General features: G+C 44.7%; 1 protein-coding gene across 1 annotated transcript; it reads left to right on the top strand.

Moving 5' to 3' along the window:
• Nucleotides 1–11,971: 11,971 nt before the first annotated feature.
• Nucleotides 11,972–51,231, top strand: STEEP1 (STING1 ER exit protein 1). Its single transcript, XM_069747333.1, has 7 exons — nt 11,972–12,156; nt 23,897–24,014; nt 44,347–44,388; nt 45,669–45,807; nt 46,330–46,419; nt 46,556–46,648; nt 50,864–51,231. The coding sequence occupies exons 1-7, from the start codon at nt 12,033–12,035 to the stop codon at nt 50,924–50,926; spliced, it is 669 nt and encodes a 222-aa protein (XP_069603434.1). The 5' UTR covers nt 11,972–12,032; the 3' UTR covers nt 50,927–51,231.
• Nucleotides 51,232–72,089: the final 20,858 nt, after the last annotated feature.

Here is a 72,089-nt window from a genome sequence, read left to right as displayed (position 1 = left end):
CATACTATCACCCCCCTGTATGAGAATAGTCGGGAGCTGCCATACTATCACCCCTTGTATGAGAATAGTCGGGGGCTGCCATACTATCACCCCCTGTATGAGAATAGTCGGGGGCTGCCATACTATCAACCCCTGTATGAGAATAGTCGGGGGCTGCCATACTATCACCCCCTGTATGAGAATAGTCGGGGGCTGCCATACTATCACCCCCTGTATGAGAATAGTCGGGGGCTGCCATACTATCACCCCCTGTATGAGAATAGTCGGGGGCTGCCATACTATCACCCCCTGTATGACAATAGTCGGGGGCTTCCATATTATCACCCCCTGTATGAGAATAGTCGGAGGCTGCCATACTAGACCGGACACCCCCTGTATGAGAATAGTTGGGGGCTGCCATACTATCACCCCCTGTATTAGAATAGTCGGGGGCTGCCATACTATCACCCCCTGTATGAGAATAGTCGGGGGCTTCCATATTATCACCCCCTGTATGAGAATAGTCGGGGGCTGCCATACTATCACCCCCTGTATGAGAATAGTCGGGGGCTTCCATATTATCACCCCCTGTATGAGAATAGTCGGGGGCTGCCATACTATCACCCCCTGTATGAGAATAGTCGGGGGCTGCCATACTATCACTGCCTGTATGAGAATAGTCGGGCGCTGCCATACTATCACCCCCTGTATTAGAATAGTCGGGGGCTGCCATACTATCACCCCCTGTATTAGAATAGTCGGGGGCTTCCATATTATCACCCCCTGTATGAGAATAGTCGGGGGCTGCCATACTATCACCCCCTGTATGAGAATAGTCGGGGGCTGCCATACTATCACCCCCTGTATGAGAATAGTCGGGGGCTGCCATACTATCACCCCCTGTATGAGAATAGTCGGGGGCTGCCATACTATCACCCCCTGTATGAGAATAGTCGGGGGCTGCCATACTATCACCGCCTGTATGAGAATAGTCAAGGGCTGCCATACTATCACCCCCCTGTATGAGAATAGTCGGGGGCTGCCATACTATCACCCCCTGTATGAGAATAGTCGGGGGCTGCCATACTAGACCGGACACCCCCTGTATGAGAATAGTCGGGGGGCTGCCATACTATCACCCCCTGTATGAGAATAGTCGGGGGCTGCCATACTATCACTGCTTGTATGAGAATAGTCGGGCGCTGCCATACTATCACCCCCTGTATTAGAATAGTCGGGGGCTGCCATACTATCACCCCCTGTATTAGAATAGTCGGGGGCTTCCATATTATCACCCCCTGTATGAGAATAGTCGGGGGCTGCCATACTATCACCCCCTGTATGAGAATAGTCGGGGGCTGCCATACTATCACCCCCTGTATGAGAATAGTCGGGGGCTGCCATACTATCACCCCCTGTATGAGAATAGTCGGGGGCTGCCATACTATCACCCCCTGTATGAGAATAGTCAAGGGCTGCCATACTATCACCCCCCTGTATGAGAATAGTCGGGGGCTGCCATACTATCACCCCCTGTATGAGAATAGTCGGGGGCTGCCACACTATCACCCCCCTGTATGAGAATAGTCGGGAGCTGCCATACTATCACCCCTTGTATGAGAATAGTCGGGGGCTGCCATACTATCACCCCCTGTATGAGAATAGTCGGGGGCTGCCATACTATCACTCCCTGTATTAGAATAGTCGGGGGCTGCCATACTATCACCCCCTGTATGAGAATAGTCGGGGGCTGCCATACTATCACCGCCTGTATGAGAATAGTCGGGGGCTGCCATACTATCACCGCCTGTATGAGAATAGTCGGGGGCTGCCATACTATCACCCCCTGTATGAGAATAGTCGGGGGCTGCCATACTATCACCCCCTGTATGAGAATAGTCGGGGGCTGCCATACTATCACCGCCTGTATGAGAATAGTCGGGGGCTGCCATACTATCAACCACTGTATGAGAATAGTCGGGGGCTGCCTTACTATCACCGCCTGTATGAGAATAGTCAAGGGCTGCCATACTATCACCCCCCTGTATGAGAATAGTCGGGGGCTGCCATACTATCACCCCCTGTATGAGAATAGTCGGGGGCTGCCATACTATCACCCCCCTGTATGAGAATAGTCGGGGGCTGCCATACTATCACCCCTTGTATGAGAATAGTCGGGGGCTGCCATACTATCACCCCCTGTATGAGAATAGTCGGGGGCTGCCATACTATCAACCCCTGTATGAGAATAGTCGGGGGCTGCCATACTATCACTCCCTGTATGAGAATAGTCGGGGGCTGCCATACTATCACCCCCTGTATGAGAATAGTCGGGGGCTGCCATACTATCACCCCCTGTATGAGAATAGTCGGGGGCTGCCATACTATCACCCCCTGTATGAGAATAGTCGGGGGCTGCCATACTATCACCCCCTGTATGACAATAGTCGGGGGCTTCCATATTATCACCCCCTGTATGAGAATAGTCGGGGGCTGCCATACTAGACCGGACACCCCCTGTATGAGAATAGTTGGGGGCTGCCATACTATCACCCCCTGTATTAGAATAGTCGGGCGCTGCCATACTATCACCCCCTGTATGAGAATAGTCGGGGGCTTCCATATTATCACCCCCTGTATGAGAATAGTCGGGGGCTGCCATACTATCACCCCCTGTATGAGAATAGTCGGGGGCTTCCATATTATCACCCCCTGTATGAGAATAGTCGGGGGCTGCCATACTATCACCCCCTGTATGAGAATAGTCGGGGGCTGCCATACTATCACTGCCTGTATGAGAATAGTCGGGGGCTGCCATACTATCACCCCCTGTATTAGAATAGTCGGGGGCTGCCATACTATCACCCCCTGTATTAGAATAGTCGGGGGCTTCCATATTATCACCCCCTGTATGAGAATAGTCGGGGGCTGCCATACTATCACCCCCTGTATGAGAATAGTCGGGGGCTGCCATACTATCACCCCCTGTATGAGAATAGTCGGGGGCTGCCATACTATCACCCCCTGTATGAGAATAGTCGGGGGCTGCCATACTATCACCCCCTGTATGAGAATAGTCGGGGGCTGCCATACTATCACCCCCTGTATGAGAATAGTCGGGGGCTGCCATACTATCACCGCCTGTATGAGAATAGTCAAGGGCTGCCATACTATCACCCCCCTGTATGAGAATAGTCGGGGGCTGCCATACTATCACCCCCTGTATGAGAATAGTCGGGGGCTGCCATACTATCACCCCCTGTATGAGAATAGTCGGGGGCTGCCATACTATCAACGCCTGTATGAGAATAGTCGGGGGCTGCCATACTATCACTCCCTGTATGAGAATAGTCGGGGGCTGCCATACTATCACCCCCTGTATGAGAATAGTCGGGGGCTGCCATACTATCACCCCCTGTATGAGAATAGTCGGGGGCTGCCATACTATCACCGCCTGTATGAGAATAGTCGGGGGCTGCCATACTATCACCCCCTGTATGAGAATAGTCGGGGGCTGCCATACTATCACCCCCTGTATGAGAATATTCGGGGGCTGCCATACTATCAACGCCTGTATGAGAATAGTCGGGGGCTGCCATACTATCACTCCCTGTATGAGAATAGTCGGGGGCTGCCATACTATCACCCCCTGTATGAGAATAGTCGGGGGCTGCCATACTAGACCGGACACCCCCTGTATGAGAATAGTCGGGGGCTGCCATACTATCACCCCCTGTATTAGAATAGTCGGGGGCTGCCATACTATCACCCCCTGTATGAGAATTGTCGGGGGCTTCCATATTATCACCCCCTGTATGAGAATAGTCGGGGGCTGCCATACTATCACCCCCTGTATGAGAATAGTCGGGGGCTGCCATACTAGACCGGACACCCCCTGTATGAGAATAGTCGGGGGCTGGCGTACTATCACCGCCTGTATGAGAATAGTCGGGGGCTGCCATACTAGACCGGACACCCCCTGTATGAGAATAGTCGGGGGCTGCCATACTATCACTGCCTGTATGAGAATAGTCGGGCGCTGCCATACTATCACCCCCTGTATTAGAATAGTCGGGAGCTGCCATACTATCACCCCCTGTATTAGAATAGTCGGGGGCTTCCATATTATCACCCCCTGTATGAGAATAGTCGGGGGCTGCCATACTATCACCCCCTGTATGAGAATAGTCGGGGGCTGCCATACTATCACCCCCTGTATGAGAATAGTCGGGGGCTGCCATACTATCACCCCCTGTATGAGAATAGTCGGGGGCTGCCATACTATCACCCCCTGTATGAGAATAGTCGGGGGCTGCCATACTCTCACCCCCTGTATGAGAATAGTCGGGGGCTGCCATACTATCACCGCCTGTATGAGAATAGTCGGGGGCTTCCACACTATCACCCCCTGTATGAGAATAGTCGGGGGCTGCCATACTATCACCCCCTGTATGAGAATAGTCGGGGGCTGCCATACTATCACCCCCTGTATGAGAATAGTCGAGGGCTGCCATACTATCACCCCCTGTATGAGAATAGTCGGGGGCTGCCATACTATCACCCCCTGTATGAGAATAGTCGGGGGCTGCCATACTATCACTCCCTGTATGAGAATAGTCGGGGGCTGCCATACTATCACCCCCTGTATGAGAATAGTCGGGGGCTGCCATACTATCACCGTCTGTATGAGAATAGTCGGGGGCTGCCATACTATCACTCCCTGTATGAGAATACTCGGGGGCTGCCATACTATCACTCCCTGTATGAGAATAGTCGGGGGCTGCCATACTATCACTCCCTGTATGAGAATAGTCGGGGGCTGCCATACTATCACCGTCTGTATGAGAATAGTCGGGGGCTGCCATACTATCACTCCCTGTATGAGAATAGTCGGGGGCTTCCACACTATCACCCCCTGTATGAGAATAGTCGGGGGCTGCCATACTATCACCGCCTGTATGAGAATAGTCGGGGGCTGCCATACTATCACCCCCTGTATGAGAATAGTCGGGGGCTGCCATACTATCACCCCCTGTATGAGAATAGTCGGGGGCTGCCATACTATCACTCCCTGTATGAGAATAGTCGGGGGCTGCTATACTATCACTCCCTGTATGAGAATAGTCGGGGGCTGCCATACTATCACCGCCTGTAGGAGAATAGTCGGGGGCTGCCATACTATCACCCCCTGTATGAGAATAGTAGGGGGCTGCCATACTATCACCCCCTGTATGACAATAGTCGGGGGCTGCCATACTATCACCCCCTGTATGAGAATAGTCGGGGGCTGCCATACTATCACTCCCTGTATGAGAATAGTCGGGGGCTGCCATACTATCACCCCCTGTATTAGAATAGTCGGGGGCTGCCATACTATCACCCCCTGTATTAGAATAGTCGGGGGCTGCCATACTATCACCCCCTGTATGAGAATAGTCGGGGGCTGCCATACTATCACTCCCTGTATGAGAATAGTCGGGGGCTGCCATACTATCACTCCCTGTATGAGAATAGTCGGGGGCTGCCATACTATCACCCCCTGTATGAGAATAGTCGGGGGCTGCCATACTATCACTCCCTGTATGAGAATAGTCGGGGGCTGCCATACTATCACCCCCTGTATGAGAATAGTCGGGGGCTGCCATACTATCACTCCCTGTATGAGAATAGTCGGGGGCTGCCATACTATCACCCCCTGTATGAGAATAGTCGGGGGCTGCCATACTATCACCCCCTGTATGACAATAGTCGGGGGCTGCCATACTATCACCCCCTGTATGAGAATAGTCGGGGGCTGCCATACTATCACTCCCTGTATGAGAATAGTCGGGGAGTTCCATACTATCACCCCCTGTATGAGAATAGTCGGGGGCTGCCATACTATCACTCCCTGTATGAGAATAGTCGGGGAGTTCCATACTATCACCCCCTGTATGAGAATAGTCGGGGAGTTCCATACTATCACCCCCTGTATGAGAATAGTCGGGGGCTGCCATACTATCACCCCCTGTATGAGAATAGTCGGGGGCTGCCATACTATCACTCCCTGTATGAGAATAGTCGGGGGCTGCTATACTATCACCCCCTGTATGAGAATAGTCGGGAGCTGCCATACTATCACCGTCTGTATGAGAATAGTCGGGGGCTGCCATACTATCACCCCCTGTATGAGAATAGTAGGGGGCTGCCATATTATCACCCCCTGTATGGGAATAGTCGGGGGCTGCCATACTATCACCGTCTGTATGAGAATAGTCGGGGGCTGCCATACTATCACCCCCTGTATGAGAATAGTCGGGGGCTGCCATACTATCACCGTCTGTATGAGAATAGTCGGGGGCTGCCATACTATCACCCCCTGTATGAGAATAGTCGGGGGCTGCCATACTATCACCCCCTGTATGACAATAGTCGGGGGCTGCCATACTATCACCCCCTGTATGAGAATAGTCGGGGGCTGCCATACTATCACCCCCTGTATGACAATAGTCGGGGGCTGCCATACTATCACCCCCTGTATGAGAATAGTCGGGGGCTGCCATACTATCACTCCCTGTATGAGAATAGTCGGGGAGTTCCATACTATCACCCCCTGTATGAGAATAGTCGGGGGCTGCCATACTATCACTCCCTGTATGAGAATAGTCGGGGGCTGCTATACTATCACCCCCTGTATGAGAATAGTCGGGGGCTGCCATACTATCACCCCCTGTATGAGAATAGTCGGGGGCTGCCATACTATCACCGTCTGTATGAGAATAGTCGGGGGCTGCCATACTATCACCCCCTGTATGAGAATAGTCGGGGGCTGCCATACTATTACCCCCTGTATGAGAATAGTCGGGGGCTGCCATACTATCACCCCCTGTATGAGAATAGTCGGGGGCTGCCATACTATCACCGTCTGTATGAGAATAGTCGGGGGCTGCCATACTATCACCCCCTGTATGAGAATAGTCGGGGGCTGCCATACTATTACCCCCTGTATGACAATAGTCGGGGGCTGCCATACTATCACCCCCTGTATGAGAATAGTCGGGGGCTGCCATACTATCACTCCCTGTATGAGAATAGTCGGGGAGTTCCATACTATCACCCCCTGTATGAGAATAGTCGGGGGCTGCCATACTATCACTCCCTGTATGAGAATAGTCGGGGGCTGCCATACTATCACCCCCTGTATGAGAATAGTCGGGAGCTGCCATACTATCACCCCCTGTATGAGAATAGTCGGGGGCTGCCATACTATCACCCCCTGTATGAGAATAGTCGGGGGCTGCCATACTATCACCCCCTGTATGAGAATAGTCGGGGGCTGCCATACTATCACCCCCTGTATGAGAATACTCGGGGGCAACCATACTATCACCACCTGTATGGGAATAGTCGGGGGCTGCCATACTATCACCGCCTGTATGAGAATAGTCGAGGGCTGCCATACTATCACCCCCTGTATGAGAATAGTCGGGGGCTGCCATACTATCACCCCCTGTATGAGAATAGTCGGGGGCTGCCATACTATCACCGTCTGTATGAGAATAGTCGGGGGCTGCCATACTATCACCGCCTGTATGAGAATAGTCGGGGGCTGCCATACTATCACTGCCTGTATGAGAATAGTCGGGGGCTGCCATACTATCACCCCCTGTATGAGAATAGTCGGGGGCTGCCATACTATCACCGCCTGTATGAGAATAGTTGGGGGCTGCCATACTATCACCCCCTGTATGAGAATAGTCGGGGGCTGCCATACTATCACCCCCTGTATGAGAATAGTCGGGGGCTGCCATACTATCACCCCCTGTATGAGAATAGTCGGGGGCTGCCATACTATCACTCCCTGTATGAGAATAGTCGGGGGCTGCCATACTATCACTGCCTGTATGAGAATAGTCGGGGGCTGCCATATTATCACCCCCTGTATTAGAATAGTCGGGGGCTGCCATACTATCACCCCCTGTATGAGAATAGTCGGGGTCTGCCATACTATCACCCCCTGTATGAGAATAGTCGGGGGCTTCCATACTATCACCCCCTGTATGAGAATAGTCGGGGGCTGCCATACTATCACCCCCTGTATGAGAATAGTCGGGGGCTGCCATACTATCACCCCCTGTATGAGAATAGTCGGGGGCTGCCATACTATCACCCCCTGTATGAGAATAGTCGGGGGCTGCCATACTATCACTCCCTGTATGAGAATAGTCGGGGGCTGCCATACTATCACTGCCTGTATGAGAATAGTCGGGGGCTGCCATACTATCACCCCCTGTATGAGAATAGTCGGGGTCTGCCATACTATCACCCCCTGTATGAGAATAGTCGGGGGCTTCCATACTATCACCCCCTGTATGAGAATAGTCGGGGGCTGCCATACTATCACCGCCTGTATGAGAATAGTCGGGCGCTGCCATACTATCACCCCCTGTATGAGAATAGTCGGGGGCTGCCATACTATCACCCCCTGTATTAGAATAGTCGGGGGCTGCCATACTATCACCGCCTGTATGAGAATAGTCGGGGGCTGCCATACTATCACCCCCTGTATTAGAATAGTCGGGGGCTGCCATACTATCACCCCCTGTATTAGAATAGTCGGGGGCTTCCATATTATCACCCCCTGTATGAGAATAGTCGGGGGCTGCCATACTATCACCCCCTGTATGAGAATAGTCGGGGGCTGCCATACTATCACCCCCTGTATGAGAATAGTCGGGGGCTGCCATACTATCACCCCCTGTATGAGAACAGTCGGGGGCTTCCATACTATCACCCCCTGTATGAGAATAGTCGGGGGCTGCCATACTATCACCCCCTGTATGAGAATAGTCGGGGGCTGCCATACTATCACCCCCTGTATGAGAATAGTCGGGGGCTGCCATACTATCACCCCCTGTATGAGAATAGTCGGGGGCTGCCATACTATCACCCCCTGTATGAGAATAGTCGGGGGCTGCCATACTATCACTCCCTGTATGAGAATAGTCGGGGGCTGCCATACTATCACTGCCTGTATGAGAATAGTCGGGGGCTGCCATACTATCACCCCCTGTATGAGAATAGTCGGGGTCTGCCATACTATCACCCCCTGTATGAGAATAGTCGGGGGCTTCCATACTATCACCCCCTGTATGAGAATAGTCGGGGGCTGCCATACTATCACTGCCTGTATGAGAATAGTCGGGGGCTGCCATACTATCACCCCCTGTATGAGAATAGTCGGGGGCTGCCATACTATCACCCCCTGTATGAGAATAGTCGGGCGCTGCCATACTATCACCCCCTGTATGAGAATAGTCGGGGGCTGCCATACTATCACCCACTGTATGAGAATAGCCGGGGGCTGCCATACTATCACCCCCTGTATTAGAATAGTCGGGGGCTGCCATACTATCACCCCCTGTATGAGAATAGTCGGGGGCTGCCATACTATCACCCCCTGTATGAGAATAGTCGGGGGCTGCCATACTATCACCCCCTGTATGAGAATAGTCGGGGGCTGCCATACTATCACCCCCTGTATGAGAATAGTCGGGGGCTGCCATACTATCACCCCCTGTATGAGAATAGTCGGGGGCTGCCATACTATCACCCCCTGTATGAGAATAGTCGGGGGCTGCCATACTATCACCGCCTGTATGAGAATAGTCGGGGGCTGCCATACTATCACCCCCTGTATGAGAATAGTCGGGGGCTGCCATACTATCACCCCCTGTATGAGAATAGTCGGGGGCTGCCATACTATCACCCCCTGTATGAGAATAGTCGGGGGCTGCCATACTATCACCCCCTGTATGAGAATAGTCGGGGGCTGCCATACTATCACTCCCTGTATGAGAATAGTCGGGGGCTGCCATACTATCACCCCCTGTATGAGAATAGTCGGGGGCTGCCATACTATCACCCCCTGTATGAGAATAGTCGGGGGCTGCCATACTATCACCCCCTGTATGAGAATAGTCGGGGGCTGCCATACTATCACCCCCTGTATGAGAATAGTCGGGGGCTGCCATACTATCACCCCCTGTATGAGAATAGTCGGGCGCTGCCATACTATCACCCCCTGTATTAGAATAGTCGGGGGCTGCCATACTATCACCCCCTGTATTAGAATAGTCGGGGGCTTCCATACTATCACCCCTTGTATGAGAATAGTCGGGGGCTGCCATACTATCACCCCCTGTATGAGAATAGTCGGGGGCTGCCATACTATCACCCCCTGTATGAGAATAGTCGGGGGCTGCCATACTATCACCCCCTGTATGAGAATAGTCGGGCGCTGCCATACTATCACCCCCTGTATGAGAATAGTCGGGGGCTGCCATACTATCACCCCCTGTATTAGAATAGTCGGGGGCTGCCATACTATCACCCCCTGTATTAGAATAGTCGGGGGCTGCCATACTATCACCCCCTGTATGAGAATAGTCGGGGGCTGCCATACTATCACCCCCTGTATGAGAATAGTCGGGGGCTGCCATACTATCACCCCCTGTATGAGAATAGTCGGGGGCTGCCATACTATCACCGCCTGTATGAGAATAGTCGGGGGCTGCCATACTATCACCGCCTGTATTAGAATAGTCGGGGGCTGCCATACTATCACCCCCTGTATGAGAATAGTCGGGCGCTGCCATACTATCACCCCCTGTATGAGAATAGTCGGGGGCTGCCATACTATCACCCCCTGTATTAGAATAGTCGGGGGCTGCCATACTATCACCCCCTGTATTAGAATAGTCGGGGGCTGCCATACTATCACCCCCTGTATGAGAATAGTCGGGGGCTGCCATACTATCACCCCCTGTATGAGAATAGTCGGGGGCTGCCATACTATCACCCCCTGTATGAGAATAGTCGGGGGCTGCCATACTATCACCGCCTGTATGAGAATAGTCGGGGGCTGCCATACTATCACCGCCTGTATTAGAATAGTCGGGGGCTGCCATACTATCACCCCCTGTATGAGAATAGTCGGGGGCTGCCATACTATCACCCCCTGTATGAGAATAGTCGGGGGCTGCCATACTATCACCGCCTGTATGAGAATAGTCGGGGGCTGCCATACTATCACCGCCTGTATTAGAATAGTCGGGGGCTGCCATACTATCACCGCCTGTATTAGAATAGTCGGGGACTGCCATACTATCACCCCCTGTATGAGAATAGTCGGGGGCTGCCATACTATCACCCCCTGTATGAGAATAGTCGGGGGCTGCCATACTATCACCCCCTGTATGAGAATAGTCGGGGGCTGCCATACTATCACTCCCTGTATGAGAATAGTCGGGGGCTGCCATACTATCACCGCCTGTATGAGAATAGTCGGGGGCTGCCATACTATCACTCCCTGTATGAGAATAGTCGGGGGCTGCCATACTATCACCCCCTGTATGAGAATAGTCGGGGGCTGCCATACTATCACTCCCTGTATGAGAATAGTCGGGGGCTGCCATACTATCACTCCCTGTATGAGAATAGTCGGGGGCTGCCATACTATCACCGCCTGTATGAGAATAGTCGGGGGCTGCCATACTATCACCCCCTGTATGAGAATAGTCGGGGGCTGCCATACTATCACCCCCTGTATGAGAATAGTCGGGGGCTGCCATACTATCACCCCCTGTATGAGAATAGTCGGGGGCTGCCATACTATCACCCCCTGTATGAGAATAGTCGGGGGCTGCCATACTATCACCCCCTGTATGAGAATAGTCGGGGGCTTCCATATTATCACCCGCTGTATGGGAATAGTCGGGGGCTGCCATACTATCACCCCCTGTATGAGAATAGTCGGGGGCTGCCATACTATCACCCCCTGTATGAGAATAGTCGGGGGCTGCCTGTCCTTGATGCGCTGTGGATTCCCGGACTTCAGCCTACATACAGGTGACACCGGCTCCTCGCTGCCTTGAAGTTCTGCTACGTTCACGTTATGAAATGTTCTTGTCGTTTCAATAAAGTTGTAAAGAAAAATCTGCGGTGACGTCATCTCTCCGCGACCAATGTGAGAGCGCTCTATCCTCACCGCGGCGGTCCGTGTCTGTGTCGCGATGCCGAAGGTGGTGTCGCGGTCGGTGGTTTGCTCGGACACCCGTGATCGGGAGGAGTATGACGATGGCGAGAAGCCGCTGCACGTGTATTACTGCCTGTGCGGTCAGATGGTGCTGGTGCTGGGTGAGTGCGGCCATCATCAGTGTGTGCTGCGGTTATCATGTGCCGGCGCCTCTGCTGTGCCTGGTGACCGCTCATCAGCACGGGGCTCTATAGCGGCGCCTTACTGCAGGTGATGGCTGTCGCCCGCCTGTCATCTGCTGCCCACACCGGTGTATACAGGGTCACTGCTGCCTCCACGGTAGGATTGTGTATGGGGCCTGTCAGGCGATGGCTCCAGGGTGACCCTCCATGCCCCTCAGGGGGCACAGGGTGCCAGGATGAGCTGCCCCTACAGATCTCCGTGCTGGGCATGTAGATGTGGTGATTATTGTGATCACTGCTATCCTGATAATCGGCCGATGTAACCAGGCTGCAGTCTACCACAGAGTGCAGAACATTCCTTGTTCTCGGCAGCACATTGTCCTGTGTAGACAGACCCGTGCTGCTGAGGATGATGGCGTCTGTGTGCACAGAACAGTGTAGTGATCGCTCAGGGCACATCTGAAGCCTGGCCGGCCTGTGTAATCGGGACACTACAGCCTGGCCGGCCTGTGTCATCAGGACCCTACAGCCTGGCCGGCCTGTGTCATCAGGACACTACAGCCTGGCCGGCCTGTGTCATCAGGACACTATATATCCTGGCCGGCCTATGTAATCGGGACACTACAGCCTGGCCGGACTGTGTAATCAGGACCCTACAGCCTGCCCGGCCTGTGTCATCAGGACACTATATATCCTGGCCGGCCTATGTAATCGGGACACTACAGCCTGGCCGGCCTATGTAATCGGGACACTACAGCCTGGCCGGACTGTGTAATCAGGACCCTACAGCCTGCCCGGCCTGTGTCATCAGGACACTATATATCCTGGCCGGCCTGTGTCATCAGGACACTATACATCCTGGCCGGCCTGTGTCATCAGGACATTATACATCCTGGCCGGCCTGTGTCATCAGGACACTATACATCCTGGCCGGCCTGTGTCATCAGGACACTATATATCCTGGCCGGCCTGTGTCATCAGGACACTATACATCCTGGCCGGCCTGTGTCATCAGGACATTATACATCCTGGCCGGCCTGTGTCATCAGGACACTATACATCCTGGCCGGCCTGTGTCATCAGGACATTATACATCCTGGCCGGCCTGTGTCATCAGGACATTATACATCCTGGCCGGCCTGTGTCATCAGGACACTATACATCCTGGCCGGCCTGTGTCATCAGGACATTATACATCCTGGCCGGCCTGTGTCATCAGGACACTATACATCCTGGCCGGCCCGTGTCATCAGGACATTATACATCCTGGCCGGCCTGTGTCATCAGGACACTATACATCCTGGCCGGCCCGTGTCATCAGGACATTATACATCCTGGCCGGCCTGTGTCATCAGGACATTATACATCCTGGCCGGCCTGTGTCATCAGGACACTATACATCCTGGCCGGCCTGTGTCATCAGGACACTATACATCCTGGCCGGCCTGTGTCATCAGGACCCTACAGCCTGGCCATTAGGGTCACCATCATCCAGCATGAATGAGCCCAAACTGTCACCACCGTGCTGCTGTTTATTACCGCACGTACCAGATAAAAACAATGTTTAAATATAAAAAAAAACAATTTGCAGCCAGGGGGGGTAAGGGTTTTCTGAAACTAGAAAACTTCTTGAAAACCTGTCATGAGGATTTATACCCCAAATTAATGGCGTGTGAAGAGAAGGTGCTTTAATGCAGAGTGCGTCCTTACCTTGGTTGTACAAGTCTGTTTTGCCATTTTAGTGAAATCCATAATTAATGCTGTTTGCTAATAAGTTGCAAGTGCAGTGGGCGGGCTCTGACATTTTGATATTGCCTTTTTGGTTGTTCTATTTTTTTTTTTATTATCAGTTGATCTCGATTTATTTATTTTTTTTATAATTGTGTAGTGTTTAGCAACCTCTGGGTGTTGCCCTTTTAGTTGTTGCCCTTTTATGCAGGGCGTTGCCTTTTAAGCAGTTGTCATTGACATACAAAAAGCGCAGGGATTTTTCTGTATGTTTTATATAGGTAGCTATTCTACTAGTACAGGACATGGAGAGCCATGTAATATCTCCAGCGGCGGCAGTGCGATTAGTATTGCTCCATTGGCCTCTAGAATCTGTCCAGGAGCAGCCGCCATCACATCTCCTGTCTCAGTAATGGGAAAGTCTAAATACAGATTTGAGCAGTGAATTGAGAATTTTGGGAATGAATGATACATTTGGCAGAGAAAGAAATTAACTTTGCCATGAATACAATTTACATTTTTAATACTTTGTAGAAAATCTGATGCAGACAACAACTGCCTGAAGTCTGGAAGCCATGGCGGTCACCGAATGTTGGGTTTCCTCCTCTGTGATGTTTGCCGGCCTTCACTGCATCTGACTTCAGTTGTTGCTTGTTTGTTGGTCTTTGTGCCTTAAGCTTTGTCTTAAGCAGGTGAAATGCTGCTCGATGGGGCTGAGATCTGGTGATGACTCGGCCATTGCAGAATATTACACTTCTTTGCGTTCTCCTGTGTTGCTTTTGCAGGATGTTTTTTTTCCTTGCCCTCTGTACTGTGAAACGTCGTCCAATCAACCTTGCTGCATGTGTTTGAATCTGAGCATTAGGTATTGCCCTGTGCACTACAGAACTCATCCGGCTGATTCGGTCTCCTGTCACATCATCAATAATCACTAGTGACCCAGCGCCATTGGGAGCCATACATGCCCATGTCACCACACTGCCTCCACCATGTGTTAGAGCAGCGGTCCCCAACCTTTTTGACCTTGAGAGCCACATTCAGCACTGAGAGAGGGTCGCGAGCCACATTCAGCTCTGAGAGGTGGTCACGAGCAACATTTTGCTTCTGTCCCCCTCAAAGTCGTGTCAACCAAAGCCACCCTTATGGGTATAATGATAACCAAAGCTTTTCCACAGAAATCACTCCAAAGCAGCACACTGAAATCCAGGGGTTCCCACAATGCCCCAATTCAGTATTATTCCATCAAGGACTCCCAACACACTGTTGCATCCAGCTTCAAGAACCTCCTCTAATAGGTAGTATCATCCTCCAGCGTACCATACCTAAAACATCTCTAAACCCCTAAGATCAGTATATGTGCATCCAGATCTGATCTTCTGTGCTTGGCTACTCAAAAATTCACAATTTTTAGATGTGCTCTTCATACCTGTTTGCTAGACCTGGAGCTAATGCACCAAGCCGGCAGACAGTCGCGAGCCACAATTTCTGGGACCGCGAGCCACATGTGGCTCCCGAGCTACAGGTTGGGGACCCCTGTGTTAGAGGATGTGCTGTGCTTTGGATCATGAGCTGTTCCAAGCCTTCTCCATACTTTCTTCTTCCCATCTTTCTGGTACAGGTTGAAATTAGTCTCATCTGTCCACAGAATGCTTTTCCAGAACTGGGTGGCTTCTTTAGATGTTTTTTGGCAAAGTCTAATCTGGCCTTTCTATTTTTAAGGCCACGTTCCCATCGTCAGTATTTGGTCAGTATTTTACATCAGTATTTGTAAGCCAAAACCAGGAGTGAAACAGTCGGGAGAAGTATAATAGAAACAGGTCACCACTTCTGCATTTATCACCCACTCCTGGTTTTGACTTACAAACACTGATGTAAAATACTGACCAAATACTGAACGTGTGACTGTGGCCTAACACGGATTAATGGTTAGTGCTGAGCCCTCTGTATTTGCTCTCATGAAGTCTTCGCTTTATGGTGGACTTAGATACTGAGACACCAACTTCCTGGAGAGTGTTCTTCACTTGGGTGGATGCTGTGAAAAAGTTTTTTTTTTTTCTGTACCATGGAAAGGATTTTGCGATTATCCATTACTGTTGTCGTCTTTGGACGCCCAGGACTTTTTGAGTTCCCAAACTCGCCAGTGCGCTCTTCTTATGCAGCATATACCAAATTGTTGCTTTGGCCACTCATAACATTTCTGCTATCTCTGATGGATTTCTTCTTTTTTTTTCAGCCTAATGAGGGTATGTGTCTCTCCCATTAAAAGCTCCCGTGACCGCATGTTGTGGGTTCACATCAACAGCTGCCAAATGCAAATGCCACAGCTGGAATCTACTCGAGACCTTTTACCTGCTTAATTGATGGCAAATTAACAAGGAAATGGTCCATTAAAGAGCTTTTGAGTTTATTTTCCAATTACTTTTGATCCCTTTAAAGAAGAGGCAGCTACATATTAAAGCGCTCTAATTCCTAAACCCTTACTCCAATTAGGATGTAAATACCCTCAAATTAAAGCTGAGAGTTTGCACTTTAAGCCCATATTGAATATAGAACTGCATCTTGAATATTTTTTGGCAAACAACGAAAATGCCAAAACTTGTGTCACAATATTTCAGGACCAAACTTTAAAAATGTTAACGAGGTCCACCTTAAAGCACCTTGCATGCCTTTAGTTTGGGGTATATAACCCTGGTGACGAGTTCTCTTTCCATGTGTAAGAAATACAACGACAATACCGCCAGGAGACCAAGAAAGCACATTACGCCACCGTCATCTGTTAATGCACGGATAAATCCTTGGAAGTTGCCGAAGCAGGGACCTAATTACTGGACTATATTAGAAATGTACCGTATATATTTTTCAGAAAATTATTGACTAACATTTTTAAGGTGGACTTTTACGCTAGAACTGAAGTTTGACATCAGTGTGAACTCAGACAAAAAAATGCCTCGCCTCGGCCATCTCCTGTTACAGCCGAGGGTATTTTGGATGACTCTGTATTAATGTCACATCTGATGACCCAGCACTTCTCTATTCCGGCATGAGGAGTGGATCAACGTGGGTCAGGTCATTTGGGAGATGGTCGTGACGCACATTTCTGCTATTCACGGCAGGGCTACATAAGGACGCGCCATCTCTGTGTGGTATCACGTCTTTCATATAGTGGTATATGTGCGGTCTTCTCATTCTGTCTTTCCCCAAAAACATGACTGTTGAACAATGGAGGTCAGGACCCTTCTCCTCCACCTGGGACCATCCGCTAAAGAGGTCCTATCCCAGGACTATCTGTGTATTGCACTTGTAGATCTTTCAGTGAGAACTTTAAGATTTTGATGCTTTTCACTGGATGTCACCTTTAGGGGTTATGGAGAGGCCCGTGCATGATGGGACCTCTATATCAAGAGTTTCGGACCTGAATTCTGCGGAGCGTTGTCATCTGTTCCTTGGGTACGACATATACGCGATAAGGATATTATTACTACTCATGATAGGTCCTCTTGGGGGTGGATCAGTGGAAGTTCGGGTTCTGGTACCTGACCCGCACTTTTTAGAATGTTCGGTTTGGGCACCAGAACACTCCCCAAATTCCACCAGAACCCGAAACCCATTGAAAATAGTGGATATGTATACCCAGAATGAAAAAGATATCTGTCTCTCCTCCGCACCACCACGGACTTAGCCCAAACACTCTACTGGACTTCAGCAGAAAGCACGTGTTCGGCGTTCAGGTGCCTGTACAGTAACTTTCTGGTGCGAACGCCGAACATTTCTGTTTGGTTTCGCCCATCTCTAGTCCTCTTTATTTATGCGCTTTCACTTTTTCCCTGCGATGCAGTATATTTGCTTCTTTTTTTCAACTGAAAGATGACCTTTTACCAGTTTGGCCTCATTAAACTGACTACATTATTGAATAATCACTGCAGAACTGAATAAAACATAGTTTTGTTTTTGCTGATCTCCATTGTGAGGGTGTTAGCTGAGCCCAATGGGACCTTATCAGAGATTATTATCTCTGGGGCATTTAGCTTCCCCCCCTGCCTGACATTGACTATTCATAAGCAGGAGTCGTTATACAGGGGAAAAAAAAGAGCATGCCCCCCATAGAAGGTTAGAGCCAGCTTTCTTCAATAGCTGTGTGCTGTTTACTTACAATGAAGGATTAATCACCTGGTGATTATCATTGGTCACAGCAATCATCTGACTCCACCCTGCCCTGTGATAAGCAGCTCACTGTCTATGGACATTGAATATCCAAAGCTCGGTGTGGGCGGGGTTAGCTTTCTCAGCTCTGCTGCATTCCTAAATCTAAACGCTCTGATGTCAGAATGGCTACACCCAGTAATCCAAGTGATACATCTTTGGATTCAGGGTCTCTTTGTCTACATCATGCGCTCAGATGAGGTAGGTTAAAGCAAAAGGTTTTTGCTATCTCTTTATCTAACCAGTTAGATACTGTGGTCGTATTGATCGTTGCATTTGAGGCTTAAGTGACCAGAAACAGAATTGGCTCTGATCCCTGACATTACAGCTGAATGTCAGCCTTGCTACCTTTCGCCAGTCATGTAAATGTGCGTTTGGTGCTGAATCTGGTTAATAGACTCCCTTAAACATTATAGCACAAAGTGACGTACCTGAGCCCTGGGGTGACTGCACGTGGAGACCTCTTAGGAGCGGCGCTCTCCTCCCCACAGGCGGTATATATGCCAGCCACGTTATCTGTTACTAACGGCAGCATCTGGAGCTGTGCTTCCATCGCTGTTAACTATTTACATGCTGCTGTCAATCTTTCTAAGCAACATCTAGACGGAGCGACTTCCATGGCAGCCAGTGACCTTCTGCATTTCCCCCAGTCACTGTCATCTTGGTCCTCCTTGGAAGCATAGCCACATGCTGATTTTCGTAGGAGACTGCCATTTTCATTTTATACTGCCGTACAGTAGTCTAGCAGTATATAGTATCAAGTCCCCTTAGGGGACTTTCTAGTTTTGTAATATAAAACATATTTATAAATTATAAAACATTTTGAATCTCCCTTCTTTATTAAAATTTAAAAAATGACAATATCTGGTATCACCCCATCCATAAAAGTTCGTTCTGTCAAAATATACAATTAAGTAACCCATTCAGTAAATACCGTAAAGAGAAAAAAAAATGGTGTACGGACCCTAAATTGAAGTCAATAAAACTTTCAGCTCATCACGCGAAAAGAAAGCCCCCCCATACAGCTCCATCCACGGAAAAATCACATTGGCGGTTTGTGTCGCCATTTTCCCAAGCCCCGTAACATTTTGTTAGGGTCTTGCAAAATGGCAACACAAACTTCTTTTTTTTTTTTTCACAAATTGCTGAACTTTTATTCACCACTTGAATAAAATATCTAGTCTGTTCCTGTTTATTGTTATAATCGCGTCATGCTGCCAGGACATTTTTATCACACAGAATGAATGCTGTCAAAACCAAACCCAAAAAGCAATGGCAGAATTGCATTTTTTTTCACCATATCATCCTGTTCAAATTTTTTTTCCCCCATTTTTCAGTACATTGTACTATAAAGGGAACGGTGTCATTCAAAATTAGAACTCGTCCCACGTGAAAACAAATATTCATACCGGTATACGAGAGAAAAATGAAAAAAAAAAAGTTACGCGTCTGTGAAGAAGGGGAGTGAAAAATGCAAACATAAAATTGAAAATTGTGGAGGCGAAGGGTTAAAGTGTTACATGCCGGTTTCAGTAAATCCGTGTTTTTCCCTTAAAGGGGTCGTGCAGACTTCTACACTGTGTTCCAAATTATTATACAAATGATATTTTTCTCGGCTTTTCCTAAATGGTCGGTGCAAATGAGTCAGTCTAATAAGTCATCACCCGTTAGATTACACATCGAATTTTATTGAAGAAACCTCCCAATGATAACAGTGTAATCTCCAAAATAAATAACTCAAAATGCACTGTTCCAAACTATTAGGCACAGTAGAATTTCTATATATTTGATAAGTTTTAAAGAACTGAAAATGCTCATTTGTGGAATTTGCAGCATTAGGAGGTCACATTCACTGAACAAAAGAGCTATTTAAGGCCATGTTCACACCATCCTTTTTTTCATGCGGAATCGCCGCGATTTTCCCTCTGCGGGTCCGCAGCTGTTTTCCATGCAGGGTACATTACAATGTACCCTATGGAAAACAGGAACTGCTGTGCCCACATTGCGGAAAATCGCGAAAAAAGCCGCGCTGAATAGCCGCGGTAAAAAAGAAGTACCATGTCACTTCTTTTTGCGGAACTGCAGCGGTTCTGCACCCATAGACCTCCATTGTGAGGTCAAACCCGCAGTAAAACCCGCAGATGAAAAAAATATCTGCGGGTTTTCTGCGGTTTGTGGTGCAGAACCGCTGCCCAATCCGTGCCCCAATCCCACCCCCCCCCCATGCTCCGATGCCCCCCCTCGTGCTCCAACGCCCCCCCCCCCCGTGCCCTCATCTCCCCCCCTTATACTTACCCGGCCTCCCGGTGTCCGTCTTCTCCCTGGGCGCCGCCATCTTGCAAAATGGCGGGCGCATGCGCAGTGCGCCCGCCGAATCTGCCGGCCGGCAGATTCGTTACAAAGTGTATTTTGATCACTGAGATAGGTTATATCTCAGTGATCAAAATAAAAAAAATAGTAAATGACCCCCCCCCTTTGTCACCCCCATAGGTAGGGACAATAAAAAAATTAAGAATTTTTTTTTTTTTCACTAAGGTTAGAATAGGGTTAGGGGTAGGGTTAGGGTATTTTCAGCCATTTTAACCTAAAAAACTTCCTAGAAAACACACAGACTCTCTGCATAGAAAACTGCATAAAAAACGCATCAAAAAACGCACCAAAAAAAGCACCAAAAAAAGGACCTGCGTTTTCTGCAAAGAGCTGCGGTTTTTAGTCCTGAAAAAAAAGGAGGGAAATCAGGAACGTGTGAACATAGCCCAACTCCAAAACCTCCTAACAGGCCAAGTTACATGTTACCATAGGACCCCTTCCTTGATATCACCTTCACAATTCTTGCATCCATTGAACTTGTGAGTTTTTGGAGAGTTTCTGCTTGTATTTCTTTGCAGGATGTTAGAATAGCCTCCCAGAGCTGCTCTTTTGATGTGAACTGCCTCCCACCCTCATAGATCTTTTGCTTGATGACACTCCAAAGGTTCTCTATAGGGTTGAGGTCAGGTGAAGATGGTGGCCACATCATGAGATTATCTCCTTTTATGCCCATAGTAGCCAATGACTCAGAGGTATTCTTTGCAGCATGAGATGGTGCATTGTCATGCATGAAAATGATTTTGCTCCTGAAGGCACGTTTCTGCTTTTTATACCATGGAAGAAAGTTGTCAGTCAGAAACTCTAAATACTTTGCAGAGGTCATTTTCACACCTTCAGGAACCTTAAAGCGTCCTACGAGCTGTTTTCCCCATGATTCCGGCCCAAAACATGACTCCTCCACCTCCTTGCTGACGTCGCAGCCTTGTTGCGACATGGTGGCCATTCACCAACCATCCACTACTCCATCCATCTGGACCATCCAGGGTGGCTTGACACTAATCAGTAAACAAGACTGTTTGAAAATTAGTCTTCATGTATGTCTGGGCCCACTGCAACTATTTCTGCTTGTGAACACTGTTTAAGGGTGACTGAATATTAGGTTTATGCACCACAGCAAGCCTTTGAAGGATCCTACACCTTGAGGTTCGAGGGACTCTAGAGGCACCAGCAGCTTCAAATAACTGTTTGCTGCTTTGTAATGGTATTTTGGCAGCTGTTCTCTTAATCCTGTGAATTTGTCTGGCAGAAACCTTCCTTATTATGCCTTTATCAGCACGAACACATCTGTGCTCAGATTCAGCCACAAATCTCTTGACAGTACAATGATAACGCTTAAGTTTTAGGGAAATATCTAATGTTTTCATCCCTTGACCAAGGCATTGCACTATTTGATGCTTTTAGGGAGCAGAAATCCTTTTTCTTTCCCATGTTACTTGAAAACTGTGGCCTGCTTAATAATGTGGAACATCGTTTTTAAGTAGTTTTCCTTTATTTTGAATCACCAGGAAAACAAATTATCACATGTATTTAAGATTGATTTCAGTGATACATTGAGCCCTGAGACACAATATCATCCACGAGTTTATTTGAAAAACAAAACAATTAAATCTTTGACACTTAAATCCAATTTGCATAATAATTTGGAACACAGTGTAGTATTGGTGCTCTATCCTTCGTGGAGTTGCGGTTCTTGGCAATGGACACTACACCGTGAGCTGTGCTCATCCGGCTCTTTTTACATCCGTCCTCCCCCGGAGCTGAGCACAGCTGATCGATGGTGTTGCCGAGTGTTGGACCACCACCGATCTGATATTTAGGACCTATTCTTAGACTCAGTAATCAATATTTATCATTGCTGGACAACCCCTTTAAATAAAAATCCTTGAGTTTTTCTTTGCGCTCTGGGCATGGGGAGGACGGCGGACATCCCTTGCCGTTCTCTCGCCCTAAGCCCAGCTGGTGTTGACGCTCTGTGTCGGGACACGGTTGTTTCTGCAGTCATCTGAGACCCGCATTAGCCGTGCCGTGTTATCTGCCCTTGGAGCGTTCCCTGAAAATATTCATATTTCTAAGATGACATCCATGATTATTTGCGTTTCATCGAAGTCTTGTGAGCTGGGGTCTTTGGGCAGGCGGCACTCGAGTGGTGCGCTAATGTAATTGGATTTGAGTCCTTGTGTGCGCCGGCTCCGCTGCCTGCTGTGCTGCAGTAATTATTTAATTTGTGACCCTGCTCAGCGCCGCGCCGATAAGGATTCTCCGCTTAAATGTTCTGTTCATCACAGACCTTTCAGTGGTAATGGCCAGACCCCCATAACTGCTGTCTGCGGGAAATAATGATGCGTCCTATGCCCCTGAGAGCTGTAGCGGTCTAACCCCTCCGCGTCCTTGAAGCCTTTCTGTGGTTGTCTTCACAAATCGCTGCGCAGTTTCTGGGACCCCACAAGTGGCGCTGTCCTGACTGACGCAGGTGGATGTGTTCTGATTACATGGCACAACCCGAGTGGGCTCCAAGGGAATGATGTTCAGACGTTCTCTTAGATGCTGGGGCCACATGATAGCTTCTAGCTAAGGGTATGGTCACGGGACCCCAATCTGGGGAAAATGGGGTTCCACTAGTGAATGCTTTCCTCTTTTTGCACTACATAAGGTCACACTGGAACAACTGACAATTGTTAGATCATTTTGGGGCCTACGTCAGGGACCCCCACTAAGCAAAGAACAAAAGACATATTTTCCTCCTTCCATGGCTCCAAGGCCAGGTCACTGGTTACTAGTGATGAGCGAACGTGCTTGGAAAAGGTGTCATCTGAGCATGCTCTGGTGCTAACCGAGTGGTCAAAAAATATGTTCCAGACTCCGTGGCTGCATGTCTTGTGACTGTTCGACACATGCAGGGATTGCCTAAGAATCGAGATGTGCAGCCGCGGGGTCTCGAACATATTTTTCAAGCATGCCGGTTAGCACCCAAGCATGATGAGATAACACCTTATCCCAGCACGCTCGCTCATCACTGTCGGTTACGGCTGTCTCCTTATTTTGTGCCATAGATTTAGATTGACAGGAGGGGGTGCGCACCAGCTGCTGTGCCCAGAGGAGAGCAGGGGGCACATATCTGGCCGTGGCCCCTTAACCCTGCTGTTCTGTTCGGTCTGGGGAGACCTATTTTGAACTTTGGTATTTTTTGGGGTGTTCAAGATGCGGTTCTGAAACTTGTGGTTGATTGACTTAAATGAGGATGGGTCGGTCGGCCACGGGTTTCAGAGCCGCATCTTGAATATTTTAAAGAATATTGAAGTTCAAAGTCGGTCATTTTTGACCAACAGAACAGCAGGGTTAATGCCTTACAGCCACCTTATATCTGCTATATCCGTGTTACCGTGTCTTATGTATTTTTTTCGCTTCTGCTCCTCGCTTTCAGACTGCCAGCTGGAAAAACTTCCCATGAGGCCTCGGGACAGAGCGCGAGTTATCGATGCAGCAAAGCACGCTCACAAGTTCTGTAACACCGAAGAGGAGGAGGCGGTGTATCTGCGCAGGTAGCTCCCCCGGGCCTCGTTTCCTGTTTTGCCTCCATTTGCCCTGTTACAGATATGTTCTATTGCCGTCCACGTCGATTTTATTGTTATACCTTTATCTGTCCTTTGTGAATTTCTTGTGTCAGAAAGCCGCTTACAGTCTTTCCATATCTTACTGCGCCATGACAAGTGTGTCGGCGGCGAAGTGGTTTCTGTCAGACCTTGGGGCCTATGGATCAAGCCTTGTTCGTCCGACACATGACTTATCAGGAAATTACCTCACATCACTTCTTTTATTACTTCATTTATTCACAAAGTTTTCTGCAATTTGCTAATAGATGGGGAGATTTTAAAAACGTACTGGCGTTCTTCTTTAACCAGTTCATGAGCTGGCACAAAGAAAAGTTCTCCAGTGGTTCGGAGCCTGAAGAAATACAAAATCGGGTGATACGAACCTATCATCCACCTGGATCTAGGGTCTGCGCTGACACAGGAATAGGAGACCCCACTGTTCCACCAGCAGCAGGACTGCTGAGGAGTGTGATGTCCTGTTCAAGTCACTGCTGCAGCCAATCACAGGCTGCAGTGGTCCTGTTGCTGGTGGAACAGTGATGTCTCCTCTTCCAGTGTCAGCGCAGACCCTGGATCCAGATGGGTGTCAGTAGGTGTTCATCCCTTAGTTTATTTTTTACAGTTCCAAACACCCAGGAACCTTTACTTTGTGCCTGGACATCCATTTAAAGAGAATCTTTCACCAGGTTTTTGCCCCCTAATCCGAGAGCAGCATGATGTAGAGATAGAAATCCTGAATCCGGTGATGTGTCACTTACTGGGTTGCTTGCTACAGTTTTTTATAAAATCACTGTTTTGTCAGCAGGAGATTATCACTAGAGGACTATTGATCCTGCTGCCAGGTAGTCCTCCATATTCATGAGCTTTGTATAACCCCGCCTCCACTACTGATTGGCAGATTTATGCATACACTCTGCATGAGCAGAAAGCTGCCAATCAGTGGCGTGGGCGGGGTTATACAGAGCTCAGCAGATAAAATAATGATGTTATCAAAATGATATTCAGCTGAGCATGTGATACATCGCTTGAATTGGGGTCTCTGCTCCTCTCAAATGGGATTGCAAAAACCTGGTGACCGATTTACTTAGAATTATCTAGGATTTGGAGAAAAAAATACTGAAAACGGGGAAAAATTGACTATGAATCGGTCTGTTGACTTATCCCGCAGTGATGCTGTGCATGTGACCGCTACAATTAACCTCTTCAGTGCCTTAGAATAACGTGTGTTTATCTCGGACCGTCACAAATGCTGCTGAAATAACTGCAGAGAAGGAGCCGTCGGCTTTGGGTCTCCACCATGTTAAAGGGATTGTCCTCTACTAGGACAACCCCCTTCTTGCTCTAAATGTTTGACCCTGATAAAATACAAAAGCCTATACTCGCTTCCCGTGTCGGCGCCATTCCCACGGTGTGGGCACTCGCGGTCCTGGTGCTCTCGTGCGGTGTTGTGACATGTGACCCCCGTCGGCCAATCAGCGCTGTCGTCACTGTCCCCGCCTTCGTGCGGCTTGAACATGAAGAGGAAGTCCAGGCCGCCGCTGGTCTGACTTCTCTAAATTTATATCTTACAAACATATTAAGTGGAGAATTCTTAACTCTATCAAGACCTGCCATTTTTCCCCTTTTGTCCTTTCAAGAACCATATCTTTTTTTTCTGTATGAGAGCTCGCTTATTGTGGGACAAGTTGTACTTTTGAGTGACTCCATTCTTTTTACCATATAATGTGCTGACAACGTAAAAGGGTAGTAAGCAGGATAGTAAAAAATAACCCTAAAACTACTATAATTGTATTTTTATGGCTTTCATTGTACTGCCCAGTGCACTTGTAGGGTTTTCAATATTTTAGTGGTTTAAAAAAAATTATGAACACTATAAAAAAAACAAAAAATCTGTATCATACATGCACTTTAATGCATCGAAAATATGATCTTGAAATTTTTATATATATATATATATATATATATATATATATATATATATATATATATATATATATATATATATATATATATTGGACACATTTATTTCAATACGGGCAGAAAAAGCATTTAGGACTTAGTGTCTTTGTTTTGTTCTTTCTATCTTTTAATTTTTTTCATTTATTTTGTACATTATGCACCTCTTAATGTTTTTTGTTAGACCTTTTGGGGGGCATTTAAACACATTAATGTATTTGTTTTATATCTGATTTCCCCTGTAAATGGGGTTGGTATGTTAGCCCCAGTTACAGGAGAAAATCAGTCTCTTCTCTGCACAGTAGAGCTGTCTGGGTTTCCTAGGACTTAGCAGCTCCTGTTCTTTCCCCACACCCAGAGGTCACCTGATCTCCAGGTTTGGAGGAGGAAGCAAGGTAAGTGCTCCCTAATCCCTCCCTAATCTGTATACACACCGCTTGTTCGTGGCTGATTGAAAAGGTAGACTTGATAATAAATCATGTCTGCCTTCTTTGCAGGGAGCCTAGATGTGTGACAGCCGACCCCCTGCACAAGGACATGTAGCAGCTCTATTACGCAGTGATTAATCAAATGGTAATAACCTTTTGACTGCATCAATTTGCTTATTACTTTTATTTTTGCCCCTTTCCTTTTTACATTTCTTATGTCTGTTATTCTCAGATTTTCAGCGCTGCCATGTAGTATGTGTCTGTAGCTACTTGAGGGTCTGGGAACAGGACTGTGCTAGGTTTCAAAATAGTCAAAGTTCCTATGTGTCCAGCCACTTCACTGTGCAGAAGTCTCATGCAGGGCTGATCCTAGATTACCTGATGCAAAAAAATGAAATGGCGCCCCCTACCACCAGTTTTTCCCTAACTTAAAGGAGGAACTTGTCACCTGATTCATGGTGCCCAAAAAACGGGCAACATTAATCATAGCCTGGCTGCACAATTGCAGCTAAGTATATTATACTTTCAAGTGTTATAGTATTTCAGAGAAAATACACTTTAAAAGTCCGTCCGGGGACCAGAGCCAGAAACGAGACTAGACTGTCACTTTCCCTGACTGGTTCTTCCCAGCGCTGCTAAGGCTACTTTCACACTAGCGTTGTGCACTGCACGTCGCAATGTGTCGTTTAGGAAAAAAAACGCATCCTGCAAAATTGCTTGCAGGATGCGTTTTTTCTCCATTGACATTAGCGACGCTTTGCCACACGTCGCAACCGTCGTGCGACGGTTGCGTCATGTTGTGGCGGACCGTCGGCAGCAAAAAACGTTACATGTAACGTTTTTTGCTGCGTTGTGTCTGCTATTTCCGACTGCACATGCGCGGCAGGAACTCCGTCCCCACCTCCCCGCAAATCACAATGTGGCAGCGGATGCGCTGGAAAAATGCATCCACTGCCCCCGTTGTGCGGCGCTTGCACAGTATGCTTCGGTACGTCGGGCCGACGCAGCGCGACGGCCCCGTACCGACGCTAGTGTGAAAGTAGCCTTAGGGTGGTTGACAGGTCTCTATATGTACACATGAAGCAGAGACCTGTCAATCACCAGGACTGGCGCTGAGAACGGCCCGCCAGGGGCAGTGCCAAAGTATTATTGTCTCCAGCTATGGTTCTCGGCCAGAACATTAGAGAATTTTTCCTCTGAAGTGCTGGAGCTTTTCATAGAAAGATATACACCAGCCGGGTTCTGATTCATGCTGCCCATTTAGCAAAGCGAGGTAGGACAGGACTTCAAGTCTTGATTACATGCACCTGCCTTATTTTGACTACGAACTGGTGACTGTCCAGCTAAAATATGACCTGTAGCTGAGAAAAAACAAGTGCTGGGGGTCTCTCTCTCTGAATGGAGACTCCATGGGTGAGCTCAGAAAGCTGAGGAGTCTGTGTGTTGGAACAGAAGAGAACCATGTGGATGCTGCAGTCTGTTAAGTGTGAACTGTGCACAAGGTTGAAAACTTCTGTTTGGCTCTGGAAGATGCTGGAGCTCATCCTGAAAGGGATACCAACATTGGTGGGATTGGGCCTCTTTTGTACCAGAACAGTACCCAGACCCCATTCACTTGAATGGGGGGCCCGAACATCCATGTGCATGACGGCATGGCAAACACTGTTTTCCAGTCACCCATGAACGCACCGAGAGTGCCCTTCAAGGACAGGAAACCTTCAAGATAAAAAAGGGTGGCTCCTCTCTCTGCATCAGTGGTTTCCTGTCCTTGACAGGAGAAATTTCAGTCCTGCATGGCGGCAGAAGAAAGATAAAGAATAGCAAGTTCCCAGACCTTGGTCGGTCGATTGGGGCAAGGCACAGTCTCTGCTGCGGCCAGCACCGAGATTGTTGGAAGCGCCGTCGGTCGTGCGGGAGTCTTCGGCGCCATCACCGCATGGTTAGCCAGCAGCCCCGTGAACCGGCACGGTCATAGAGTGCGGCCAGAAACCGGAAGTCGCACTCTGATGATGTGGGCGGGACCTTTTACCCGGAGCACTTCCGGGGCGGGTACCGGAAGCTGCAGGAGCACGCCGGCAAATCCCCTACAGCACAATACTTAAGGGTAGATCACCGTCCAGGCAGGGGCGCCAGTGCAGCGATGGATGCACAGCAGCCCTCTCCACAGCTGCCGCAGTAAGGGCTGCAGCCACAGCAGCAGCATTTGGAGCCAGAGCAGCCGCAGCGACTGCGACGTCAGATGCGACCGCACAAGGATAGGAGTTCTGGATTAGCCAGTAGGGCTCGCAGACCCAAAGACTGTAGGCCAAGTCGGCACAGGTCTACCAAGATGGAAGATTCCGCAGTCCCTAAAGGAGACCTTTTGGACGACATCCTGCCTCCTGTTCCAGTACCCTTCAATTTTCCTCTGAGTTGTGCGTGAGCTACAAGAATGTTATTTTAATAATGCAAAACTCTCTCTCCCTCTCTCCTTCTCTGTCCTCTTGCCTTTCTGGTCCGGTCCGATGGGTGTTGCAGATCCTGGTTCGGTGCCTCCCATCTTCCTGTGATGCCGCCCTCCTGCTTGTTTCACAGGTTCCCCGGGGTCGTGCTCCTGCTCAGGCGTACTTATCTGCTCTGTTGAGGCAGAGCAACTTCCTGCAGTGCACAGGTGCTGGGCCTCTCTGACCTTTCCTGGTGCCTGCACACTTTGCTCTGACCTTAACAGGGAAGATAAGTAGGCCTGGCAGGAGCGCGATTCCAGGGAGCCCGTGTGGATGACGCATGGACGCATCATTCACATGAAGCAAGCAGGAGGGCGGCATCACAAGAAGATGGAAGGTACTGGACCAGGACCTGAAACACCCATTGGACCAGACCGCCCCCAGTTGAGTTTAATAAAAGTTATGTTTCTTCTCTTGCAAGATGGATCAGTGGCTTATCTACGGCATTATAGAATGCTGTAGATAGGCCCTGAAAGGCAGTGGCCGTAACTTGTCGGCCAAACCTGGTGACAGGTTCCCTTTAAAAGGTTGCCCAGGGGACGTACAGGCAAAAGGGAAACCATGTTCTCTCCCTTGTGAAGGTCAATACTTATTTGGTTCAGCTTTGGATGACAGCTGCTGGTAAGAAGAAAGGGTTCCCAAAACCTCCCTTCTTGTCCTTCAGGCAGTCCTTTCGGAGGAAGAAATACAGCCGAAAGAGACCATCCACAGAACACAGTAAATGGGAAGAGCAACCAAGCAAGGGCATGGGGTTCTTATTCGATAATCCTTCCCAAGGTGGTAGAAAGCCCTCCAAATGACTCCCTACTCCAGGTGGGAGGAAGACCCTCCCTCTTCCTTCAAGCCTGGGAAAAAATATCATCCAGCCCTTGGTTTCTCAACCTGGTAAGGGCAGGGTTGAAGCTGGAGTTCTGGAGACATCCACCAAACGGGTTCATCGTGATGAACCCACGAGCATCCAGCTCGGAGCAAGTAGCACTGGAATCAGAGGTACTAAGCCTCTTAGAGAAAAACGTTCTGCAGGATGTTCCAGCAGGAGAACGGAAAGGCTTTTATTCTCCCCTGTTTCTAATAAAGAAGCTGGACGGCTCATACAGAACGATTTTCAACCTGAAGGGCTTGAACAAGTTACTGAAGATTCCCAAATTCAAGATGGAGTCAATAAAATCAGCGATGCAACTGCTCTTTCCTGGTTCCTCTTTCCTGGAGCTGAAGTGCGCGTAGTACTACGTGCCAATACACATAGCGTTCCCGGAAGTATCTCAGAGTAGTAGTGCCAGTAGGGGGCACCACAAGGCACTTCTAGTACAGGGCCCTCCCCTTGCGGTAGCCCCTCGTGTGTTCACAAAGTTAATGCAAATCACTCTCTTGTCCAGCTCATGCAAATATTGAATGGAGGAGATGAAAATAGAATAAAAATCTTGTCCTTTTAGTGCATCATAAAAACAAGCTGCCAAGTTTCAGGCAGTACTGCCCTTAGTCATCGCATAATAAAAAACACATTGCAACACAATATATAAAGGCACATAACAAAAGGCTACAACCAATCACAATACATGTCAATTAACCATATCAAACACCTGAGTACCCATTGGACAAAGACCCACACCCTGCCCAACCTGAGTGTTATGCAAATGTTATAGCCACTAAGTCTATATACAGTATTGCGAATACAAATTGTAAGAATACAATACCCTTCGCCAATATATGTAAATGCATATAAATACTCCCACATATATACATAAACCACATATCTTTATTATGTTTATAGTTGAGAGCATCACTTAATAAAAATACATCAGATCTGTTTTATAAATCATTCCTTTGGGGAAACAAGTATCTAATTTTCAGATCCAAGCTGCCCCTCTGGCTCGTAGACTAGATCCTGTGTCCCCTCCTCTGACAGCCCTATTTACTTGTCCAATGGCAGTTACTCTCATAGAAGTCGTGTCACCAGCATGAACCTCCTTGAAGTGTCTGGACCCTCCTGACAAAGAGCGCTTATCATTGTCATTACCTGTAGCGGCTCCTGATACATGTTCTTTATTTCTCTGCTTTAATTTACGTGTGGTCGATCCCACATATTGCACATTACATGCCTGATAATAAACCAAATATATTACAGATCTGGAATTACAATTGGCAAAAAATTTGAAAGTATAGTATAGTCATGCTGTGCATCTTTTGCTCTAAATTTGGTGGGGGTTTTTGCATATATTGACACATTCCACATCTACTCATGCCGCATTTGTTGTTACCCGTACTTTCTAACCAGGATTAAGCTCTTCTTTCTGAATTATTTGATCCCACATATAAATTGGCTGACAACATGTTGGCTAAAGTCTTGGATTTTTTTGGCTACAAATCGCACTCCATTATCTAAAATATTGTTAGTTTTTTTTTTTATCCTGCCTCAAAACTGGAAGATGTCGTTTTATTATATTGACTATTTGTGGATATTCAATGGAAAATGGTGTAGAAAAAACTACTTGTGATTGAGAATCCCATATACTGTGATCCATTGTTCTCTGTTTCTACTGCATGCTATATTTCTGGCCCTGTTCACACATGCCTGTGAATAACCTCGCTGCTTGAATCTCCTTGCAATTACTTTGCACTCCTGATTGAATTCAACATCATTAGAACAAGCACGCCTCGCCCTAAAAAATTCTCCTACTCAGGAGTCATGTGTATAAGACTGCCTAGTGCAGTCAAAACGCGTCGACTGGGTCATGTCGACCATGTACATTTTTCCTTTGTATGCACTGCATTTTCTTTTGAAAAAGAAACGGAAAATCCAGTCCTGTTGAGCCGGACTCCCAATATTTATTTATTTTCCTTGATGTGAGGCCAGGGCGAGGTCGGTATCTGAGCCCCAAGTGGATGAGCATAGAGGAACTGTGTGAGCTGGAATCAAGTTTCAATAACTTCGTGAATACTAGGATTTCATCAGCTCACCCAACCAGACGTATTAGAATCCAATTCTCAATAGACATGTGTAGAGCACGGATCACCACCAAGTTCCTGCCGCCCGACTCCCAGGTGAAAATGCAAATCACTCGCTTGTCCAGCTCATGCAAATATTGAAACTCGTCGACTGGGTCATGTCGACCACGTAAATTTTTCTTTTGCATGCACTATATTGTCTTTTGAAAAAGAAAAGGAAAATCCAGTCCTGTTGTGCCGGACTCCAATATTTTCTATTCACGAAGTTAATAGAGATTACGGCCCACCTCAGAGAAAGAAACAGACTGGTCATCTGTTATGACCTGGTGGTTAAGAGGCCACACTGATATGACCTGGTGGCTAAAACGCAACATGGAGCGAGCTCTGAGAAGGTGGTATCTCTACTGACCGCAGTCCCTAATCCTAACAACACAACTAGAAATAGCCGTGGGATGTTCCTGACACTCCCTAGACACCTCGTCACAGCCTAAGATATAATTACCCCTAAAGAAGGAAATAGAAAGCTATCTTGCCTCAGAGAAACCCCCAAAAGGAAAGATAGCCCCCCACAAATATTGACTGTGAAAGGAGAGGGAAATGACGAACGCAGAAATGAAATTAGAATTCAGCAACGGGGAGGCCAAAACTAAACTAGATAGACAGAGAGCAAAGGATACTGTGCGGTCAGTATTAAAAACTACAAAATCCACGCAGCGTTTACAAAAATGAACTCCACACCGACTCACGGTGTGGAGGGGCAAATCTGCTTTCCCAGAGCTTCCAGCTAGCCTAAAAAAGACATAGTGACAAGCTGGACAAAAGAGACAAAATGCAAAGCAATAGTGTCCAAACAAATGGACAAACTAACAAACAAACTAGCAAAACTTATCTTTTGCAGACAAGGACTGGCCATAAGAGAAATCCAAGGGAAGAATCAAATCCAACCAAGAACATTGACAGCAGGCATGGACTAAAGCCCAGAGCAGGTTTAAATAACAAACCCAGGCAAGGCGATTAGTGAAGGCAGCTGCTACAGCTACCTGACGGAGCAGCAGTTCCACTCGAAACCACCAGAGGGAGCCCAAGGGCAGAACTCACAAACACACCATTAGCAACCACAGGAGGGAGCTCCAGAACGGAACTCACAACAGTCATCCCATACCTGGACGACTTCCTGATAGTGGGTCGTTTTTTCAGTCATTGCCACAGTCAAGTGAGAGACGTTGCCACCATCTTAGAGTTTAGGGTGGTGTTTAAACCTAGAAAAATCAAGGTTAGACCCACAAAGGACACATCTTTCTAGGACTCTTACTCAACTCGTGCCAGTAAGACTGTCGCCTACAGGATCAAAAAAGGAAAAAATGCTCAGTCTCCTTTCCAGGTCAATACAAGATCCAGTGTTATCCTTCAGGAATGCTATGTCCCTCCTGGGGTCCCTGAGCTCATGTATCCCGGCAGTGAAATGGGCCCAAATCCACTTGAGAGTTGCAGTGGTACGTGTTGGAAAGTCAACGTTCCTTACGGGGGTATCTGGTAGATACACTGACACTGCATCGGGAGGTAATGCATTCGCTCCACTGGTGGTTGGAGATAGAGTCTCTTCGGGAGGAGGTCCCATGGTTTCCTCACGTCACCAGGGTAATCACCACAGATGCCAGCCCCAGGGGGTGGGGAGCACATATTGACAGCCATCTGGTTCATGTGGGAGCTCTTGGCGGTAGAGAATGCATTAGAGACTCCTACCATTCCTACAAGGCCAGCCCGTAAAAATACTTTCAGATAACCAGATCATGGTTGAATACCTGAGTCATCGGGGTGGTACACGGTCCTGTTCCATTATGCAGATTACCAAACGGATTTTCAGCCTGGCGGAGGAGAACATACTTTCATTATCTGCTATTCACATCAGAGGAAAGTACAATATAACAGCAGATTTTTTTGAGTTGCAAACCATTTCTACAGTGCGAATAGTCCCTGAAGACATCAATATTCAGGCGGATAATGTCCATATGGGGGTGGCCGGAGATCAACGTTTTCGCTACTCTGCAGAACAGCAAAGTGGAGAGGTTCTGATCCCTGGACCCAAAAGAAAATCATCAGGCGGTGGTTGCCTTTTGAATCAGATGGAACTTCACCCTGGCCTATGCCTTCCCCTCAATTTGCCTAATTCCGGCAGTTCTCAGGAAGCACTGGGTAAGAGTAGTTGTCATAGCCCCCTTTTGGCCCAAGAGGCCCTGGTTCTTTTGGCTGAGAACCATGTCAGTCACGGAACCATGGATCCTTCCAGAGATCCCAGGCCTTCTAGCTCAGGGGCCAGTATTCCATCGTCAGGTGACTGGGCTAACAGCCTGGAACTTGAGAAGTCCGAACGCATGGTAAGGGGTTTTCTCCCAACCTGGTCTCTACCTTGCTTTCGAGTAGGAAGCCGGTCACTACAAAAATTTACAGTAGGACTTGGAAAAAATTCTTGTCATCTACAGAGTGTCCTCTGGAAGGGAAAATGCCCCTAAGAGAGATCCTGGAGTTCCTTCAGAGGGGACAGGAACAAGGCCTGGTGGTTATTACCTTAAAAGTCCATGTTTTGGCTTTAGGGGCTCTGTACAATTACAACCTCGCGGGTAATCATTGGATGGTCAGGTTTATTAAGGCATGTGCTAGATCCAGACCAGTCCCGGTAGCCAGGGTCCCTTCATGGGACTTAAACTTTGTTTTGAATGCTTTGACAGAACCCCCATTGAGCCTTTAACTAAAGGATCCATAAAGTTGATTGCCTTAAAAACTATACTCTTAGTAGCCCTAACATCAGCACGAAGATTAAGCGATGTACAGGCCTTATCAGCAGACCCTCCCTTTACCATGGTAATAGATGTAGTAGTTTTAAAATCTGACCCTTCCTATCTACCTAAAGTAATAATAATAATCTTTTATATAGCGCTAAGTAGTATCTAGGTTCCATAGATCACAGGAGATATCTCTACCGTCCTTCTGTCCTGACCCTTAAAATAGGGAAAAGAAGTTTCACACCTTAGAGGCAGGATAGGGCTCTGTTTATCTCCTTTCAGGGCTCTAGGAAAGGAATGGAAGTCTCGAAGGGTACCCTATCCAGGTGGATAAGGGAAGCTATCAAATTGGCCTATACAGGTGCATGAAGACCGGTCCCTGAAGACCTGAAGGCCCACTCTACAAGAGCGATGGCAATGTCTTGGGCAGAAAGAGCAAACGTGTCCATAGAATAGATCTGTAAGGCAGTTATGTGGTCGTCACCTTCCACCTTTTATAGCCACTTTCTTTCTGCCTCTTCTGCTTTCACATTTGGAAAGAGGGTTCTACAGGCTGCGGTCCCTCCCTAATTGAGTAATTCTCTGTAATTCTCTTGTTGGTGCTGTCATGGGTGACTGGAAAAGTGGAAAAGACGTTTATTACTTACCGGTAATGTGTTTTTACGGAACCCAATGACAGCACCCTTATATTCCCTCCCGTTACTAAGCCATAATTTTCTGGTTGGTGGGGTATTGTATATAGTACACCATTAGGGTGTGGTTAAGGATAGGTTGTATAAATGTATATAGATATGTGTATACTAACTCGGAGTTCTGCTCATGCTCTGTAATCCACTGATACGGAGCGAGGAGCCGCCACTTTTTATCTTGAAGGCTTCCTGTCCTTGAAGAGCGGATCCCCTCTCTCGTTGGTGCTGTCATGGGTTCCGTAAAACACATTACCGGTAAGTAATATACGTGTTCCTGATCGGCAGTGAAATCATCATCGTCGGTCAGACAGCCACGGTTCCCACTCTGTCAAAAGACAGTGCGTGCGCAGCTGTGATTGGAGGTATAAAGTTTACCTCCGGTCATTGGTGTCAGCTGATGGGACTACTGCTCCCATCAGCAGACTCCTGCTGCCGCTGATAGTGAGAGCAGGAGCTGCTGATGGAAGTAATCATCAGCCTGCTGTGTAAACAAAATATATATATATATATATATATATATATATATATATATATATATATATATATATTATATATTTTTTTTTTTTTTTTTTTTTTTTTGTTTCCTTGTATTTTTGATAACCAGCCAGGCAAAAAAAGTGTTTTTGCCGTGTCTTCATTTACCATATGACTATAGGATTAGTAATGGATGGGTGTTTTATAGACGCCTCTCCACTAGTATTCCATGGGTTTGATATCACCTTACAATACAAAGGTGACATCAATCCCACTTGCCACTGCTACAGGGAAAGCGGGAAGAGCAGTGCAAAGCGCTAGAATTGGCACATCTAATAGATGCACCTTTTCTGGGTGGCTGCTATTTTTAGGCTGGGGGAGTAGTGTTGAGCGATACCGTCCGATACTTGAAAGTATCGGTATCGGATAGTATCGGCCGATACCCGAAAAATATCGGATATCGCCGATACCGATATCCGATACCAATACAAGTCAATGGGACATCAAGTATCGGAATGTATCCTCATGGATCCCAGGGTCTGAAGGAGAGGAAACTCTCCTTCAGGCCCTGGGATCCATATTAAAGTGTAAAATAAAGAATTAAAATAAAAAATATTGTTATATTCACCTCTCCGGCGGCCCCTGGACATCAGCGGGAGGATCCGGCGTCCGGCACGGCTTCTTTCTTCAAAATGCGCGCCTTCAGGACCTGTGGAATGACGTCCCGGCTTCTGATTGGTCGCGTGCCGCCCATGTGACCGCCACGCGACCAATCAGAAGCCGCGACGTCATTCCTCAGGTCCTAGAAGGCGCTCATTCTAGGACTTTAGCTGAGGAATGACGTCGCGGCTTCTGATTGGTCGCGTGGCGGTCACATGGGCGGCACGCGACCAATCAGAAGCCGGGACGTCATTCCACAGGTCCTGAAGGCGCGCATTTTGAAGAAAGAAGCCGTGCCGGACGCCGGATCCTCCCGCTGATGTCCAGGGGCCGCCGGAGAGGTGAATATAACAATATTTTTTATTTTAATTCTTTATTTTACACTTCCGATACCGATACCCGATATCACAAAAATATCGGATCTCGGTATCGGAATTCCGATACCGCAAGTATCGGCCGATACCCGATACTTGCGGTATCGGAATGCTCAACACTATGGGGGAGCAATATGCCATTTTGGGGTTTGTATGTGAAATGATGTCTAGTTTGCTTTTTTTTTTCTTCCAATACACACGAAGGAAATAAACATGAATACAAAATGTGTAATTGCAACCTTGACTGTACACACTATATACATCTATAGTATACATATACAGAATATACACACACTGTATATATAGATGCATACACCACACACCCAATATACACTGTAGTCACACATAACAACCTCCCCTACATCAGTGCGTCCAGCATCAGATCTTGGGTCCCTTCCTTTTCATTTTTTGGGTTATGGAGTTGTGCAAGGACTTATTTTCTTGCACACTGAGTGATGGTTTTAATTATACAATTTTGTGGTACATACAGTGTTTTGATCTCCTCTAATTGCACTTTATTAGAATGTTGCGGCGGCCAAAAAAATGTAATGCTGATGTTTTGATTTTTGTTTTTCTTATTATGCTGTTTACAGATCGATTTTAATTTACTTTATATTTTGGTAGATCGGACCTTTCTGAACGCAGTGATATTGAATGTGTGTGTATAGATTTACCCCCCCCCCCCCCCCCCCGTCGCTCCCTTTTCCCAATATCCTAGGAATGCACTTATTTCTATAAATATATCATCACACTGTGGTTCCACTGTTTATATTGTGTGTTCTTCCCTGGCTTAGTTGTATTTTTTGCCTTTTCTATCTCAGCCCTTTGGACGTAGCCGCTGGTGACTGTAGCGTGGATATTTATGTTCACGGGGATATGTTTGAATGAGCAGTGTGCTAATTCCTATTAGTCGCAGCAGGAGGTATAATTGAGCTGCTATTCCTCGGCAATGTGCGTCCCACCATCATTTATTTTTCAGCTGATTGACCTTAATTACTGAAGACGATTTCCTTTCTGCTTCAAATAGACACAAATCAGTAAGAATCTTTTTTTCATTTAGCAAAAGTATTTTTTTTTTTTTTTTAGACTGGTGCAATTGGTACTATAAAAAATGAGCTTCATTATAAGAGAGATTCTTAACCTTTCTTGGCTAAACTCCTGGGAATGGCTTTCATAATGCACCATATATTCTGAATAATGTATGTGAAATTAATTAGCATGGTTCTAGCACTGTGTACTAATTTGCCATTTTGCTGAAAACTGTACTACATATTGCAGTAGTTTTTTGCCGCATTGTGACCTGACCGTGCTGCTTCCCGACTACATCCTTTTTCACGCTGCCTGGGTTTTCTGATGACCTCTTTACTACCATTTTGAGATGGACTTTTTTGTTGTGGTTTTTTTAAATAGTTTAGTGGCAGAACAATTCTTTCAACCCCTTCACGATATTTGACGTTCCTATACCTCATGGTCTGGATGTGGTTCCAGAACGATGACGTACAGTTACGGGATGGCGATCATGTGGCCACCATGTCCGAAGGCATGGTGATCACATAAAGATGCTTGCTGTTTTCTCACAGCATGGCACCGGGACTCGTCACCACGGGAGGGGGGTTTCATCGCTCCCACCCTACCTCTCCACAACTACGATTGCTTTGATTGCCTGTTCAATTCTGAACAGCCAATCGCAAAATTTTCAGTGTTTCAAGCTAAAAAAAACAAACTTGAAACACTGACGATGTTACAGCACTAATTATAGGTTGGACATCAATCATAGGCTGAAGCCCAGCATCACCAGGCCCAGCTCTGATTATTGCGATCAGATGATGTCGATCTCGCCAATCAGAGTGCACAGACTCAATCTGACCTTTGTATAAGCCCACACCAGGCTCTGTGTATACAATGTCCATAGACAGTGAGCTGCCTGTCGCAGGAGGGGGCGTTGCCAGACCAGGAAACATGAGCTGCTGTGTCCCAGCAATGATTAGCTTCTGGTGCTAAAACAATCATTGCAAGCAAACTAAACCTCTTTGCTGCTTGATAAGAGGGGCATCCTGGAAATCTGTGTTTTAACCCCTACAGCATGTTGTCTTCAGCTAACATAGCAAAAGACTGCTGATAGATTCCCTTTAAAGTGAGAATAGAAGAAACCAGGTAGAAAACTGCTTATCCCCAAAGCTGTAAAAAGAAAATATCCTTTTTGATGAAGATCAAAGTAGCATCTGAGATACTGCCCTGAAAATTGAGGTTCTGTTTGCTAAAATGTCTTGTAGAGTTAAAATACCTTTTGAGAACATGGGGTCCCTTAAGGACTATATGCATAAAAGAGCAAAGTTTCCTTTTAAAAAGCTTTGGAATCTGCTACAGCTGCCTTCAAGCCTAATTCGTCATCTACTTGCATAGATTGAGCCGCGCCGGGAGCGATCAATTAGAAATACTTATTCAAAGTAAAGCTTCTAGAGATAGTTTACTTTCCTCTAAGCCATTGCTTCGCACAGCAGTAGGTTTTCTAGCAGATGCATCTGTTGATGTGTTAAGATTTTGGGCTAGATCGGCCGCCCTTTAAACTCAGCTAGATGGGCTTTATGCTAAAAAGTTGGTCAGGAAAGCCAGCCTCTTCAGGACAGTACTGGATGATCTTTTTGTTAAGACTGGAGTTAAAAAGAGAGTTTCTCCCCACACTTAATACCCAAAACAATAGTTTAATTTTATTTTTTAACCTTAAAGCTGAAACTAAGGGCTGTAGATGGCGATACAATCAGTGGGACTTGGGCGTCGTTCATTCAAGATTGCAGTTGAGTTTCCGTCCTCTTACTAGGTTGATGGTCACAAAGTCCCTTACCTCTTATCCTGATCTGCCATTGACAAGGACATTTTCTCCCCACTTGGAAAAAGACGTCTTAAGGTACCGTCACATTTAGCGACGCTGCAGCGATCTAGACAACGATCCCGATCGCTGCAACATCGCTATGTGGTCCCTGGAGAGCTGTCACACAGACAGCTCTCCAGCGACCAACGATCCCGAAGTCCCCGGGTAACCAGGGTAAACATCGGGTTACTAAGCACAGGGCCGCGCTTAGTAACCCGATGTTTACCCTGGTTACCATTGTAAATGTAAAAAAAACAAACACTACATACTTACATTCCTGTCGCATCCCCCGGCTTTCTGCTTCCCTGCACTGTGTAAGTGCTGGCCGTAAAAGCAGAGCGGTGACGTCACCACTGTAATTGCTTTACGGCCGGCCGGCGCTGACACAGGATGCAGGAGGAGTGCAGGAAAGCAGAACGCCGGGGGGACGCCACAGACACCGGAATGTAAGTATGTCGTGTTTTTTTTTTTTTTTTTACATTTACAGTGGTAACCAGGGTAAACATCGGGTTACTAAGCGCGGCCCTGCGCTTAGTAACCCGATATTTACCCTGGTTACCAGTGAAGACATCGCTGGATTGGCGTCACACACGCCGATTCAGCGATGTCTGCGGGAGATCCAGCGACGAAATAAAGTTCTGGACTTTCTGCTCCGACCAACGATGTCACAGCGGGATCCAGATCGCTGCTGCGTGTCAAACACAACGATATCGCTATCCAGGACGCTGCAACGTCAAGGATCGCTAGCGATATCGTTGTGAAGTTGGTCAGTGTGACGGTACCTTTACTGAAAATTCCCCCAGAAAAAGACAAAAGGGGGTTTTATTCACTTTTTCTTGTAAAAAAACAGATTGTTCTGTGAGATCTATAGTTCATTTAAAACCTTTAATCAAATTCTTAACATCTCAAAAATTCAAGTTCGAGACTGTACCATATCCCTAAACATCCAGAATTCCACATTTACCACTAATAATGACCCTTTTTTGTGCAGAGGAGATTCCGAACTCTGTAGAGTATTTATGACCTATGTTGTATGACCCCGCTCTGTAACTATATGTTCTGTCATGTCATGGTGGAGTTGCTCTGGTTCTTAAATGCTTCTACTTTTCACTAATACAACTCACTACTGACTGTGAACTTCTGAGGAGGGAAGACATGTCTTGATGGGGAACTGTTGCAGTGGAGGCCTCATGTTACAGGACCACGCTTCCATTCGTGAACTCTTTAGAAGGACCGATTCTTTCACAAATGTTAATAAGGCAGACTGCATGGCAATGGTCTGGAATTTATACACCTGTGGTAACTGAACTAATTGAAAAACCATAAATAAGTTCTCCAAACAGTAAAATAATATATTTCTTTTTTATTGGCAAGTATTGATTAAAAAGTAATAAATGGCACTAGAATGGTGTGTCACCAGATATCACTCCGATGACTGCTGCAGCCAGCTGAGGCTGTGGAGGTGCGGTGACTTCAGAATGGGGCAGACACTGCTTTCGGGACTGGATCCGTGGGGGCACTGTAAGGTGAGTATGCCCAATACTTCTTGTCCATATAGCTTATCTTTATAGGGGGTCAGTGGTGTATTTTCCTGTTATAGACATCCACACCTTTCCATCTAAGTGCCATATAATCAAAACTGTTCCTTCTGTGTTCACACTGACTGTTCCGAATAGTGGTATGGTAAATCCTGAACAATTGTATCTGGTGAAAACAAAAGAGAAACCTGATGAGACCCCTTATAATCAATTTGATCATGTAAAATGTTAACCCGATATTCCAATGTTGACAGAGCTCGAATGTCGGGGTTGGATAGATTTTCAACAGTATGCCAAAATATGCAAATACGGTATATATTGTGGAACTTCTTCAGTGTTAAGTGTCTCTTCTAATAGTGACCGCCAAAGACACGATTCCTAAAACCAATGAGAGCCAGTATGAGAAAAATGACATGTCACAAAAGTGTCTCTGCAGAGAGGAAGAGAACTAGAACTCTAGTGCCACCTATAGGAAGTAGAAGTCCTAAAAGTCAATATCGACTCTAACGAGCCTTGTCACATGACTTGGGGTAAAGGCCAAAATCTCAAACTTATCTGCATAGAATAGTTTGGTTGCCTCATAAACAGCATTTATTACATATTCACAGAATAGATGATGTGTATGAACCTTTACTATCCTGAGAATGGGGATCCCAAAGTCCCCTGGGTGAGTGGAGCATTAGGGAGCACTTATGGCAACCACTCTCATATATAGTGAATGGTGCAGTGGCTGCACATGCTCAGTATCTCTGTTCACACACAGGAGTTTGGGACCTTGGGTTTTTCTTATCGGTAGGAACTAGTGATGAGCGAGTATACTCGTTGCTCGTGATTTCCCGAGCACGCTTGGGTGGTCTCTGAGTATTTTGGCGTGCTCGGAGATTTAGTTTTTGTCCATGCAGCTGCACGATTTAGCCTGAATACATGTGGGGATTCCCTAGCAACCAGGCAACCCCCACATGTACTCAGTCTGTCTAGCAGCCGTAAATCATGCAGCTGTGTCGACAAAAACTAAATCTCCGAGCACTCGCAAATACTCGGATGCTCGGGAAAACCAGAGCAACCAGTATACTCGCTCATCACTAGTAGGGACCCAACAATCAAATATTTATCTCCAGGTCTGTGGATAGATTACATTTGTTGTATTTAGCACAACCCCTTTGAGAGAATCCGTTCTTCTCTCACCACATTCTGGGCTTTTTGCTATGTTGGTCAGGTCTACTCTCTGAAATACAGTCCCACTTTTGATGGCCATATCATTGACAAATGTGATATCCAATATCTTTCCTATTAAATGCAGATCGTTCGATGCACTTCCAGTTTGCATTGTATAAGGAATAATCTGTTACTACCTAGAAGTTGACCACGTGCTTCTGTAGATGATTGTTACTGAGTGGCATTTCTCTCAAGGCAGAAACTACATGTAAACACAACACAATGGTGTCCTGTGGTGAAGGTGCTTCTGTGCTCATTAACATATGATAATCAATGTTAGAATGACATGTACATGTTATTTAGACGATTTGGATGATCATGAGTTAATGAAGCAGGCTCTCCTGGGTAATAAAACTAGCTGTGAGTAAGATCCTTTAATGGCAGCTAGCCAAAAAGAGTAATAGAGATATATTACTAATATACTGGATTTACAGGTACTAATTATATGTCAGTGTCTGGATCAACCACATTTGCTCTTAGAGGGTTATGTCCTCATACTCAGATCCCTCAGCTTTCATGAATCATATGTATATGCACCAATCAGCAATAACATAAAAAAAATAGTACTTGGGTCTTCAGTTACCAGTAAATCTTCTCTGACCCATCATGACATGAGCTCCACAAGAAATATCTGTGGTACCTAGAAATAAATCGCAGGTCCTCTTTAGAGACTGTGTGCTTCATGTCCTATTTTAAATGGATTTCCTTTCCATCAGTGCTGAAAAGGTTAAGGACCTTTTCCTTGCTGGCTAGAAACATACAGGCTTGTTGCTCCCAGCTGCAGATGCTAAAATCATTTACTCTCCCTATATATTCAAGCTCTGGGTGTTTCTTCCTTGCCGGTGAAAGATTCTTATTCTTGGAAAGTGAGTTGAGTAGTTGGGAGTACTAGTTGAAGTGTTCTGCGTGCTGTAGTCTGGAGTGTTTATCTCCTTGTCCTTATTCCTATTTAGATTGTTTATTCCTCCCTTTCCATATCTTCCTCTCTTTTTGGTGAGTGTTTTTGTATGATGGTGGGTTTCTGTCTTTGTCTGGTTTCCCTTACATTTCTGTCCCATGGCTCATGGGGTGAAGGAGGGGACAACTTAGGGTTTAACAGGGACATAGTAAGGTCGGAAACTCAGGCCTTTCTACCATCAAGAGTACCCCTGGGTTAGGAATAGTTAGGGTCCCAGTTCTAGGGACCATTTTAGGCCCCTCTCCTTTACTTCAGACCCTCCCTCTAAGTTCTGTAAGTTGTGGAATGAGGACTCCATGAACTGGGCTTTTTTTTCCCAGAAGACTCTTGATACGCAACAATGTTTTATGGCCCAATGACCAGTACCAAGAATTTCCCAGCAGGCATCATACTGCCTCCATCAGCTTGTCTCTATCCCATAGTGCTTCTGGTGCCATGTCTTTATTCATCAGACCTGGTCACCTATCCACCTCTAGGTGTTGCTCCAGTTCTAATATTTAGGTGCCCATTGGAAGCATTTTTTTACGTACCCCGGGCTCAACATGGATACGCTTGGCTGATCTGCAGCTCCACATGGAGTAAGCTGAGATGCGCAGCCATCTGACACCTTTATATCATAGCCCAGCTTTACCGTTTTCTGCAACTTTTTTTGCAGTAGATTTTCTTTGGCATTGCACCAGATAGGCTAGCTTTCAGTTACCATTCACATCAATAAGTCTTCCACTGAGGTGTCCTCCTTTTTGATGAAAGAAATAAAATAGAACAGTATGCTGAAGTGTTCGCCGCCCCTCCCCAAAAAAGTGTTCACCCATCAAATATTAAAGGACCCGCACATTAATTTTAGACATGGTTCAGTATGTCAGGTTTAATGAATTTACATTATTCTCATGTTTATTTTCATTTTCTTGCAGACCAGATGGCATTGAGCGGCAGTATCGGAAGAAATGCGGCAAGTAAGCAGACGATAATGTGTTAATCCAGATTTATAAATATTCATATTTACCCAATAAACAAACCTCGCCATTTGAAGTGATATCAATGCCGTCTGTTGTTCCACTTAACTCCTTCACAACCGAGTGTTTTTTTTTTTTATTCGTCCACTTTTTGCAAGAGCTATAACTTTTTTTTTTTTTTTTTTTCTCTTTTTCCGTCTACATATAGTTGTAGGTTTGAATCATTCATTTTACCATGCAATGAACTGACTAACCAGGAAAAAAATTTCCAACTAAGATAAAATTGTAAAAAAACGCTGTTCTGCTATTTACAGCATTAATTGTGTGGTAAAAATGACATGGCACCATGACTCTCCAGTCAGCAGGTGGTGGAGGGCAGGCTACGCACTGCTCACGAGTTGTACTGCCCCGATAGCTTGTGAAAACTACTGCATATTGACTACTGGCACATACATTAGGGGCTCATTTATCTGATGGCTAATTATCTTATATAACATCTCCAGTGTCAACATATTTACGGGGCCCAGTTTTTTAAATTTTTTTATTATTTAAATTTAAAAAACAGCGTGGGGTCCACCCATTTTTCACAACCAGCCTAGCTAAAGTAGACAGCTGGGGGCTGGTATTCTCAGGCTGGTAAGGGGCCATGGATATTGCCCCTCCCCCAGCCTAAAAATAGGAGCCCCCAGCAGCCCAGAAAAGTCACATCTATTAGATGCAACAATTCTGGCACTTTGCCCAGCTCTTCCCACTTACCCTGTAGCGGTGGTAAGTGGGGTTCATATTGGTGAGGTTGATGTCACCTTTGTATTGTCTGGTGACATCAATCCCATGGATTAGTAAAGGAGAAGCATCTATAAGACACCTATCCAATACTAGTCCTATAGTTATATGGTAAATAAAAACACAGCCAGAATAAAGTATTTTATTTGAAATAAGAACAAAACACACTTTTCTTTTTTTTAATGTAATAACAGACAGTTATACTCGCCTAATGCCCATTCCACTGAATCCCTCGTCTCCAGTAATAAAACAAAAATAAATTAAATATCCCTTATAAACAAGATTAATTTAAGAATCGTGCAACCAATGGTTCTCCAGCTCTAAAGCCTACCCTGCCCTGCAAACCACAACTTCCCACCTTAATGTCTACACGCTTTGTGCGATTGAGTACTTCATGCTTCATTGTCAGACCCTGCTGTTCCCCTGCACCATGCACATTTCTAGTAAAAGTACAGGAACAGTTTTGTACTTGACCATGTGCTTGTGCTCATCCACAGGTGCAGCCTTCCTCTATTCTACCAGCACCAGCCTAAGAATGCCCCCGCAACCTTTATTTTCAATGGAGCTCTGGTCAAGTTTGGACAAGGTTTCGGCAAAACCAACATCTATACCCAAAAACCTGATCCACCTAAAAAGGTATGTCATCTACGCTATTATGATAATGAAAGGGGTTCCTCCAGGAGTTTTCAACATTGTCCAGAGCAAAGATATCCTTCTAAAACCTAGTAACTGGTAACGAATAACTTTTACGTACCCCTCCAATCCCCCACCATAGTAGTGGTGTCTATCAGGAACAGACGTGATGAAGGTCTATCTGGCAGTGACCTGACTACGGAGATGACTAATCGCCTGCAAAGCTACACATGGCAGACGGTTGGGAGTTTATCACTTCCAGTCCCGGTAGAGACCACCAGAGCAGTGTAGGTTTGGAGTGATAAGGAACATTATTTCTTTTTTTTCCAAGAAGGTTTTCTTTGCTTCTTTAAAGTCTCAACTTAAATATTCCTGTGGATGAGGAGATACATGGGGCCAAAACATGGTCTTGTATAAGGTGGAGAGGAAGGAAGAGGTTGTTGTTATGGTCAGTTTTGCTGTGACCGCTTTATGCAAGTGTTACATCACTTACCTGCTACTAATAGTGTTCCCTTTCATTCTTAGGTGATGATGACCAAACGCACCAAAGACATGGGCAAGTTTAGCTCTGTTACTGTTTCCACCATTGATGAAGAAGAGGAGGAGATAGAGGCGGTAGGTGTATTACCGTACCACCTTTTGCACAATCCACACTGCGCCTTGTCTATCGGACATTTTGGGAAAAAAAACATTTTAAAGTCTAATTTTATTACATGATTGCTAGATTACAGTATTTCCCTGCTTTTTACAGAGAGAGGTGGCCGACTCCTATGCCCAGAATGCTAAAGTGATTGAGAAGCAATTGGAGAGAAAAGGCATGAGCAAGAGAAGACTACAGGAACTGGTATGTAGTCAATGTGAACTGGTGCTTAGAGCTGGCGTGGAAGATCTGTGACTTTAGTATACTGACCATTTATTTTGACTCACAATCTGGACATTTCTCCAACTATGCCAACCAATTATGTGTGACCTTACCTTTATTGTCTATGGTGCTGCCAGAGAAGGAGTACAGTGCTTGGCCATTTCTTCCAGTTTCATAGATAACGGGTTCTCAAACTTTTTCCACAAAAATGTAATGTCCATTTCCACAAGCTCTAAAGAAATTATAGTGGAAGTCAACAGAAAATCTAAAAATATCTCACAAATTGTATTTTAATTGTCTCTGTATGACAAGAAAATAAGTACAAAGCGAGGCAATCATGTTACCTAACTTCAGCATACTGAAGCCAAAGAAGGACTGTGCTACTTATAATCACTTCTGTGAGCATGCCTCACCAGCAGCTGGGTGGCGCCTCACCAGCAGCTGGGTGGCGCCTTATTGGTTATGCAGGCTTCACAGTTTGAAAAGCACTGCAATTGAATGACCGTGAACGAAGCGAAGGTGGGATGTTCACATCACGTCTCCTTTCAAGATATAACTATAGAACCTTGCTCTTTTGGACCTGCAGTCAGACCACCAGCAATAGTGTTTACAGGGGCTAGTTTACCATCTTGAAAATAACCCTTTAACCTGAAAAAGCCGTTTTTAATATTGATGCAATGCAATCACAATTTGGAGAACATATAATTTATTATATATACTTGTACGTCCAGGTGTATATGAATAGTCACATTTGAAATAAAGCCATTAAAGGGGCTTTCCACTTCCAGAATGCCTGTGTCCCCAAGCACAACTTGTCTTAAAAAGACAGCTTTTGCTTTATTCACCTTTCGCGGGCTCCGCGCTGAGTCTACACCTCTGCTCCCAGTGTCTTTCATTGTCTGCAGTGGTAATGTCACGTGAACAGCGCTGCAGCTAATTAGTGCGCTCAGGAACTCTGCCTGAATAGCTAGCACGAGCTATAGAGCTCACTGATTGGCGATGTGAGTGGAGACTCTGTGACCGACCTTGGAAGGGTGAATTTTTTTTTTTTTTATTATTTTGAAAGATGGACTTTCAGCTTCAGTTCCAACTTTTGTACAAACATATATTGTACTAGTCATTTAAGAATTGCAGCAGTTATGTACATTGTACCATAATTTTCACAGGCTCAAAAGTTACTGGAAAATTGCCTATAAAAGGTTTCATGGTCTGGTGTGGCCAGTCATCCCAGTATTTCATTAGTTAAATAAATAGGGCAGCACACTGCAGCGCCAAAACATGCAAACTTGAAAAAACGAAATTTGAACTGCATTACTGCACTAGAAATATGAAAAATGAGAGCTTTTAGCGCACAAAAATGGCCAATTTTATGTGTACCTCGTAGCCACGTTAAGGCATCTCTCTTATACGAGGTCCTACGCTTGACCTACCTCACTGAGAATAAACGTCTCCATCTGAATGGGTACATGTAAAAACCTCTTCTTGGACTCAAATTCTCTCTCTATGTGGAGGGGTATTGGACCTACTATAATTAAAACACCTGAAGCTAGGAGGCGGGGAGTGCACGATCAGAAGGCTAGAGAATACATTTCAAAAACCTGACCTGCACATCCAAACATAGACTGAGTGTGAACAGGTGCTGAACCCAGAGTCGCCAACTCGTATATAGTTAAATAAATAGGGCAGCACACTGCAGCGCCAAAACATGCAAACTTGAAAAAACGAAATTTGAACTGCATTACTGCACTAGAAATATGAAAAATGAGAGCTTTTAGCGCACAAAAATGGCCATTTTTATGTGTACCTCGTAGCCACGTTAAGGCATCTCTCTTATACGAGGTCCTACGCTTGACCTACCTCACTGAGAATAAACGTCTCCATCTGAATGGGTACATGTAAAAACCTCTTCTTGGACTCAAATTCTCTCTCTATGTGGAGGGGTATTGGACCTACTATAATTAAAACACCTGAAGCTAGGAGGCGGGGAGTGCACGATCAGAAGGCTAGAGAATACATTTCAAAAACCTGACCTGCACATCCAAACATAGACTGAGTGTGAACAGGTGCTGAACCCAGAGTCGCCAACTCGTATATAGTTAAATAAATAGGGCAGCACACTGCAGCGCCAAAACATGCAAACTTGAAAAAACGAAATTTGAACTGCATTACTGCACTAGAAATATGAAAAATGAGAGCTTTTAGCGCACAAAAATGGCCAATTTTATGTGTACCTCGTAACTATATACGAGTTGGCGACTCTGGGTTCAGCACCTGTTCACACTCAGTCTATGTTTGGATGTGCAGGTCAGGTTTTTGAAATGTATTCTCTAGCCTTCTGATCGTGCACTCCCCGCCTCCTAGCTTCAGGTGTTTTAATTATAGTAGGTCCAATACCCCTCCACATAGAGAGAGAATTTGAGTCCAAGAAGAGGTTTTTACATGTACCCATTCAGATGGAGACGTTTATTCTCAGTGAGGTAGGTCAAGCGTAGGACCTCGTATAAGAGAGATGCCTTAACGTGGCTACGAGGTACACATAATATTGGCCATTTTTGTGCGCTAAAAGCTCTCATTTTTCATATTTCTAGTGCAGTAATGCAGTTCAAATTTCGTTTTTTCAAGTTTGCATGTTTTGGCGCTGCAGTGTGCTGCCCTATTTATTTAACTATATACGAGTTGGCGACTCTGGGTTCAGCACCTGTTCACACTCAGTCTATGTTTGGATGTGCAGGTCAGGTTTTTGAAATGTATCCCAGTATTTCATGACATTGGCTTCATTTATAAACTTAGTGGTGGATTTCTGTTGCCTTATAAAAAGCACATTAAAATGATGCCTTTTTGTGTTTTTGGATAGCATTTTTGTTAACATTCACGATACATGCGGGAAAATACATGAAGAAAACTCTAGACCGTGCTGTGCTTTGAAAGATTATTTGTCACACACTAAAAAAATGAACCATACGTAAAGAAAAAGCATCACAAAACAAAAAAAACACAAACTGAGGTATAATGAAGTTGGAAAAACACTGAAAAAAATGCAGTGTGCAAAACGACCAGTCTATGGGAGAAATAGCAGAAACTTTAGGAGAGGGAAAATCGGCAATCGGATACATTAAAAAAAATAAATAAAGAAGAAACCGGTGAGTTCAGTAACACCTAAGACCTAGAAGCCCATGTCGGACAACTAAGGAGAATGATGCCAGAATTCTTTTCTTGGCAAAGAAAACCCCTTTCCAACATTTGATGATGGTACACTGAACTCCTTGAGTGTTCTCAAGTCCACAATTAAGACTTCTTTCTGAATATTTATGTGATACGAACGAAGAAAGGTCTGTCTGACTGGAAAGCTGCCAAAGTCTTGACCAGTTCTGTAACAAGTGTCTACGGACAGATAAAGCCAAGAGTGGCTGCGGCTCTCCGAAAAGAAGCATGACCACTTCATATACCGTTTTTCTATGAGGCTATCACGCTCAGGTCAGGAGAGTCAGTGCCAGTCCGTGCATTGCAAATAGAAAAAGCGAAAACTGACAGCACTCACAGCATTGGGGCGCCCGTTCGACATCCAGGGAACCGTCCCAGATATAGCCAAATCAACAAGTATAAAATGAACAGCGCTCCATCCAGGTGTAGAAATCTTGAAAAAATAAGCTTTATTCAGCCATGTCATAGCAACGTTTCGACCAGCACCTGGTCTTTATCAAGCATGATAAAGACCAGGTGCTGGTCGAAACGTTGCTATGACATGGCTGAATAAAGTCCGTGCATTGCAGTCTGATCCCGGACCGATTTGCACAGACGACTCAATGGGCTCTAATTCTGAAATGGTTAATGTAATATTTTTGTTTAAAAAAAAAACCCTTGACTTAAAGATAAAAGCAGAAGGTTTTTAATCCTTCATCTGCCACTGCACACAAATTGTCCCCTGTGATCATCCTTCTTGGTACCCCTGATACTGTAAACCTAGCCAGTTGCCACATCTCACTTTAATTTGGCCCGTCTTCTGAGTGCTGTCCCGCCCTTCATTAGCATCTAGCCATTCATTAAGAGTCATGTAATGGTGATAATGTATGCTGTTTCTGTGCACAGGTGCCATATGTTTCACTCCTGCGATGCCTCAGGGGCTTTAAGATCGCCAGACGTTTGGTTCAAGGTTCATTTTATACTTATTTATTTACTGGTGTTTTTTTTTCCCCCCAGGCTGAATTAGAAGCGAAGAAGGCAAAAATGAAAGGAACGCTGATTGACAACCAGTTCAAATAAATAAGACAAACTAATGTAAAGTGCGGAAGAATGACTTGCCAGCCATCACATATTGCTTTCTTGAAGTATAGCCACCTTTAGCATGTCTCTGTAGAGTATGCCACCCCTGATAGCAGAGGCTCTAATCCATATAAAGCACAAAATGGGCCAAAAATGTTTAGCCTGAAGCGTTCTCTCTATTTTTTTTGAGGGATTAAGGAATTATTTAATGTTTGAAAATTAAAAACAAAAAAAGTCTTGTTTTTTCTCTTTCACATAGATTTTATTGATTGTGTTCCTTTTAAATAAAAAGTTTGTATTTTCTTTATTGTTGTATAGCGTCCCTTTGTGGCCATCCATTATTGTAGTGCTTCAAAGCAAGGATTGGTTGGGAAAAATACTGCGGCGCAAAGCTGAAACTAGGCAGACCATGTCACAGTCACTTGGACCTTTCTGCTTTATTTTGCAGAAGACCCTTTTTTCCTAATGAGTTCCGTTTCTTTGTTCCTCTAACAGCATAGAATAGAGCATTGAAGCTCAAAACGGGTGCGAAGCTGTGAACTTGGCAAAATTTAGAAATGTGTTTTGTAAAGGCTCGTCCAAATGATGGGGAAAAACAGCTGCGACTGTTATAATATGGCAAAGTAAGCACTACTTATATCTGAACAGTCCCAGCCGACACAGTGCGGATGCTCCAACAGTCTCCTGCTCGGATAATATATTTGAATCCCGGCGGCTGCATGTTTTGCGGCGATAGACAGCCAAACACATGCAGGGATTGTCTGTTTGTTAGGCAATCCCCAGATGTGTTGCGTCTGTCTACCGTCTCAAAACATGCAGCCGCAGGGACTCGAATATATTATCCAAGCACGTCCAAGATAGTCGGATAATACCTGAGCATGCTCGGATAACACGTTATCTGAGCACATTCACTCATCATTAGTGGAGAAATTATAAGAAAGACTTGGTGAAGATCTGCTCCTGCGGACTTGCTTGCAGATTTGCTGCTGAAAGAGTGTACATATCTTAAGAAAAGCAATTCTTCGATAAAGTTGACATTTAAAAGAACTTGTAAGCTCAGCCATAGTAACCAGTGTGCTAACCAATGCAAGCTCATGGAATGCATCAAAGGAGCATTAAACCAGGATGGTTCTACCAACTATTAATGCACTATCGAATATATACACCACACACAGAAATACATACACTTACACACTTTGACATGAGTAAGGTTATTAATGGTTGTCTGAGGAATGTTCTGCCACAATGAATGCCATTATGCACTCAAATCATCAAGATTTGGTGCAGGCAGCTCCCTATACAATTGGTGTCCAATGCTGTCACAGATGTGCTCGATGGGAGACTAGTCCGAGATGCTGCCATGGTAGGATGTTTAAACCATACAGGCTGCTTACCAGGCATGATGAACATACAGACTATCATTATTGTGTTGAAAACAGCTCCTGGGACACTTTGGAGAAATTGCCTTACCACTGGTTCCACCAAGAAATCCATGTAACTCCAAACCGATAGCGTAACTAGAATAAAGGCTAGAGTGGTCCGGAAACTACAATATGCCACCTCACACCATAATCCCATGAGTAGAACCAGTGTGACTTTCCTTCTTGAAGGCCTCTTCATGGCGTTGCCCATATGGCTACTAGACCAATCTATGACTATAATCGTACCTACTCATCTCAAAAGGATAGATCTCCATTGTTGTCTTGCTCTGCACCATCATAGGCTTTGTGAGCGATGGCAAGAGGTCAGTGAAATTCCTGCATCTGAACATCTGGCCTGAAGCCCAATGTTCTGCAAATGCCTTCCTTGGTTTGTTCAGGTACCTTTTTTCAATGATCGTGTCCCTCTCAGTTTTTGACAAGTGGGGTTAACCGGCATGTTGATGAACAGGAGGCATCATGCAATCATTCCAGAAGACTTGATCCGATTTTTGAGGTTTTATGAGCTTAAAAAAATAGATTTCAATCTGGCTCTTATGCCTCTCCCATGAGCCACGGATTGAAGACAAGTGCTTGAAAGCTTCATTCCTTGCAGATTTTACAGACACCTGCTACTACCGTGATTTGCATAACCTTATGGCTTGCCCTTAATGCTGCAATTTCAATGATGAGGAGTGTAAAAATAAGATGTTAATGAAGAAAAGGATTTTCCCCCCAAAACTAGGAATAATGGCTTTTGCTTCATATGGTCTTTTGTCTTCCTCCATGTCAACATGGCAGGAAAACCACCTAGATAGATATGTAAAACTATAGTGAGGCCAATATATACCCGTGACTTTTGCAGTTTATTTTTATCTTTCTGCCTCGTGTCTACACATTTACTTGTACATAACACGTACTGCTATGTCGGCTGACACACCGCATCCTGTCTCTTGTCACTCGGCATCTTAATAAAGGCTGACAGCTTCACTTTGCACAGCAGAAGCAGCATCTGCCGCTACGTGGTAAATCCTCATCCACCAGATATTTGCCTGCACCCACAGGGAGAGAGGGCGCTGAGCGAGCTGCCATTCGTATATGAAATTTAACTCCTAGACTGCTAGTACTCCGCAACTGTCCTCGTTACCTTGTTTTCCAATTTAGTGGGTTTTAAGTGTTCATTTATGCCATATTTTTAAATGTCACTTTTTTCCAAGTTTAAATGGAGCTTCACTAAAACTGCACTGGGAAAAATGTCAGAGAAATTACATTAAATGTCACATTTTCTTGAAAGAAAAAAAGTGGAAACGCGCAAATAGCATCATCCCATATATATCTACTGCTAGGGAATAGTGATGAGCGAATATACTCGTTACTCGAGACTTCCCTAGCACGCTCAGATGTCCTCCGAGTATTTTTTAGTGCTCGGATATATTTTTTTTCAACTCCCCAGCTGAATGATTTACATCTGTTAGCCAGCATAAGTACTTGTGGGGGTTGTCTGGTTGTTAGGGAATCCCCACATGTAATCAAGCTGGCTAACAGATGTAAATCATTCAGCTGCGGCGACGAAAACGAAATCTCCGAGCACTAAAAAATACTCGGAGGACACCCGGGCGTGCTCGAGAAATCTCGAGTAACGAATATATTTGCTCATCACTACTAGGGAACCCCCCTGATGAACCTCTAGATTGTGAGGGGAAACACATCAGAGCAAGATGCTACAGATCTTGAAAGATACAATGGGGGAAATAAGTATTTGATCCCTTGATGATTTTGTAAGTTTGCCCACTGACATGGACTGTCTATAATTTTAAGGGTAGGTTAATTTTAACATTGAGATATAGGATATCAAAAATAAAACCCAGAAAATCACATTGTATAAATTATATAAATTTATTTGCATTTTGCAGTGAGAAATAAGTATTTGATCCTTCTGGCAAACAAGACTTAATACTTGGTGGCAAAACCCTTGTTGGCAAGCACAGCAGTCAGATGTTTGTTGTAGTTGATGATGAGGTTTGTGCACATGTCAGGAGGAATTTTGGTCCACTCCTGTTTCCCCCACTGTAAGGTATTCCTTTACTGAGGGGTGATTACGTCTTACCTTCTGATTACTTTTGCAGCATTAGATATGAGATGCTGGCATTTGTACACACTTGCGCATACTTTATATTCGTTTTTGTGGCAGTGTATTATTTAAGGAGTAGGTGATTTGTTAGAATATTTATATAGTGGCAGACATCACACAAGCAGCGGCGCCACATTGTGTTTCTACTTTAGAGTGGCCAACCTACGGGGTCAGGCAAAAAGGCAGATGTTTTTGCTGTTATGCGTATCATAATACTACACTACCTAACCAGATCTACCCTGCTGAGGACAATCCTTTTGTTATTAGCCTTATCACTTGCACTTTAACTGTTTCTTGTGCTATTTATTCTTTACAAATGCTGCTCGCTTATCGAGATTAGGGCCATTAGAAACGACACATTAACCCCCCTGCGCTAAGTGGTTGCCTGAGTGTCCTATCTGTGCCCTACTGTATATACAGTCCTGCTCGTTGTTATTGACACTCATGAAGTTTAAGTACATAGTGTGGAATTTCTCCTGCAAAAAAAAATAATCATGTGAAAGTTTTTTTCTATTGTATCAAATACTTATTTCATGCAAAAAAAATGCAAATTATTTTATTCAACTTCATATGAACCGCTTAACCATATAGATAACTTATGGACGTTCATTCTAGTGACAGATTCATTGTAATTCATATAATAAAACATTTTTTCTACTTTTGGTTGGTGCACTTTATATTTTTAATTTCACTTTTTTTTCTCATTTCAATGGTGTATTTTGAGATTGATTCATTTATGCTCTATGTTTTTATTCATGTATAGTGATGGGCGAACCCAAGAATGTTCGGGTCCGTCAGACCTCATTCAAATGAATGGGGTGCCTGAACATCGGGCGTTGCACATGCTGTCACCTGTATGACAGCGTGAGAAACACCTGCTCTGATCGGCGGTAAGTTTGTTACCGCCGATCTGAGTGATGCAGTTCACACAGATAATAGCATGGGAGCCAGCACTCGAGAATTCCCGAGCACGCTCTGGTGTCCTCCCGAGTATTTTTTAGTGCTCAGATATTTAGTTTTTGTCGAAGCTGAATGATTTACATTTGCTAGCCAGCATAAGTACATGTGGGGATTCCCTAGCAACCCCCACATGTACTTATGCTGGCTAACAGATGTAAATCATTCAGCTGTGGCAATAAAAACTAAATCACCGAGCACTAAAAAATACTCGTAGGACCCCCGAGCGTGCTCGGGAATTCTCGAGTAACGAGTATGTTCGCTCATCACTAGTTACCACCATTCACAGGTATCAGCTGATGAGAGTACTACTCTAATCATTTTACACCTGGTCTCGCTGATGTGACGCCCAGGAGACCGGGATACCCAGCACCGGACCAATGGAGTCTGTCTCTTGAGGGGGATGTCACGGGTGGCTTGACCCGGTGCTGTGGCCTCAGGCAATGCACAGTGTAAGGGGTATCATGAGGGGACAGGCACTTACTTGATCAGCAGCAGGTTCTCCCAGCGGTGACGATCTCGATCCTGGATAGATGGCTATTGTCCAAATGAAAGACTGAGGCACTGAAACGTTTAACCAGTTTACTTTAACATAAAAGGATTTACAACCAGTCCTGTCACCGGAGTCTGTATGGGAACTCTGAGTTACTTTGACCCTGCCGGGGTCTTCACCTCTTATTGTACGCAATTTCTGTGTGGCCCTGCTGCTGTATGTGAACTGGCTGCCGGCCCAATCTGTCCCCTCCGGGTCCTGGTTCGACGGGCAACCCGAGTCCTTTTATCGGTTTACCCCCTCTGGGAGTACCGCTGAACTCTGTGTCTGTTGCTGCATCCGACCCTAGTGAAGCTGATATCACCTCACGTTTTTCCGGTTGCTGTATTATATATAATGAATACAGCCACGGATCCGGTATCCGTCTTTGCGCCTGTTCTGGGTAGTGATTAATGCTACCCGGTTCTCACAATGTCCTTTTTCTCTATCCCTCTTCTCCTCAGGCCGGTGATTTAGGCCTGGTAACAGTCACAGGGCTGTTAGAGATTCAACTGTATGACCTCTCACTTTCAACTCCTTGGCCCAACTGCCATTTCTTCTCTCAGACCAGAATGGATCAAGGGGAGTCTCTGGAGCTCCCCCTTCTGGCCAGAGGTGGTAGTGCAGTCTTGCTATTTTAGTATTTGTACTTACTGTCAGTAACTATTTTTGTGGCAAATACCCCTAGGGGTGCCACATTGATGGCCTGCGGCTGTGCAATAAATTAATTTAAAAAAAAAAGGGTTTGGGGTCCCCTCTATTCTTGATAATCAGTGCAGGTAAAGCAGACAGCTGCGGACTGCAGCCCTCAACTTTCAGCATTATCTTGGCTGGTTATCAAAAATAGAGAAGTCTTCATACATTATTTTAAATTATTAAAATAATTAAATAAAATAGAGTCATCTATAAGACACCCCTATTGTTAACTCTGTAGTCAAATGTAATAAAAGCACAGACAGTATAAGTCCTTTAATTTAAATACCCATTTACTCTTTTACCAATTTATTCACTAAAAGTTTAGATAAAAAAGCAAAGTTATACTCGCCTATCCGCCGATAATCCATTAATAGCAAAGTCCCACAATGATCTGGATGGTTTGGAGAGTGGTCACATCAGTGATGCGTCTGCTCTCCATGCCAGCCGGCTCACAGTGAGCAGAGCATGACAAGCTCTACCTGTGACCAGTGGTGACATCATTAAGATAGCTAATAGCAATTGACGACCAATGATATCCAAGATGTGCAGAACAGGAAATAAGTCCTGAGAAACTGCAAGCCATATTAGCATATTTAGGTCATACAGACTGCTTGCAGTAGCATAAGCAGCCTTACATTTATGCATTCAAAATATGCTCCTGGCACTTTGGAGAAATCGCCATACATATGGTACCATGAAGAAATCAATGTAACGTCAACTTGTTATTGTACATGGAATGAAGACTAGAGGATTCCACCTACCAAAGATATACCACCCCACACCATAATCCCGGAAGTAGAACTAGTGTGACAGTCCCTCGTAAAGGCATTGTACACTTAGTCTTGTCATATTCAAACAATGATGCACAGTAATTTTGGAAAATGAAATTGGACATTACATATCACGATGAAGGCGTCAAATAGTATCTACACAAACCATCAGTAAGTTTTAGCACAACATTGGGCTACAAGCTAAACATTCAGCACAGATGTTCCATTGACCTCATGCCACCAATCTCAAAAGCTATCCTGGTGCAGAGCATAATGACTAAAACCTATATAGAAAAGAAGTACCAAAAAATATTTGATGATTAACCAATCAGTAAATCTTACCAATAGATGTCAACCTCAAAAAAAAATTCACTGATTCAATAAATATTTTAATTAAATCATTTTATTTATTAATATAAAAGGCATATGACACGATATACAATCAAAACAATATTTTATTAAGGTAATATAAAATTAGACAGTAGACATGAAAAATAAAAATAAAAAAAATATTAAAAATGAAATAAATTAGATTTGTATGTGGGGGGTGGGGCACGTCAAATTAATTTATAATTTATTTTTTTTGCATAATGCATAAAATAATTTTCCAAATAATATATGCATAAAAAATATAGGTATATTAATTAATAAAAAATATAATAAATCTCAAATGACTGGCATAAAAATTGATCACAAAATCCACTCCACATTTCATATTGAAGTGCAATGGCAATAGTGCAATATAAGTAATATTAATAGTAATACTCAGCCTGATGACAAAATTAGTTTTAGTGCAAAAATATTAAATATGGACACAGTGCATGTAAGTATATTAACCAATTAGATGTAATAGTCAGGGTTATTGAAAATATATGCGTGCTAACCGATTGTTAATTCAATTACTGAAAATAAAATAATTTGATTGGATTTTAATATTGAGGTAAAGTGCAATAATAGTGCAATCTGAATAATAAAATTATTACTCCAAAAATCAATTATAATATTATGAACAAGTGAAAAAATAACTAAATGTGCATATAAGTTATTTGCCGATGATTAATCAAATATAAATAGTGAGGGTTATTGAAAATAAAAATAAAATATATGCATGCTGATCGAAAAAAATTAAAAATGCCAAGAAAAGGAGCAGATCAGTCAATTTAAATGAACATCAAACCAGTCATGAATACCAACCAATATGACGTGCCGCAACCCCGCACACACCACTCCAATGCACGTTTCGCTACCGCTTCGTCAGGGACAAAGTTTCACAAAGTCAACTATCACTGCAGCCCTCCACCAGTCGGGCCATTATGGCAGAGTCGCACGAGGGAAGCCTCTCCTCAATGTAAGACATATGAAAGCCCGCATACAGTTTGCGAAAAAACACATGAAGGACTCCCAGACAATGAGAAATAAGATCCTCTAGTCTGATGAGACGAAGATAGAACTTTTTGGTGATAATTCTAAGCAGTATGTGTGGAGAAAACCAGGCACTGCTCATCACCTGCCCAATACAATCCCAACAGTGGAACATGGTGGTGGCAGCATCATGCTATGGGGGTTTTAGCTGCAGGGACAGGAAGACTGGTTGTCATTGAAGGAAACATGAATGTGGTCAAGTACAGAGATATCCTAGGTGAAAACCTATATTGTTAATATTACACTGGTGCTAGGAACAAGGGCACTGGAGCTGCTGATACCAAACAGATGCTGTGCCACCTCCATCACTAATACAAAATAATAATAGAAAATAAAGGTATTGCGCTAAGAACAGTAATTTGTGATGAGCTGGTTATAAATCATAAGCTCTACCAATCAAGAGGACTGGTGTACCAATAGACCAATGATGGCAATGTAAACAATGCTGTCAGTAGCGATCTCATATAATGAATGACAAACACTTACGAGGCTTACGGAGCCTTGCTGGGGCAAAATACAACCAACGCATTTCGAGGGACTTCGTCCCTCTTCATCAGGGTGCCCGTCCCTTCACTGCCATTTGCTAGATATACGATAGCCGATCCAAGTACCTGACCTGTTAACACCTACTGTGCCGGATAGAAAATGGCTGCAGCTATGCATAGATCAATCTTAGTGCCGGTTTGTGTGCAGGAGAATACCCGCTTACTGGTATGCCCTCCACTATATTCTTATCATAAATAGCCTGCATAGGATGTGAACACAATTAAATGACTGTCCACCAGGGTTCACCATCCAACCTGACGGAACTGGAGAGGATCTGCAAGGAAGAATGTCAGAGGATCCCCAAATCCAGGTGTGAAAAACTTGTGTCATTTCCAAGAAGACTCATGGCTGTACTAGCTCAAAAGGTTCTTCTACTCAATACTGAGCAATGGGTCTGAACACTTATGACCATGTGATATTTCAGTTTTTCTTTTTTAATAAATTTGCAAAAATTTCTACATTTCTGTGTTTTTTTCAGTCAAGATGGGGTGCAGAGTGTACATTAATGAGAAAGAAATTAACTTTTTTGAATTTACCAAATGGCTGCAATGAAACAAAGAGTGAAAAATTTAAAGGGGTTTGAATACTTTATGTACCTATTGTATTAACAAACCAGAAATTATCCCTTTTTTGGACAGATGCATGCCTTGCTGTTTTAGGAGCTGTTTCATATTGGTTATTCTCAAGAGAGTATACTTCCCAATGACAGTTTTACTGTCTAGCACTTAGAAACTCAGTCAACGGCCAGGAGATGCGTGGCTTTCATGGTTTTGCAGTAGCTGTGTCAGGAGTAGTATGGTACAGTGGCAGGATGGGATAGTCAAGAATATCTTTATCTCAATCTCTTTAGATTATGGTCTTTTCTGTCTAGTATGGGTGTTTGTTTATCTTTTCATAATATTGCCTTCTCTGGTCTCTAGTTAGTTGACTAATTGTTTAATGAGTTAAATTGAACCTGGATCACAGCAGATACTTTGCTATTAAGATTTGGCCTAGGTAAAGCGTGTGTGCAATAAAAATGCAATATTGTTGAAGTTTTGCACAGGTAAACATGGCAATTAGGCAGGGCAGGAGATAGGCAAGCTGTGTAAGATATTCAAGCAAACATGCTTCTTGTTGTACTTCATAATTTTTCACATTTATTTGCTTAAAGTGCTGAGGAATATGTTGGTGCTTTATAGATATAAAATTATTAAGAATTATTATTTTTCTGCATATATATTGTAAATTGCATCTGCATTCCAATTGGTTTATAGGAGAAGTAGTTGAACAATTAAAAAAACGTTTGGCATAAAAGGATTTTTGGCAATGGATGAATTGTACTTGTTTTCCCCATGTGTAATATTACAGCATAAACAATTTGGCTTGTTACACCTATAGGAACCTATCAAACATCAAAACAAGTAGATATGAAAGGATCAATTCACAGAGGTTTGAGTCGAACTTCATGAAATTCACAGTTTCAAATTCAAACATTTTGAGATTTTATGTGCAGTTAACTTGCTGACATCATTAACCGCACGGTAAGCTATTGTAGTCAACGAGGTCAACTCTCTAATATAGAGTGTAAGCTCTCACCAGCGGGGTTCTCTCTCTCTTTCTCACTTCTGTAGAGCGTAAGCTCTTACAGTCAGCAGAGTCCACTCTCTATTGTAGAGTGTTAGCTCTTATGATCAGTAGGGTCCTCTCTCTTCTGTAGAGTCTAAGCTCTTATAGCCAGCAGAGTCCGCTCTCTATTGTAGAGTGTAAGCTCTTATGGTCTCCCTCCTCTTACCCATGTGTATTTTACAAGCAATTACAACTTTTCCAGTATTGAAATCCATGCAAATGTATTGGCTGCAAAAAAAATTTGGGGGGAAAATTTGGCTAAGTCAATGGATTTGATTTTCAAAAGATCCGCTCATCTCTAAAAACAAGGATAAATTATAATTAATAATTATTCATTTTGTATTATTTCAATTTGTGAGTAATCTTTCTATAGATTCATTGATCTCCAAAACAAAGTAAGTGATGTAGATGGAATATTAACAGTTAAAATAGGGCAATTCTTCATAATATGCCAGAGTTTATTATTATGAGAATAATAATGTAATTCTGGGCACTATAAAAGGTGGTTACAAATTCAAATGATATGCTGTGTCAGTAAATTTCTTCTTCATTCTTTTTTCAATTTTCTTTCTTATCTCCTGTTCAACTCACGTCATATGGGAATTATTTCCAAGGAACTTTGGAAGGGATAAAATTAATAAATCCAACCACTCCGGGAGTTCAGTTCAAGAAGAAGAGAATTTAGCTATCTTTAATTTGTCCAAAAATCAATTACTCGCCCATAAATACTTTTAAAGAAAGGATTCTCATTTTGTCCCACTTCTGATTTAGATTAATTTGAGCTCTTTTTGGACTTAAATCTATTTATCAGGAAATGAACATTGAAATGGCTCACTAGCATTACCATTATTAGTAAAAGAGAAATCATTAAGTCCTAAATAATTTTTCCTACCGTATTAATTGCCTGATACAAATGATGCTATATTACCTCCACACGTTGCTGTATGAAGCATAGCTTCTTTTTATCCCCAACGTCATAAGGGTAACTTAACTGAGACTTTTTATAGTCTAGTACAGGGGTGTCAAACTGCATTCCTCGAGGGCCTCAGACCATGCGTGTTTTCAAGATTTCCTTTGCATTGCACAAGGTGCTGCAATCATTATATGTGTAGGTGATTAAATTATCACCTGTGCAATACAAGTAAATCCTGAAAACATGACCTGTTTGCGGCCCTCGAGGAATGCAGTTTGACACCCCTGGTCTAGTACAAAAAGATTTTAGAAATTCCTCACGGAATATTAATATCTGGAGAAACAATTTATCCAGAGATGGACACAGAGCATTCTATGCCATACGCTACTGGAAACAGATGTCCAACCGGCCTGTAAATGATTGGTGGCGGCAGGTAATAATCTTTCTTGGGTTATTATGAATTTGACAGTGACCGTAAAGAGTTATATACCTAATATACATAATCCATGCGTTGGAGTTGTAGGGGTATATCCAATAATCGGCCTATTAGTGCAAACAGCCTGCTTCCTCAGTCGTTAATTGCGTAGATGTCATGCCGATAGGGGACAGCAGAGGTTTGTTCGGGATAGAAAGTTAACAGCAGGGTGGTTCAGCGGGAACCTCCGGGTGTGATCTTTGACAAACACCTATACTCACATTCCGTGTTGGTTCCATTCCAAAGCTGTGATCACTGGCTCTCCATGGGTTTGTATTGTTATGTCATGTGATCCCTGTGCTCAATCAACACTGGTCTCTCTCTCCCCGCCTTCAGATGAACCACATAAATCTGGAGCAAGTGACAAAGCAGCAACTGCATGGATTCTTGCTTATGGAGTGCTGCCCAACTCCTAATATCCTGCATACTTTCCGGCCATGATTGCTGCCCTGGGAAAAATCTAGATTAATTTCTATCAAAGAAAAAAAGCAGAAGGGATACAAGAGGACTTTTGTAGAAAAAAAAATATTTTAATGCCTAAAACATAACTGTCTTGTCATTTGAGAAAGGAGCAAACAGTTCCAAAATGCATTATATTTTAGACATTATGGATGGCTGCTTATATGTTTCTCATATGTATCTTTCGACAAGTCCCAATATGCTGTAGTTTTTTTTTCTGAATTTCCGTTAACAAGACAATATTGTCAAAAGTAACTCATTTTTATTAATATCATTATTAGAATATTGATCCAACTACTATTTCCACTTGTTTCTTTCTAAGTCACCATATACCCTCTGTATTGACAGTGTCAATGTTAACAGTATTCATTTCATGGCAAAGTAAATGGTTTTTTACAAAAACAAATTTATAGGGCTTTATCGCAAGGTTACTTGACTAAACAAATCCTGAGGAAGGTTGTGTGTAATTACACTACAAATGTTTTTGCTCAGAACTGAGGAGATAGAGAAAATGTGTTTATAGCAGATAATTAAACGTGAGAGTCTGCAGACTGTCAAGCAAGCAGCAAAATCAAAATGTCTGGATTTTAATGTATTAAAAATAACGATTAAGCAGAAATCATTGCTGCTTTCAACATCGCTTTGTGCTGACCTTATTAACATTTTTGTGTAGTATGGATAGTATATTAATGAAAAAGGCAATTTTAAGCAAATTAATAGTTAAGCAACACAGTAACATAAACCTTAGATTAAATAAAAATTTGTGACTCAGGACAGCACAACCAAGGAAAATGTTGCACGTAAAATCATTTTGTCAAAGGGAATGTTCTAAAATGCCAAATGAACAGAACATCTTCATTGACATCCTATTCAATCACTAGTTTTAGATCGGGTGGAGACTACTAGAGAGGCGACATTGGAGCTTAGGGGATTCAACTGGTGAGTATAAGTTCATTTGCTATTTTTGAACATTCCCTGGCTTTGGCCAAACAATATTAAAGCCTGACAGCAACTTTAAAGGAAATCGCTACTGTGAGACCATGAGGAAAATCATATGCGAGGCCCATTTTGCATCACCCAGAATGTGCTTAGAAGCATACAGAACCCTTAGAGGGCATTGTACGCACAGCCACGGCTGTGGTTACCATGCGAAATAAAAGTAAGTGTGGACTGGGTAAAGTTATTTAACTAAGTTAACTTTGGAAAACCTGACTTTGGCTTTTATTTTTGGAGAGATCTGTAACATGGTAGTGGGACGGATCGCTACCTCCAGTCTGGGTCTCATAAGTGGCCCGTGGCCACAGTTTACATTTAAACCTGCAGTGAAAGGGAATCTGTCACCACATTTACATATATTACAATGCTCAAATCATTGGTTACCTGGCAGTGGTGGTAGTGGAATCCCTTGTGGTCGACCAGTCCGGGCGGGTGGGTCGACCACAGGGGATTCCACACAGTGAATTCCACTGCCACCACTGCCAGGTAACCAATGATTTGATCATTGTAATATACTGTGGAGCTTTGGGTTGATATGTGTTGCACAGCATGTATTTGATGCGCCTACAGGGCTGTGGGGTACTTGGTACCGGGTCCGGTAGCTGCGACCCGGTCCGTGGCCATGGGCATCAACGTTAAAGGGGGTTAAATGTTCAAAGTTTGTTGTGACGCCACCTGTGGAGTTTGGTCAATAGGGGCCCGACGCTGCATTAAAGGGGTCAACCCAGATTGAAGCGGGGTCCCTAGGGGTACTATGGTGTGTGGCGTAGATGATATAGCCAGTGAATAAATGGAGGAGACAATTGATTAGTATTTACCTGGTTTACTTGTGGTTGACAGGCCACAGTCCAGGGTAGCAGCAACAGGTTGCTTAGGAGTCCGGGCAGTCCAGAGACAAGCGAGGTCCCTTGGGTAGGTCAGGTAGGGGCCTTCCACTCTGTGCTGTCTCTAAGGTCCCTGCTGCCACTAAGTGTCTCAAACAAGGTCCTTATTCATTCTCCTGTCCTGGGACAGGTACCTGTATGGCAGGCAGCTTGAGCCGTGCCTATTGGGGTCCTTTCACGGTGACTCCAGCTCCAAGGTGCTGCTGTGCCACAGGTAAATATGGGCAAAGTCCATGTAATTCAATGCCCTCTGGTTCTGCTCTGTGTATTATAATCCACATACTGTAAGCCTCGGGCTCCCGGTTCCCGGATTCTCTGCGCACTGACTTCCTGGGGGCCTACTCGTGGCCTCTTGGAGTCCTGTTTCTCCACTGTGCTCCGTTCCTGTCTGTCCTCGCACACAGACTGTCTGCACTAACTGAACTAACTTCGCCTCCAAACCAGGATCTTTATCCAGGGAAGCTGTCCTTAAACGGGGTTTTGAGCTCCCCCTCCTGGCCTGGATTTGGAAGGTGTTGTGTGTGTGATAACCTACCAAAGGGAATCCCACTTGTCTCCAGACATAGCACTACGCTCCCCGAGAGGAAGGCAGCACTACTGTTGTACCCGAACTCCTGGGGTGCCACATATTCAACATCTTCCTATATGCTCTGTACCATTGCTTGGATATGTTTGTGCAGATTATATACTGTTGGAATATTGTACAATGGATCCTCCACCTATGATGGTGAATATAACCATATGCTAGACTGACACATAACAATATGTTTGGTCTCACCTGCCCTCCGCACTGCATGGCTGTATGTATATCTGCCTTTTAACTTCATCTACCTTAAATTGTTCATTTGATCAATGAGGACAATTTGCATTTTTATACATATGGACTCTATGATTTTTTGGCCATTCCCTCCCCTGTTATAGCAATATAACAATCTGTCCACATTGGGTTCTATTCATTGATCAGGGGCACATAGTACATTATATATTCTATAATTGTACTAATTATTTGGATACTAGCTTATATTTCCTCTGTTATTCCAATGTTTGATATATACATTTATTGCTACTTACGTTCTGTATGTTGATCTTTTGTTGCTGGACCTTGGACTTCCATCTGTTTAACCCCTTCGACTCTGATCCGCTATCCTCCTGGTATTCTGACCTGACTATGCTTTTATCTCTTCCTTCTGTTTATGACGTACCCTCCTTGCTTCTGACCTTGCACTCCTTGACTATCCTGATTCACGGTTTGGCAGTGAGAAGTGAATAGCATCACAAATATCCATCTTTATTCACAAATACAACAGTATTGCAATATTTCCAATGGCAACAATACAGTAGTAAGATACACCAATATGACCATTGTGGCTCCATAAGTTAATAGTCTATGAACGACAATGAAGAATATTATTAATGTCTCCAATTTGGGAAAAATAGTGTTGCTTATACTGGATCCCATAGAGTAATATTGTCTTCCACTTGCTACCATAAACTAATAATGTATGTTTTTCATTCAGGTCCCTGTATTGTTTTCTGCCTCCTGGCATCCTGTAATAATGTCCCCCCGTGTACTGATGTCTCATATCCTAGGTCTTTCCTGTATTAACAAGCCCCACACTGTGCCCCTTCCTGTAATAATATTGACTGTTCTTTCTCCATCCTGTAATAATGTGCCCCATCGTGAGCCTCTCATTGGTATAATGTCCCTCATCCTGGGCCCCATTCTGTAACATTGTTCCTCATCTTGGGCCATTTCCAGTTATAATGTCCCCCATCTTGGGCCCCATTCTATAATACTGTCCCACATCCTTGGCCCATTACAGTAATAATGTCACCCTTCCTGGACCTCCTTCAGTTATGATGAACCCATCATCAAATCCTTCCTGGTATAATTTCTTCCATCATGAGCCCCTTCCATTAAAAATATTCCCCATCCTGGGCCCCTTCTTGTTATGATGTCCCCAATCCTGAACTCCTTCCTATTGTAATGTCCCACAACCTGTGCCCCTTCCAGTTATAATGTCCACCATGTTACGCTCCTTCTGGTAATAAAGCAGTAATGTTCCCCTTTCTGCCGTTCTTCTCCAACACATAAAAAAAAGCTGAATTGCCAGCAGAAGTGGTCTGTGACCACTCTGTGCCGGGGAAGAATGGTGCCGTGCACAACAGGTAGGTAAGTAGCAACTATCTGCATGTTAGTGCTTAGACACATTTTTTGTTTTCAGAAAGTCCCAGATTTACTCTTTAGGCCACGTTCACACGTTCAGTATATGGTCAGTATTTTACAACAGTATTTGTAAGCTAAAACCAGGAGAGGAACAATCATAGGAAAAGTATAATAGAAACACGTCACCATTTCTGTATTTATCACCCACTCCTGGTGTTAGGGCTAGCGGAACGCACCAAATAATTAGAGAGATGGTATAAGGTGCATTCGCAGCCCGGGATCCACCGTGCAGAGATGGAACCTGTGACTGAGTAATGATGGACTATATGGCAGTACAATGTGGATACACACACGGGTTAACTTCACCCTGTGTGAAGGAAGCAAACCCTGTTGCGACACATTGCTGCGGTACCGCACCAAGAGCGCAAGCAAAGAGTCTCAGGACTCAATCCCAAGACACAGGATTAGGGTACGTACACACCACTTGCGCTCGACACCGCAACTGGGGTGTCAGAATAACTGTAAAATAACTTAAATGCACAAGAGTGCGTGCTGTGCCGCTCTGGCGGACGCCACTAACCACCCAGACTTGGGATAGGAAAGCGCTCTAATAGTGCACGGCACCGCACTGGTGGTCACAGCAATTAGACGCTTCTTCATGTGTTTATTGCTGATAGCTCAACCGGGCACTATATAGCAGACATCCACCTTACAAACACGAGGGAGGGGATAATTACTGAACGACTTTTGTTTCGTTTCATCAACACACACACGATTTTAAGAATACACTAGCGCATGGCCGAGCGGCCATGCGAACCTTTTATAGCGGCAGTGCTACAAGACCTTCCAGATGGACGAATAGGAGTCACAACAGGACCTGAGCATGTGACCCCTGACCTCCAATGGAAGGTCATCCCGTGGGCATGCTTTGTATGGGAAAAGCAGGACATAGTCCCAGGAAGACCTGCTCGCTGCTGATCATTGCTGGCTACAAAGACAGAGCCTGGAAGGGCAGTAGTATCCAGCCGTCCAGTATCAGCCTGAGCTAGATGCTGGGACCGATGTCTCTGCTGAGCAGACTCCACTGCTGTTGGAGAAGAATGGGAGACCGCAGCGGAGGTGGTTCGAGATTCCCCCTGTGCAGAGGCGAGAACTCGACACCTAACACCTGATTTTGGTTTACACATACTGAGGTAAAAAACTCCAGATACTGAATGTGTAAATGTGGCCTTAAAATATTATTCCAGCTCTTTTTTTGTATTTCACCCTCTGTAAGTTATCAGTAGTATGGCATTATCTATATAATATATATTACTGATATGATGATATATACTGATATATATATATATATATATATATATATATATATATATATATATATATATATATATAAACAAACTCACAAATGTCCAAAAAAGTCATCAGTGACTGGCACTTCAAACAGTAGTTAATCACCATATACGGACTTACATAACATAGCCGAACAAAGAGATCCAGAATAAAGTAAAAAAATCAGTTGCTTTATTAATAAAAATGTTTAAATAACATCAGCAAACAAACAAGAGCACCCTATCCAAGGGGGATGCTAGGTTATAGCACATAGGACGCACATATACATATACCCCATAAGGTGCACATAATGTGCATAAAGATCTATGTTCTAATCTAATAAAGGCTACCTAAGTATGCACATAAAGTAGACAAAATACTATGCCAGAGGTAGTGATGAAAATAATTGCTTGCCTTGTGCCGACCACCGCGTCCCTCCTCACCCCAACGCATGTTTCACAATAAGCCTCTTCCGGGGGCCCCAGCGCGGATTGCGAGTGATGGACACTAGCTGAGGAAGCCAATATTTTATTATCCGGGTGGCAATGTACAAATATTGGTTGTGTCTACAATTGTGTTTCTGAGCTACGTGAGCCCAGTTCAGTTTTTTTTTTACAGTCTCTTTATATATGGTAATAAAGGTTACATTTTAGATCACTCATATGCACAGTGCACCTTATCCTGATAGTGGCGTATTTTTGACTTATGTCAATCATCTGCAGATATAACCAATTTGAGAGTAGTGATAGAGCATCACATACCCTTGCTATCTAATACATAAAAAATTCAATGCATAGTATTCACATAAGCAGAAACTCGTTTCAAACGCACACAGTATTCTTTGTCAGTGCTGAATGCAAAATGATTACAAGATATTTATGCGACCAAGCACCTATGAAAGCGTGTCAAAAACTTATGTGATCCCTGAAAAAAAAACAATAATTTGTAAACAATAAAAATACTAACTATGTTACTATAGTCGAGGGGTTCAAGAGAGGCCTGGATGTCTTCCTGGAGCAGAACAATATTGTATCATACAATTATTAGGTTCTGTAGAAGGACGTAGATCTGGGGATTTATTATGATGGAATATAGGCTGAACTGGATGGACAAATGTCTTTTTTCGGCCTTACTAACTATGTTACTATGTTACTATGTTACTATGTTACAATGCAAAGACAAAAAAATGACAACAAGCATAAGAGCAGCAAATCAAACAATGTTGACTTTCTCAATAATGGAACTTAAATTTTTTTGCCCATATTCAATCCATTTGGGTTGCATGTGTCAAAGTTGTACATCCAATATGCTTCGCGCTCACGGAGATATTTCCTGATGTCTCCACCCCTTGAGATTGCTAACACTCTCTTTATCCCTAACACTTAGTTGGAACAAAGTCTCGCGATGGTGATTTTGAATGAAATGCCTGGATGCATGAGAGATTGCACTATTAGTGTCAGAGGTATCACATATATCAGTCAAATGTTCGGAGATGCGTTTTTTAGTTTCCGGGAAGTACAACCGACATACATTTTGTTGCATGAAGAACACTTAATGATATATACCACATTGTCACTATTACAGTTTAGGTAATGTTTGCGACCCATCTGAATTAGAATAATAATTTGTTATACACTCATGACACATCCTACAATGGTTAACACCACATTTAAAAAATCCTTCACAATTAAGTCAGGTGTGATGGTGTACATGTATACAGCGAAATAACATCGGAGCTGAGCCATGTAAATTTGACATACCAGGAGAAAAGGAACAATTGATCTAATAAATCTCGAGATGTTACAGTCTTTCCCATAGGTACTGGACTTAACTTCAGTCATAGTTCTCGGTATAACTGTCAACTTGTTCCTTCAACACAGCTTTGATGAAATCAATCTCTTTATAGATTTTTGACAGTTGTCTCTGTCTTAAGATGATACCTAACATGATTTATTCCGCTATTTACGATGACAAATGGAATCAGATTTTATTTAATTGTTCAATTGATTTAATTAAGCTGATTATTGAGGAGCAGGAGTCAAAGCTGTCAAAAATCTATAATGAGATTGATTCCATCAAAGCTGTGTTGAAGGAATAAGTTGATGCTTTAGAATATGAGACATATCTGCAGTGCATACCAGTGGCGTAACTACCGCGGTCGCAGCGGTCGCCACTGCGACGGGGCCCGGCAGGTCAGGGGCCCGCCGCCCGGCAGGTCAGAGGTACCCAACACCATGTTGCAGTGCAGGAGATCCCTCCTGCACGGCTACAGGACGAGGCGTGTCTAGGGGGAGGGGGCAGCCGGGGTATGGGAGAGTTAGGAACTTGGAAGCAGCTCCAGTCAGCACTGTGAGACTGTGACAGCGTCTCCTGCTCTGAGCCCCGGGACTGAAGGGGAGAGCAGGGGAGGTGCGGGACATGACAGCGGTGTGCAAGCAGGAAATGCTGAGGAGCTGCAGGTTAATATCAGCCTCCCCTGTACCAGAGAGGAGTGTGAGATGTGTGTATGAGTGTGTATGTGTGTTTGTGTGTGATACCTGTAGTGTGTGTGTGATGTCTGTAGTGTGTGTGTGTGTGTGTGTGTGCGTGCGTGCGTGCGTGCATGTGTGTGTGATATCTGTAGTGTGTGTGTGTGATATCTGTAGTGTGTGTGATATCTGTAGTTTGTGTGTGTGATATCTGTAGTGTGTGTGTGTGTGATATCTGTAGTGTGTGTGTGTGACATCTGTAGTGTGTGTGTGTGTGTGATATCTGACGTGTGTGTGATATCTGTAGTGTGTGTGTGTGATATCTGTAGAGTGTGTGTGTGATATCTGTAGTGTGTGTGTGTGTGTGTGTGATATCTGTAGTGTCTGTGTGTGTGTGACATCTGTAGTGTGTATGTGTGATATCTGACGTGTGTGTGATATCTGTAGTGTGTGTGTGATATCTGTAGAGTGTGTGCGTGTGATATCTGTAGTGTGTGTGTGTGTGATATCTGTAGAGTGTGTGTGTGTGTGTGATATCTGTAGTGTGTGTGTGTGTGACATCTGTAGTGTGTGTGTGTGATATCTGTAGTGTGGGTGATATCTGTAGTGTGTGTGTGTGATATCTGTAGAGTGTGTGTGTGTGATTTCTGTAGTGTGTGTGTGTGATATCTGTAGTGTGTGTGTGTGTGTGTGATATCTATAGTGTGTGTGTGTGATATCTGTAGTGTGTGTGTGTGTGATATCTGTAGTGTGTGTGAGGCAGGGGCGTAACTACCACAGTCTGGCAAGTCAGGGGCCTGACAGGTCAGAGGCACATGACTACCCCGCCGCAGCCGCAGCAGTGAACTATACCGGCGTTTATGATGCCGGTACAGTTCAAAGCAATGATGGAGGAGAGAGCGTCAGCTGATGCTCCCTCTCCCATCATTCCCCTCTGCCTCTGACACTGCGGGTGCATGATGACATCACTTCATCACGCACCCGCTGTGTGCGGGGCCCAGGCAGTGCAGCATCTGCACAGGTGATGGTGGCCGCCATATTGGCAAAGCCTGTGGCGGCTGCTGGGACTGGGAACAGGCGGTTCCAGAGCTAGTGGGGGGCACGTGGACCAAGCCGCCCAGGAGGGGGATGCCGCAGCGGCTCAGCCATATGGAGGATCCGGGGATGAACATGGAGGTGTACGGGACCGACGGAAGTGAGGTGTGTCTGCTGCCCGTGTGTCGCTGTCTCTGCCCCCAGCGTCCCTGGCCCCCTGTGACACCAGCCCCATTTCCTCCCTGCTGTCCCGTGCCCCATGTTCTAGTAGGTCCCCAGGTTCAGGTCATTGTGCTCCTCCGGGCCCCCCATACACACCTTGTTCCTCCTCCCCTGGTCTCCCAATGCTCCCCATCT

The sequence above is a fragment of the Ranitomeya imitator genome, chromosome 2, assembly GCF_032444005.1.
Source record: "Ranitomeya imitator isolate aRanImi1 chromosome 2, aRanImi1.pri, whole genome shotgun sequence".
NCBI lineage: Eukaryota > Metazoa > Chordata > Amphibia > Anura > Dendrobatidae > Ranitomeya > Ranitomeya imitator.
This window is presented reverse-complemented; position numbering and strand designations above follow the sequence as displayed.

Excerpts from the sequence above, each read along its gene's own strand:
- STEEP1 (XM_069747333.1), top strand. The coding sequence starts at position 12,033 with ATGCCGAAGGTGGTGTCGCGGTCGGTGGTTTGCTCGGACACCCGTGAT. Across the intron at positions 12,157-23,896 it reads TCAGATGGTGCTGGTGCTGG|ACTGCCAGCTGGAAAAACTT; the intron begins GTGAGTGCGGCC and ends CCTCGCTTTCAG. Across the intron at positions 46,420-46,555 it reads AAGAGGAGGAGATAGAGGCG|AGAGAGGTGGCCGACTCCTA; the intron begins GTAGGTGTATTA and ends TGCTTTTTACAG.